This window comes from Cannabis sativa, chromosome 2, assembly GCF_029168945.1.
Source record: "Cannabis sativa cultivar Pink pepper isolate KNU-18-1 chromosome 2, ASM2916894v1, whole genome shotgun sequence".
Lineage (NCBI taxonomy): Eukaryota > Viridiplantae > Streptophyta > Magnoliopsida > Rosales > Cannabaceae > Cannabis > Cannabis sativa.
This window is the reverse complement of record NC_083602.1, coordinates 645,268-717,356: the sequence shown is the minus strand read 5'-3', so window position 1 is coordinate 717,356 and position 72,089 is coordinate 645,268. Positions and strand designations below refer to the sequence as shown.

General features: G+C 33.7%; 5 protein-coding genes across 8 annotated transcripts; 1 reads left to right on the top strand and 4 right to left on the bottom strand.

The window, feature by feature from the left end:
- Positions 1–6,732: 6,732 nt before the first annotated feature.
- Positions 6,733–9,025, bottom strand: LOC115719097 (protein neprosin-like). Of its 2 annotated transcripts, XM_061109738.1 has the most exons (8): positions 8,917–9,025; positions 8,546–8,725; positions 8,378–8,470; positions 8,039–8,248; positions 7,789–7,944; positions 7,601–7,654; positions 7,380–7,517; positions 6,733–7,225 (listed from the first exon to the last, which is right to left on the bottom strand). In XM_061109738.1, the coding sequence occupies exons 2-8, from the start codon at positions 8,702–8,704 to the stop codon at positions 6,860–6,862; spliced, it is 1,176 nt and encodes a 391-aa protein (XP_060965721.1). In that variant the 5' UTR covers positions 8,705–8,725; positions 8,917–9,025; the 3' UTR covers positions 6,733–6,859. The 2 variants fall into 2 exon arrangements, with proteins under 2 accessions (XP_060965721.1, XP_060965723.1); XM_061109740.1 differs by lacking the exon at positions 7,789–7,944 and having other exon boundaries at positions 6,775–7,225.
- A 19,231-nt stretch (positions 9,026–28,256) lies between these two features.
- Positions 28,257–30,370, bottom strand: LOC133033891 (protein neprosin-like). Its single transcript, XM_061108957.1, has 7 exons — positions 30,042–30,370; positions 29,873–29,965; positions 29,561–29,770; positions 29,311–29,466; positions 29,129–29,182; positions 28,902–29,039; positions 28,257–28,752 (listed from the first exon to the last, which is right to left on the bottom strand). The coding sequence occupies exons 1-7, from the start codon at positions 30,186–30,188 to the stop codon at positions 28,387–28,389; spliced, it is 1,164 nt and encodes a 387-aa protein (XP_060964940.1). The 5' UTR covers positions 30,189–30,370; the 3' UTR covers positions 28,257–28,386.
- A 12,092-nt stretch (positions 30,371–42,462) lies between these two features.
- On the top strand, positions 42,463–42,852 carry LOC133033924 (uncharacterized mitochondrial protein AtMg00300-like). Its single transcript, XM_061108986.1, has one exon. It carries the CDS (start codon positions 42,463–42,465, stop codon positions 42,850–42,852), a length of 390 nt encoding a protein of 129 aa, XP_060964969.1.
- Positions 42,853–52,528: 9,676 nt separating this feature from the next.
- LOC133033920 (uncharacterized mitochondrial protein AtMg00860-like) lies at positions 52,529–53,911 on the bottom strand. Its single transcript, XM_061108984.1, has 2 exons — positions 53,820–53,911; positions 52,529–53,060 (listed from the first exon to the last, which is right to left on the bottom strand). The coding sequence occupies exons 1-2, from the start codon at positions 53,909–53,911 to the stop codon at positions 52,529–52,531; spliced, it is 624 nt and encodes a 207-aa protein (XP_060964967.1).
- An 8,095-nt stretch (positions 53,912–62,006) lies between these two features.
- On the bottom strand, positions 62,007–64,452 carry LOC133033890 (protein neprosin-like). Of its 3 annotated transcripts, none has more exons than XM_061108955.1 (8): positions 64,256–64,452; positions 63,760–63,939; positions 63,591–63,683; positions 63,288–63,497; positions 63,038–63,193; positions 62,860–62,913; positions 62,637–62,774; positions 62,007–62,499 (listed from the first exon to the last, which is right to left on the bottom strand). In XM_061108955.1, exons 2-8 carry the CDS (start codon positions 63,916–63,918, stop codon positions 62,134–62,136), a joined length of 1,176 nt encoding a protein of 391 aa, XP_060964938.1. In that variant the 5' UTR covers positions 63,919–63,939; positions 64,256–64,452; the 3' UTR covers positions 62,007–62,133. The 3 variants fall into 3 exon arrangements, with proteins under 3 accessions (XP_060964938.1, XP_060964939.1, XP_060964937.1); XM_061108956.1 differs by having other exon boundaries at positions 64,208–64,268; XM_061108954.1 differs by lacking the exon at positions 64,256–64,452 and adding an exon at positions 64,055–64,195.
- Positions 64,453–72,089: the final 7,637 nt, after the last annotated feature.

Genomic DNA, 72,089 nt, shown 5'->3' with positions numbered 1-72,089 from the left:
TTTTTAAGAATAAATACATAAGATATTATTTTTTGTAAAAAAATTACATTTTTAGAATTTTTCATAGAAACAACACGGAAATAACAAGAAAAAATATATAAAAATAACATATAAATAACATCAAAAGAACAACAAAAAATAACATATAGTTAACAAAAAATAAACAACAAATTAACAAGAGTACAACACAAAAATATCGTATTTTCTGCAAATAAAATCAAAAAAATCGTAAAAATATTTAAAATTTTGTGAATCCGTATTTTTGAAATTTTTTTTTGCTATTTTTATGTATTTATGAAATAATTCCAAAATTTGATTACCTATCACTCATTTCAACTCAGGTCCAACCCTAGTAAAAACGTCATAAATTTTAAACACGTGAAAAAAAAATCAAATACCTAAGAATTGGCCCACTTCTTCTCCGATCGTCTATATCTCTCCAATTAAATGTCATTATGTTGTTGCATGTCTGTCCTTTTTTTTCTCTTATACGTAGCCACTACTACAAAAATGAGTTTTGTAGACTTTTTAAACAATCGTTTAAAGTATACTCGTCGGTTTCTATAACTGTCGCCTATACGACCGTTGTAAAACGAGCAGAATAAGTAACAGTTCAAAACCGTCGCTAATGTGAGTTTCCCGACGGTTTAAAACCGTCGCCTATAACTTGGTATATGCGACAATTTTAAACCGTGCCTTATAGTCTGGCTCCGTTTTGTTAATTTTTTTTAGCGACACGCTCTTTTTTTTTTCAGTCATTACATTTGAAAAATAGGGAAAAACAGATTTTCTGTAATTTTTTTCATGCATTAATTTTTAAATTTTGTACAAATCTGCATAATCACAACAATTAAACTAACGCTATTATCGTCTAAATATATAAAAAATTTTGTATAGTCACAATAATTGAATTAATGCTAATATCATCTAAATATATTTAAAAATCTATAATTAAGTTAACGCTAATTATAATAATCTAAATACATTTACAAATCTATGTAGTAACGATAAATCTAGATGTATACACACTGACTAACACGGTAACTATTGTCACTCCGCTTCTGCTTTCACGTAATGAATTAACCGATCACGCATAATATTTATCTCACCATTAGTGTACGGAGTGGAGAACCTATCATGTCGGTTCAACAGTTGTATTGGATCTTCTACGATCATGAAGATTTCAATTAATTTCATGACGTAATATCCCCAGTGTTTGTCGCCAGGTTGTTGAGGACAGATAGGAGTCATCCACTGGGTAGGTCGATTAGGTTGTTCTATCATTTGGTTATACATGGTGAACGATCTATGTGTTGATAGATTCATTCAACCATATATCAAAAAGACTAAATACCAATACGTGTTTTATATATGGATCATGTGTTGATAGATTCATTTAACCATAATCTTTCACCATCATCACGAGATGATATGATATCGTTCCCAATGGTGACATCAACAGGTGGTGGGGTGATTTGATGAATTTGATCACTAAATATGAGATCATTGCCATTAAACTCTTGATTATCATAATCTTTTGGTTGCGTCGTGCATCTAATGTATCGCTCATGTGAAACACTTGACTGGCTTGGGACGCCATTATAAACTTATCGAACTTGTGTCTGATTCGATTCAAGTCCACCAGCTTGAATCCAAATTCACCGTCTTTAACCCCATTATCACTCCTAACCCAATCACAAAGAAAAAAAGGGATTCGAAAACTGTAATCTAATTCCCAAATTTCTTGAATTACACCGTAAAAAGACATGTCACATTCAATAGGGTTTTTGTCTTTTGAACTAGATATTTGGAAAGTCTTAGCAACAATCATAACACCGCTATTTTGTATTTTTCTAGATTTATCACGGGCTTGGGTGCAAAATTGAGTACTATTTATATAGTACGATGGGTACTTGAGTACATCACACAAAGGACCTCGTGATATGCAAAGTAGTGTGTTGGACACACTACCCGGATATTCACATATTTCTTCATATAATTATGAACATACAAGTTGATTAGTGAGTCAAGGTAAATCAACATATGACGCGTAACAAAACAGTTTTGTTAATAGTACCTTGTTTTTTAACCATGCATGTACTAAAATTTCTATAATGTTCATCTTGTACCCATTTTTGATTCCGTGCCTTAGTCAGATTAGTAGTCTTGATCCAATTAAAATGTTCCCTTCAAGTGTTCGATGGATTAATTTTAGTTTGAATTGATATTATTAATATGTTTTAACAATAAAAAATTAACTTAAACTTACTCAATGTACAGTTGGACAACATCAGTATTTTGCAACACAAGCCGGTGCACTTCTTCACAATCAGCTCGGCTCACACCACAAACAAAAAACCCCTACCTCCTACTTATTTCCTTATCGATCGACCCGAGTAGAGCGAGAGCCAACAGTGGTAACCTATGACAAGTAGTTTGAGCAGAATTTAATCGTCTCTTCAACGATGTATGATTGAACAATACAACCCTCAAGTCTACTTCTACTTCTGACATAACCCTTCAAGATTTTCATGTGTCGTTCGAATGGGTACATCCATCTCAAGTACACAGGTCCATATATCTTCACCTCTCTCACCAAATGCACTGTTAGGTGAACCATTATGTCGAAAAAGGAAGACAAGAAAAATTGTTCCATGTAACACAACTTCTATAATTTCTATCTTGAGATTCTCTAACTTAGGCACACCAACCACTTTACAGCAAAGAGATTTGAAGAACAAACACAATCTCGTAATTGCATATCTAACTTTCTTTGGCAACACAGAACGGATATTCACTGGTAGAATATGTTGAATCAATATATGATGATCGTGAGATTTCAGACCACTCAAAATTAATTTGTACATATCTACCCAATTAGAGACATTTGAGGAGTACCCTTCAGGTACTTTCACCTGGGAAGATAGAACCACACAAAGATTATTTTTTTGCTTTATTAGAGCATGACAAGCTGGTAGTAAGAGCGTTCGTCGACCAATAACTTGTGGGTGTAAATTGGCCCGAATCCCTAACTCTTTCAAATCTAGGCGGGAATTGATTCCATCTTTGCTATGCCCAGGAATATTGAACAAGGTATTAAGTAAGCTGTATGACACATTTTTCTCGATGTGCATCACATCTACCCGTAAAACTCTTATCACTCCACCCGTGTTTGGCTTTTATATTGTATAATTTAATAAGTGTCGACAACTTAGTAAACCTATTACAGTTAGGGTAAATAGGCTTCTCGACATCCTCTACAAAACTTTGAAATTTTAAAGGATTGACATTTAATTCATATTGTGCATCTCCAATCATTTCTAGAATGTGATCATCCTCATACTCCAAATTAACACCCTTAACCTTGTTGGACTTAGACATTCCCTCGCCTAGAACTCTATTCTTTTCCCCGTGGTAAACTCAAACCTTATAACTCTTGTCTATTCCGTTCCTAAATAAATGTTCCTTTATCCTAGTAATGTCCATACGCTCCATGTTACCACATTTAAGACAAGGACAAAGAATCAATTTAGGATTTTTGGCATTCTTCTGACAAAAGTCGAAGAAATGGTCAACACCTTCACTATACTCCGCTGATAATCTATTCGCACCCATCCAATCTCTATCCATTTCGAAACTTCTAAGAAAACTTTATTCAATTAATTTTTTTAAATTTTAGTGAATTTTATGCATTCTAGTGAAATTTATCCTAATTCTAGTAAAATTTTAGCAACATAACGGTTGTAGACGGACATTCCTGAAAATTTAAAACATGAAAAAATAACTACTAAAGACATAAAACAATACAATAATAATAATAAAAAAAATATTAACAATACAAAATTATCCACCCATCCGACCGCAATACATGTATTTGCAGAACTAAATTTGTGCGTTCAAAACATTAATGAAAATTTTAAAATTAAAAGGAAAGTCAAAAGTATCTAATTTATAAAAAGCTACAAAAGAGAAAAGAATAAATGAGAAAAATAAATATATATCTGTAATAACTAAAATTTAAAGCAAAAATAAAATAAAATAATTTAATTATAATTAGAGTTTAAATGAAAACGTTTTAAAATAAATAGTAGCAAAACCAAAAATAGTATACAATAATAGAGAAAGAGAATATTGTGTAAATATATTTTTCAAGATATCTGAACATTAATTTTTCAAATTTAATAAAATTTCATAATATATTCCACCATTAAAGCCTATCTTCACGCGTAAATCAGTACCATAATTTTGGATCGGTTGGTATATCTGAAACTTCATTGTGGTTTGACAGACATCGACGCCGTGGAGAAGGGGTGGTGGTTAGAACAGAGGCACCAGTGGCAGCCGCAACCCATTACTAAAAGATTCCTCAAAAGAAAATAAAAAACTATTGCAAAAACTCAACAAGATACTGAAGAGAACTTAACAATATCAAAGAAAATGCAAAAAGAATTTGAAAACAAAATTACATTTTATAATCAAAACAAACATATAAAAACGAATGGGATAAAAGGAAACTGAAGAACCTGGATCTTGATAAAACTAGAGAGCTAATCGTAGCTAGCAATCTATGGAGGACCCTAGCCGGCAGGTTACAATTTTCGACCGAGAACAACCCAGGATGAGCTCTGCTATTAAGAAAAAAATATTTATATATAAAGAAGCTCTTAGTTCACTTACACTCTTTGATTTCCTTCCATAACTATTTTCTGTCTCTATCCCTTCATAGAAAAAAGTCAGGTCGTGGTCGGGGATGGCGATCGGAGAATTGTCGCGATGATCCTCTTCCTTCGCCAAAATATCACCGTGGAGGTGGAGCCAGAGGTGGACGAGAATAATGTGTTGAAATTATTTTACGAGAATTTAGATTTACTACCATGTATGTTTTTAACATCCTAAATATGAATTTATATAAAACAATGTAATTTAAACACATAAAGTTTGAGAAACCTTACACTGGGTGCAGCGGAATTAAATGACTCCTTCCACTCAGATCTCTAACCCTTGTATCCTTTCTGTAGCAGAGTATCACCAAGATCTGAGCCCGAAACTCCTTCCTTGTGTTTGGATTCTTCACAGTCTTACACACTATGATTGAGGACCAACTTGATGTGTGTGGGCACTTACTCAATCACTAATGACTGAATTTATTTTGTGAAGAAAGACTTAATGTTTCAAAAATTCAAGAGGAAGAAGAAGAACAAGGAAGATGTCTCATCAGAAAGCTAGGTTTTTAGCTTTGGAGGCATTAGTTGGATGAAGAGACCTTAGCTATCCTTATATACTATTTCTCTTAGGGTTAGGGTTGAATTATTAGGAATAAAAAAATGATAAAATAGGGTCAAAATTACACTTGATGGCCGGCCACTTAATGGGCCCCACTCAAGTTTGGGTTTTGTCATTTTTCCCAACTATTTTACCTATTTTTCATAAATACCACTTTTTACAATTTCAACCCTATAAATGTCAAAAGTATTTATTTAATAATTAAAATAACTATCAAATAAAATTGTCATTTATAATATTTATTAATTAGACTCCATAAAGTCTCTTAATTCACAAATAAACCCCAAAACACTATTTCTTCACAATCAAGCCATATCTTAGTGAAAAATTTATAAACTAGACATAGTCTAAATTTAGAATTATAATTGATTAATTAAAATCAATTAACTGAGTCTTACAAGCAGTTTGTCTCAACTAGTATGGGGACCATGGGCCTATATAATCGAGCTTCCACTGAGCAGATCTAGAATTTACCAAGTAAATTCACTAACTTATTAATTTCTCATTGCATCCACCGTAAAACTTGGAATTGCACTCTCAGTTACGTAGAACGCTCTATATGTTCCACGATATAGATACAATATTAATTATCCATTGTTATAATCCCAATAATCAATGATCCTCTATAGATGATCTACATTGCATAGGGATAAATTACCTACACCCTTTCAATGTATTTTATCCTTAAAACACTTGGCCACCTATAAATGATATTTTATTGAACTAATATAATCACTAAAATGAGATCTCAATCATTTTTCTTTATTCAGCCAAGCTCGAAGGAAATCATCTTTTCAGTTCTAAATACCTATAGAAACTATAGATTCCATATCTATGTTTAGCGCTCCTACTCAATTGTACTATCGTGTTCCCAAAATGTACGTATCACCCTGACCAAAAAGTAGGCTTAACTAACAAATCAAAGAACACGAATAACACTCTTGAGATTGAACCCAATTATGTCAGGATTAAGATCATTTGATCTAGGATCAACTAGGTGATATTGAATTGAATAGATATTACGGTAAATTTATCATATCTAATCCAAGTTCAATATCAGTCCCTTCTAATTTATACTCCATACATCCGAACTGGTAAACTTTATCAATGCCCTTGAAAGGACATAACACTTATCCAAGGTGTCAGTATACCTATCGCTGATTATCATGCCAGTCTAAATTGAGTGAACTGACAAATCAAAGAATTAAACTTTTAAACATATAATCATGATTATATTCCACTGTGATGACTATACTACAATCATGAGCAAATACATATGTTCTGGACTTAATAGAATATAATCATGAAATAAATAATGTGAACCATGCAACATAAAATAATTTCTGATCTTTGTTAATTAGTAAATCTGATTATATTGAAATGAGTTTTATTTAGGGCACAAAACCCAACATAATGCACCTCCTTTTACGGTTATTATTCAAGCACTTGAGAGTATAATATATAAAATATCCATATTTTTGGGTTCAACTATATTTATATTCAAATCTATCAAAGACACATTTATTTAATTATTCCCATGAAAAAGATGATTTGGTGGTAATACAATGTACAGAAATCATCTAGGACCAGGGCCACCATATGTCATAACATGTCCAAAGTCACGATGAAATCCCCAATCTTTAACTAAATAAAAGTCTATATCAATGGAAGAAATTTTTGTGTTTTTAGCATCTTCTTGTATGTGTGCCTCGTTTATAGTTGTTAATTCTCTACAATATGCATCATAACGAGTATCTTGTTTAAGAAGTAAACCAGACCCCATTGGAGGACCAATTTGACCTAGTGGACTGTAAGTTTCTCCTCCCCAATCAATATATGTAGCCAAGTCATTCAGTCCACCACTAAATATACTTGATGGCCAATATCCAATTTGATCATGATCTTTTCCAAGTTGAAGCCACCAATTTCCAGTAATTTGATCCTAGTATATCATATCAAACAAGTACAATATAAATACAACCTAAAATTTTAAATATATATGACACATTTTTTGTTCATTTAAAACAAAAATATTCAATAAAAACTTAGTAAAGTAAAAAAGATAAAATTTAAATGAAATATTTAATTTTATTTACCCGATAAATATAGATTCCAATTTCCCATGTAGGAAAAGTACCAGGGTGAGTTTCTCTTAGAATTCTGTCGATCATAGGTTGAGGGTCAACCAAAACAAATCCTGGACACATTGTATTAAAACAAGATAATTCACTAGCCTACAAAAATATTGATACAAGAGTTACACATAACTACACAGAATATGAAGAAATCTTAAATAATAACATAAAATTAGGGTAACCTGGAAATGTATGAAGATCCGAGTTTTATTATCCCCGTATACACTTGGATTTACCTAAGAAATGATACCAAAATAACAAGTGAACAAAATATTCTAAAAACTTATAGTTTATCTAAAAATATTTAGTTTAATTATCTTTAACAACAAAGAATCTAATAGAAAGATTATTCAAGAAAAATAAAACTTACTCCCCAACCAGCTTGAATGATATCAAGTCCATTTTGTAATTTTATTCGACCGAAAGTGTATTGTGAGCCAGTGACATTATATAATGTGTAAAAACTTACAATTGTGCCACCTCCATTGTATTTCTTGGTTGGATCAGATGTATAAACAAGTGCATGCTATTATATTCAAATTCAAATTGTAATTATATTTGAATAATGAAATATGATATTTAATTTGTCAAAACAAAATGAAAATGTTGAATATGCTTACATGAAAAGTAGGAGGAGAATTAATTCTTGAGGCATAAGACTTTGTAAACAGTTTGGCTCTGATAAGAGTTTCCTTGGTAGTTCTTCTTATGGGAACAGACCCAGTTGGACATTTTTCACCCTTTAACCCATTAATTTTCGATACTTGTCTCACATTTTTCGGAGGCTTATCTTCCCTAACCAGCGAGTCCATATGAGAAGAAGGTTTCATCTACACAATAAATAATTATACTCCTTATATAGATATACTTTTATTATATTACATATTTGCTATTGCTTTGGCAAAATAAAAAAAAAAATAATGAGCTATTAGAGAAATAGTTATTCAGGAAGAACGTACCTGAAAATCATATTTGTGATTCTTCAATAAAAGATGATCAAATGATGGTTGCTCGTAAAAATCAATACAATCATAAATATCTCCATAGTGTGTCTGTGCATGACATAAAATAAGTTAGATAAATGATTAGATGAAAATAAATTAATAATAATAAAAGAAAAAAAGTACTTTTATAGTCTTGATTGATGACTTGTTCAATCGCTCAAGTTGATTCTCTATTTCCAGAAGTTCATCTTTTGATAATTCTGTTAGTTGTTCTTCAGATTCGCAATAACATAAAAATGTAAACAACACAATTGCAACCATAAAAAATCCCCTCATACCCATATCTATGTCAAAAAATTTTATCTGCAATAAAAATATACATTCAAATTAGCCAAAGAATCAAAGTAAATCTACCAACAGAAAAAAAAATCTTATATGAATTATATCAACAATAACTATTCTAATCCTCTCTCACAAAATATTCTCATGAAATTTTTTTATACAAATCGACCATAATATATATTTATATATACTGAAAAACTAAAATCACATACCAGCTAATAGGTAGCTTAATATATTAAGAGAGACTTTTCAATATGGATGAATTTGATAATTGAGTTAATTATATAGAGAATGAATTATTATGTAGGTCCATTGAAAATTAATTAAAAAGAATAAACAATTAATACTCATAATTTACGTTATATTTAGTCTTTGGTAAAACAAATATTTTATTTTCTTTCTTTCTCAATATAATGTAGATAACTACAAATTTATTTACATTAAAAATTGAGAAATTAAAAAAAAAAAAGTAAAACTACACTTAAAATGGCATATTGTAATTTTGATATTTTCAATCAAGAATAAAATGTGATCAAAAAAATTGAATATTATTAGCTGTATAATTAAATACAATTTTCCGTTACAAAACTAGAAAACAAAATTATATAATTAAAAAGAAATACAGTTACAAAATGTTAATATATATTTTATTTGAACAAATACATTTTTTTTTTGGGAATTACTCCATATACTATTTTTTTTTTCAAATTTACGGGTTGGGTTGCTCTAGTGGTTTCTCTAGTAGTTTCTATGTGGTTGCTGTACGGATTTTAGTTGCGTTTTATGTTGCTCCATTAGACGTTGCTATAGAGGTTTATGTGTAAAATTTCACAAAAATACAAAAAAAAAAAATTGTTTTAAAGTGTAGAAATGAAAAAAAAAATCATTTTTTCTATTTTTTTTTTTATTTTTGAAATTTGAACAAATACATTGTTGTAAGAATATTAGTAACAATTGGCACCTTAACTTATTGAAGTAATTAGGCACGACATAAAAATTTTAAGAGTTAATTTTTTTATTTTATTAAATGACAAAAATGAATAGAGTAATGTTTACTTAAAAAAAATTACTTATAGTTTAGTCACAAAACTTTGCTCCTAGTTCTGGGGCACTTGCTGAGGAGGCACAACAAGAGGACTCTGTTGCCTTAACCTTTGGATCTCTCCATCTTGTTGGATAATTCAGGCTTGCATCTCCGCAAACCTTTGCTCCCAGTCCTGAGGAGCCTGTAGCGGATTTTCATAACACCCTCTGTGTAATCTACCACGGCTTCTGCCGCATCCACAGTGATGAGGATGATTTTGACCTCCCCGAATGCCTCCTATCTCAACCATATTACCATGATTTCTCTTGTTTCTTTAGGCATCCATATTATATATAGGACTAGCATGCGAACCCATAAGTCAGGTAGGTCAGACAGCGATCAAATACAATCCAACTACTGCATACATGGAATTTTAGGCAATGCACTATTCATCTAACATTTACTAACATGCTTCCTATCTTGCTTTTTCTAATCAATTAAATTACAAATTAAACAAGTAAAGACTTACTAAATTGTGAGTCGAGTTTGTCTTTAATGATGATTGTATATATATTGACGGTCTTTGGTAAATAACCTGGCGGCTCTAATACTAAATTGTAACGTCCTACTTGCTTAGGCACTCTACAATGATTTTTTAATTATTGTGCATGCCTTTACTAATCAAATTTCTTGAAAAACGTGATCAATTAAAACTTTAAAGTTAAGCTTTAACTTTAATAAATACATAAATTTACATAATTTTTGAGATCTCATTTAAAAGTTTATACATAATACATTTTTCATGAAAGTATCGCCAAGTAAAAATAAAATAAAAACTCATGTTGTCCCGAAACCTAACACTCCAAAGCCTAACCATCCTGATATGTACAATCACCTGCAAGCTCTGGACTCACTACTACTCAGCCTTCACCTTTACCTTACCTACACATGTAAACAAATCTATGAGTTGATAGACTCAGTAAGAAAAGCATAAAACATATAAACATATTATCGACCATGCATCTAGGCGTCTATACACCTATCTACAAGGCTTAACAGATAAATCAAGAACGTTCTTGCCTTTGGTATGATTGATCATAATATCAGCCACTACCAGTACTATGGTCGCGCTGCGGACCCAACACGATAGTTATACTGCTATGATAGCATCAGTCTATACCCAAAAGAACCATTGACCATATTATCACTCTTCACAAGTACTATACTTGTACTATTGACCCGGTACTATTGTTTGCACCGCTATGACAGTGTCAATTAATACTTTATGAAATTAAAATATATCAGTCAAAACCAGCAATATACTAGCACTATTGACCTGACACTATAGTTTGCACCTGCTATGATACCAATTCATATATTTACCAACATAAACATGTATATCACGTGCACACATATACATATACATACATCTTATTCTATTGTTATCTCGTTTTTAGGTTCAAGTGTTCCGGTCATCCTGAATGAAAATATCGCTCACTAAAGAGAGACCATATGTCACATTTACGTAAAACAGGTAAATAACTTGCTAAAACCTTATCGGGGACTTAAACTCAAAACTAGAAGTTCTCTATCGATAAATAGCGTGGTAATACCTTAAATATCAAGAAAATACAAAAAAAGACTTTAAAAAAAATTGCCTGACAAACAGCAGGCCATTTCTGTAAAAACGACAGACTGTTTTTCTGGGTTACTGCCAACAAAAATGATAGACCGTTTCTGAGAAAACGACAGAGTCTGCCGTTTTCTCCTGAAGTTTTCCAAAACATGTCAAATCTATTCTAAATCTCAATCCAAGATCTGGAACACGTAATTAAGGTCCAACAAACATATTCCAAGTGATAACATCAGTTATAACACAAAATTATGAAAACCACCATTGTTGAGCGAAGTTTGAGTTAATGAACTCAAACTTGCTCAACACCACAACTAGCCATCAAATTAACCTCAAAAAAACTTTAAAAAACTTCTTTTTATCCCAGAAATCAACCCAAGACAACCCTAGGTTTGGACATAACCTATTCTTAAAATTTGCACGTTCTAACTAAACGAAAGCTTTCAAACTCGAGAAGCAAAGAGTCTAGGGTTTTACCTTTTGTTTGCTCTTCTAACACACTTGAATTCTAGCTGAAATCTATAAAAGTTTGATGAATAAAACACTAATTCTTGTTGGTTCTCTTAGGGCCAAACTAAGGAGAGAGAGAGATAAGGATAGACTTGATCTTTCACTTATGTTTATCTAATGAAATACCATTAATTTCTTTTATTAAACCTTAGGTAATAAACTAAATTAAATTATTAGAAAGTTCTACCACATCAACTAAAATTAAAGCCAACCTTGTAGGCAAAATGACCAATTTACCCCTTGCTTCTCACTTAAATAATCTTAAGGCCTAGGGGTAAAATGGTCCATTATCATAACCCCACTTAATCCTAATTTTTCTAATATTAAATAAATATACCCAGCTAAAAGAAAGGTTCTAAACCATACCTGTGTAACTCTAATAACCAAACCGTCGCATTTCTATCGTTACCGAGCAAAAATTATAAAAATACTTACATATATCAAATATAATATACCTAGAGTTTAATAAAATCTTTAAAATTGAGAAATTATAACCCTAATGCCTATTTCTTAAAAATAGGACCCACCATATATAATATATAAAATTGTCACATTTAGTCATATAATATAGCTATTTAGTGTTAGTTACCTTATTAATCCTTATTCTAAGTATGTGATCATTACAATCATCAATCTATTTTATCGAGTATTGGAGAATATTGTCCCACATGGATTAAATGTGAAAGTATTGAGCCATATATAAGAACATGGGCTACTCCACTCATTGCCAATTGGTTTTGAGTTGGAACCCCATGATTCTCAACATCGAGACAAGTGATCTTTGGGGTTTTTCCTGCCATTGTATAAGTCCATATATTTAGGGCATGCATAAGCGTGCAGGCAGCGATGCTTCTAAAATCCTTTTGATGCATGGCTCTAGGTCCTCATCATCAGAGTCAGACATAGTGCCAAATTCCTTGCAGACCAACTAGTCCGTGATCTTGGTTAAGGTGATAATTATTTGATCCTTAAGGTGTTATCATCCACTAAATAAAATTATTTGTTGGTCATGACTATATATAATTAATGAATATGCTAGATATATATAGGTCTAAGCTTGTGGGAATGATATTCTTTCTTTTTATGTCTATAAAATAAGCTTATATAATTTCCTTTTTATAAAGCTTTATATATATAGCTATGAGATTGAGTAATTTTAGATAAATTAATGTATAATTTTGTAATCAATTCTAAATGTGAAGTTTTTAATGGGTTGTGTTGAGTTCTCCATTAAATCAAAAATGGTAATTAATGTATTAATTGGTGTTATAATTCGATGGTATAATATATAATGTGATAATACAAACAAAGATAAAGCATGAATTGATGTCGTAAAATATAAGAATGAACACATTTTTGGATAAATATTAATTAATTATGTTTAATATTAATTGGACTCAACTAATTACGTACGTGTCTATACATTCATTTTGTAACCAACTCTAAATCCATTTGGTGAATCAGCTAGGTTTTAATAAAATCTTAATATATATATATATATATCTTCATTATTTGATCAATTTATCAAAGTAAAATTCAACAAATAAACCACTGATCTCAACTCCTAAAGGCTCCTAATTCTCCTCCAACACCAATTCTTGCCTGCCTCTTCACCAAACCACATGGTACGTATTATTATTATATATATATACATATATATTATATATATATATATAAACATGCATAGACGTACACAATTACAAACGATGATCAAAACAATTAATTAATACATGATCTAAAACTACTGCATGTGCTTCTGAGCTTTAATTTGGGTTTGTAATTTGTTTCTAATTTTGCTCATAATATTATGAAATTAATTAATTATAACTACTGCATCATGCATGCATGCATGCCTTATATATATATATATCTATATTTATATGTACATGCAATATTATAAACATTTAATAAAAGCACATAATATTCACGTACTAAATTAATATATTGGGTTAATTCACATCAGATTATTATTATTACTTGATATCAATTAATATCATATATATTCAGCTAAGCTGCTTAAAATCTATTTATTAATTATTTCTTTTTTTTGTGATCAAGGAAAGTGAGGTTTTTTGTAAAACTCTTCTGACAATAATAATCTAACAAATACTTCAAGAACCCAATTCTTTGTTATATATATAAATATATATCTTAGCTAGAGAATATTAATGGAGTTAGAAACTAAATAATTCATAAAAAAAGGAGAAAATAAATATTATTTACTTACTTTTATTTCATTCTTTTTTGTCTTATTTTTTCTTATTTACTTATTACTTTAATATGTTATATTATTAATTATTATTAACTTTTTAAAATAATTTTGCAGAAATGGCTCTAGTTTATTACTTCACCATCTGCATGATACTATTTCCAACTGTCTTAGCCCAAAGTCAGAAAGGTGATGGTAACCATAATAAGTATTTGAGTTCAAAAATTGAAATTTTGCTCATGATGCTTTTAATCGGGGCATTTTTCTTAATTTCTATTATTAAATGTATACATATATTATATCACGATAACTTTTACGGTGATGAAGAAAATCCATCCGTGCAATTATCTGTGCAAAATGCACCTGAAGATAATGCACCGGCCGTGAATGTACCTGCACAAAATGCACCGGCCATAAATTTACTTGCACAAAATGCACCCGAAGAAATTGTACCCATGCTTACTATAGATGCATTTCCCGAAGACAAGTATCCGTCTGGAGATGATACAATATCTGAAGGAGAAGAATGCCCAATATGCTTAATTAGAAGAATACGAAGATGGAGCGACCGTAAGAAAGTTTCCTTGTGGTCATGTATTTCACCCTGAGTGTATGCAAAATATTTTAAACAGTAGACTTAAGAAGTGTCCTAATTGTAGATTTATGTTTGCTTAGTACTAATCTTATATAAGTTTTAAAATAAATGTAATTTGGTTCAAATTAATAATATAGTAGTGTATTTTTTTAAAATAGTACAATTAAAGCATACAATTTATCTCTTAGTAGACTTCCATCTTTTTTATTTATTTATTTTGAACAAATAAGAATAATAAATTATGTAAACAAGTTATACTGATCATTTTTGTCTTATTTAGTATGTTTGTCATATTTTCTAATTAATTAATTGATAAATAACATATATATAATGTACGAGGATAAATTAAATTTCAAATATAGTCTTCTTTTTGAGGTTATGGAAGGATATAATACTAATTAATTTTGCCTAAATAACTGTGATTAATTATATGTAAGGAGTTTAGTTAATAAAGTGACAAGGCAATTACTATATAAATATATATAGATATATTCGATAGAAGAAAAGGATAAGAGGAAATATTTGTAGCATATATATGAACTTTAATAATAATAAAAAAATTGTCCCATTATCGGTTCACTACAAGAAATGTCACTTTTATCAGCACATTTTGTTACTGCGCTGGTAAAAGTAGTTATTTTTACCAGCACATTTCACAAACTACTCTGGCAAAGAGGATAAAGTTTTACCAGCGTACATTTACAGTTGCTAAAATCTAACTTTTACCAGCGCATTTTCGCGCTGGGAAAAGTCATTTTTGCCAGCGCTTTTTATTTTATGCTGGAAAAAGTTCTAATACCAACGTTGATTTGTCAACCCCCTTTTGCCAACACATCACAAGTAAATTCTATTTTACTAGCGCAATACTAACTTTTGCCAGCACAAAAATATGCTGGTAAAAGTAACATTTCTTGTAGTGGTTAGTGACATATAGTGTAGTATAGTGTAATTAATAATTTGTCCCATTAATGGTAAATAAATAAAAAAAATATTTGTAGCAATATATGTTTTTCATTTTTTCCATAATTCAATAAGATTTTATTTACAATAAACTCCATTACAACCGAATACAATATCAAAGCTCAACTAAAATGTTGTACCCAAGGACACATGCCCTTCTATATATAGAGTCTTTGTTCTTTGTTTATGAGGGTTTGTTTTGCTGTGAATCTCTATGGCTTTTAGTAATGGGGTTGTTAGTGAAATATTAGAAACAAAATGGTCAGATATTTGCTTGGATGTGGAGGAGGATGGTGAGGCTAGCTGTTTTTCATGATGAGGAAGTGTGTAAGAACCTAAGTTTGATAATCGATGGTGCTTGGTTGGTCATCTACTTACAGGGAAAGTATTAGATTTCCAAATGTCTTAGAATATAATAGTGGACCATCTGGAAACCAGGAAAAGGTATATATACTTGAGCAAAATTAATTTTTATTTTGATTCTACCATCCATGAGATCGATATTCAACGAGTCATTACGGGAAACTCTTGGACTTACAATCGCAAGTGTTAGAGCTAATTGACAGCTCAGCTAGTTAGTTATGCAACTAACTGTACAGCTGTAATTCTGTTATGATTTCTGTTGTAATTAGTTGTTAGCTTCCTTTTACTCTGCTATGCTTGTATATAATGCTGTTACATTGTTCAATAACTGATTGAGAGATTCTTTCATCTCTTTCCTTTGATTCTCTTTCTTTCTCTTTCTTGTTCTGCATTTCATTCTTTCATTCATGGCAAGGAGATTTAATATGGTATCAGAGCAGTTTCCACCTCTTGTGGCAAACATGGCAACTGTGGGAAATAACTCTGCTGCTGCTGAAAACAATACTACTGGTACAGGAATCAATGGAGGAATCAATGGAGCTCAAACTCACAGCAGGAATCGCACGAGTCAAGATCCAGTGTTCTTCAATCACAGCATTTCAATCCGACTTAATGATCACAACTTCTTACTCTGGAAACAACAGATCTTGGCTGCAATAAAGGGAAATCGACTGATGAAATACATTACAGACCCACCGCCACCAGAATTTCTCAATGAAGGAGATCTTTGCGGCAATGAGAGTCAATCCAGATTTATCTTTGATTGGGAGGTTCGAATCGACTCTTGGTGTCATGGTTGCTGTCATCAATGACAGAAAGCTTGCTGACAAGAATGGTTGGATGCAACACTTCGCACCAGATCTGGAAAGCATTGGATAAGCACTTCACCTTGAAGGTCTCATCGAAAATTCTTGAGTTTCGAACCAAGCTTCAAAACTTGAAGAAAGGTTCTTTGAGTTTGAATGATTATCTGCTAAAAGTTAAACATACTGTTGATCTTTTAGCTTCAGTTGGAGAAGTGTTGAGTGATCGAGATCATGTGGCTGCTATTTTCAAAGGTTTGCCTAGCGAGTATGATACCTTTGTCATCTCCTCCAACACAAGAATTGAAAATTACACTGTTGGTGAAATAGAAGCTCTTCTTCTCGCTTCTGAATCGAGGATTGAAAAATCGAGCAAGGATGTTGATTTCAGTGCTAATCTCACCACCTCTGAACTTGATCCAGTAGCTGAAGCTAACATTGCATTTAGAAGATTTAGACAACAACAACAGTATGCAGGCAGAGGAAATCAAAACTTCACCAATGCTAATGGTCAATTTCAGTTCAGCAACAGGAACAATACACATGCAAACGAGTTTGTTCCCAATCTGAATTATGGAGGCAGAGGTGGCTTCTCCATTAGCAGAGGTGGCAGATCTGGAATGAGCTCAAATAATAGGCCACAATGTCAATTGTGCCTAAGGTTTGGACACCTTTGTGCAAGGCTTGTTTTTATCGCTTTGACAAAGCTTTCTCGGGTCCATCTCTCGGCTCATCCGGTCGCCGGCACTCAACGGTCCTAATCGGCCTCATACACGAAGCCAATTTGACAACATCCAACACCGACAATGACACCAGCGGTATCCCGGGCTGCGGAGCTACTAATCACTGCACTCCACAGGCTCAAAACTTGGCAAATTGCTTTGACTATAATGGTCAAGATCAGATGTATGTTGGTGATGGTTCAGGTTTGTCTATAAAACACATTGGTCAATCCTTTATTTTTCCTAAATTGTCATCTCAACCTCTTGCACTAAATAACTTGCTGCATGTTCCTGAAATTACAAAGAATCTAATTAGTGTCTCAAAATTTGCTCATGACAATAATGTTTTCTTTGAATTTCATGATGATATGTGTCTTGTTAAGGACAAATTGACTCATTCTACCTTGCTGATGGGGAGGCACAAGAATGGCCTGTATTCTTTTGAGCCATCTCAGTTCACACTTGGGCCTTCAAATTCTGAACAAACTCAGTCACACCAGCCATCCTTATCCAATAACAGCTGCCAATCTGCTTCAAAAAGCACATTTGTTGTCACTTTAAATAACACTAAAGCCTCTGTTTCTAGCTGTATTAAGTGCAATGCTGATGTTGAAAATGATTTTACCTTGTGGCATAATAGGCTAGGGCATCCATCTGAAAAGGTTGTACAAAAAGTCTTGCAAACTTGTAATATTTCTCTCAGCAATAAAATTTCTCAGTTTTCAATTTGCTCAGCCTGTTGCCTTGGTAAAATCCACAAATTTCCCTTCCCAAAGGCCTCCAATACTGTTGTATCCGAACCACTACAGCTAGTGGTTTCAGATTTATGGGGACCCTCACATACTACTTCCTTCAATGGCTATAAGTATTACATTCATTTTGTTGATGTTTTCTCTCGGTTCACTTGGTTATACTTGCTGAAAAACAAGTCTGATGCCTTTAAGGTTTTTCTAAATTTTAAAGCCGAGGCTGAACTTCAAATAGGAAAACCTCTTAAAACATTACAAACCGATTGGGGGTGAGTTAAGATCCTTTTCCACCTATCTTGCTGAGAATGGAATACATCATAGACATCCTTGTCCCACTACACATCAACAAAATGGTCTTGTTGAACGCAAGCATAGACACATTGTTGAGAATGGCCTTGCCTTGTTGGCTCAAGCATCTTTACCTCTCAAATTTTGGGATGAAGCATTTAGAACCACAGTCTACATTCATAACAGCTTGCCCACACCTGTGTTGAACAATAAATGTCCTCTTGAAACCTTGTTCAACATCAAACCCGATTACTCATCCTTTAAAACCTTTGGTTGTAAATGCTTCCCAAATATAAGGCCATATAACAAACACAAACTTGAGTTTAGATCCTCACCTTGCACTTTTCTTGGTTATAGCCTTAATCATAAGGGCTATAAATGTCTTGATAAAAATGGGAGGCTCTACATCTCAAGGGATGTTGTTTTTGAGGAATTTGTCTTTCCTTATGAAGAGTCAACTGTCCAAACCAGTAGCACTTATGTTCCAACTGTCCAACCTTCAGTTGTGTCTGCTATTATACCAAGTTGTTCTCATCCTAAGACACATTATACCATGACAGATTCGCTGTCAAATAATGTAGCAGGAATTGACCAACATGTTTTATTTGACAATCCTCAATCATCTGATATTTCTCAACCTATTACATCTGTTTTTGTACCTAACAGTTGGCCCACAAGCCAACAAGCTGTTTTTGATGTAGGTCAATCCTTAATGCAAAGTGCTGAAACACAAGATGAACCACCAGAACATGAGGCATCCGTCGAAGCAGGTTCGGCAAAGACGGTAGCACGACGGCGGTTGACACTGCTCTGTTGCTAATTCCATTCTAGCGTGACGATTGATTTACGGACAACACCAAACTATCCAAGCTATCTTACCAGATATTGCTAGTTGTGCACCCAATCCTAAACAACAAAATAAACACAGCATGAAGACCAGATCTAAATCCAGAATTCACAAGCCAAAAACCTTTATGGACACTAAAGTTCCTACCACACTGCAAGAGGCATTGCAAAACATTCAATGGAACAATGCCATGGCTAATGAAGTTCTGGCTCTAACCCGAAATAAGACATATACTCTAGTTAAGTTGCCTGCTGGAAGAAAGGCTATTGGTTGTAAATGGGTCTACAGAATCAAGGAAAATCCAGATGGTACAGTTGAAAAACTCAAAGCTAGGTTGGTTGCTAAAGGTTTCCATCAACAACCAGGGTTTGACTTCACAGAGACATTTAGTCCGGTGGTGAAACCAGTGACAATTATAGCTGTCTTGACTCTTGCTTTGTCCAAGGGTTGGACTATAAGACAACTTGATGTCAACAAGGCTTTTCTCAATGGAGAATTACAAGAGGGGGTATACATGGTACAACCACCTGGTTTTGAAGTTCCTAGCCAAACTGATCTAGTTTGCAAGCTTAATAAGGCCCTTTATGGACTCAAACAAGCTCCTAGAGCTTGGTTTGACAAGCTGCAACACAGTTTGGTATCTCTTGGTTTTGTATCCTCCAATTCAGATCACTCCCTGTTTACACTACACACTCCTACATTCACCACCTTGGTGCTTGTATATGTTGATGATATCATTGTTACGAAGTGACTGCAATCAACGATCACTAATCTCATTGCCACTCTCAATTCTCAGTTTGCTCTTAAAGACATGAGCCCTTTGCATTACTTTCTGGGAATCGAGGTTCAACATGCGATCGAGTGCATCGTATCCGTAGGGCTAAGTACGCTCGGGATCTTCGGCAAAGGCTCAAATGGGCGATGCCAAGTCTTCTCCAACACCTATGATCGGTACCATTCGTTTATCGGCTCACCGGGGGGAACCATTGGCGGATGTTCAACACTATCGTTCCATAGTAGGTGCTGCGCAATACCTCACTATCACTCGTCCTGAACTCTCCTTTAGTGTGAATAAAGTACGCAATTTATGCGAAGCCCTTAACCACACATTGGATGGCTGTTAAACGAATTCTCAGGTACATTAGTGGCACTATAAACTTTGGTCTTCACTTGAAAAGACCTAGCTCATATGATTTGGTTGCATTCTGTGATGCTGATTGGGCTTCAGACCCTGATGATAGACGTTCCACCACTGGCTTTGCCATCTTCTTTGGCTCGAACTTGATCACTTGGAAAAGTAAAAAGCAACCAACAGTCTCTCGGTCAAGCACAGAAGCAGAGTATCGAAGTGTGGCCAATGTAACTGCTGAATTAACATGGCTGCACTACCTGTTCTCGGAGCTTAAAATTCAGCAACCTCAACCTCCCACAATTTGGTGTGACAATTTGAGTACAGTAATGTTGACTCAAAATCCGGTCCTTCATGCTAGGACCAAACACATTGAACTTGACTTATACTTTGTTCGGGAAAAGGTGCTCAACAAGTTGGTGCAAATCAAACATGTCCCTGCCTTTGATCAGTTAGTTGATGGTCTAACTAAGGCTATTTCGACTGAAAGGTTCTCTGTGTTCAGAAACAAACTCAACATTGAAGATGCTTCAATTCTGAGTTTGAGGGGAGGTGTTAGAGCTAATTGACAGCTCAGCTAGTTAGTTATGCAACTAACTGTACAGCTGTAATTCTGTTATGATTTCTGTTGTAATTAGTTGTTAGCTTCCTTTTACTCCGCTATGCTTGTATATAATGCTGTTACATTGTTCAATAACTGATTGAGAGATTCTTTCATCTCTTTCCTTTGATTCTCTTTCTTTCTCTTTCTTGTTCTGCATTTCATTCTTTCATTCATGGCAAGGAGATTTAATAGCAAGCAACGTATCATTGAATGTCTGAAAATAGGGGATAATCCTCTGAATCCTTCATGATTCCAATCCAAGAAGAAATGGTTTCAGTAATGTCCAATTTCTCTAGGGTTGAAATTGTTATCAGCGTTTTCGGATGACTAATAAAGGGGCCATTTCAGAGGCCTAATGCTGAAACAAGGCCCATCCACTGGGTCCTCAAAGATTAGAAGAGTAGCCCACCTATCAAAGGTGAGAGGAATCAGATGCGGGCTCCAGCTCCATCAAGACTAGCTTCACAAGACAATTTCAGAAGCCTCATCTTTCACTCCAATGAAAAGTCAAACGTGTCTAAGACAAAGAAAGTTACTCTGAAGATGCATGTGGGAACAAAATGTGAAAGGGCGTCCGTAGTCGCTTAGGGTCATGGAAGTCGAGCCACATGACACTCAATTTACGTGATCTCGAGAAATCAAGCAGCTCGTCCTCTGTATCAAACCACATAAAGACTCACAACCAAAAGGAAATCACATATCTCTCCAAACCAATGCACACACGCACCTATCTCTGTCAATAATGTGTCCATCTACGGATAATGGTTACCAAGACATGGGGCCTCACCTAATTAACGAGTCCAATAGTCAATATTTAATTATATTTACCACATAAGTGAGCTTATTTCATATGAGAAAATCCTAATAGATACGGGTCAACCAGATCCATTAGTCAAAAAGCCTATAAATAAGGCTCTATATACCCCTCCATGCAAAGGGTTACAAAAAATTTGGCAAGGCAAGCTTGTTTAAAAAATCTAATAAATACTCCATAGCCAATAGCTTAATAATATTGACTCGTGAACTAAGGCTCATTAACGCCTTAACCATGTAAAAATCTCTTCTTATTCATTTTTTAAACACATTTTCTTTAGCTTAATCTTCTTTTAATCAGTTTCTGAAAAACTCGGTGAATAAAAGCATTTGCAAGAATGGGAGATTTTAGCACCCCTCCAACAAAATTGCCACCAGTCTGCCCCCTTCGCAGTTCTTCATTCTTTGATTCAAAACTGGAGAACCCAATCATCGTAATCTCTGTAGGTTTGGCCAAGAATTTTGTTTTTAGAATTGGGTCATCTGAAAAAGGACCCAATTTCTTCGAAGCACTAGCTTGCTTCCCCACTACAAAAAATCTTACTTTTAGTAATAACAAAACTTGTGAATAAAAGTGAAAAAAGTTTTGAATAATTATAAATTATCATTCTTATGTTGTGATTAAAATGTTCGTGAGTAAAGGTATTTGTCACAAAAATTACAATTTATTGTGACTAGATAGATGTGTTTAAAGTCATAATGGTTCACCTAACAATACATTTAGTGAAAGAGGAGAAGTTGTGTGGACCTGTGTAATCGAGATGGATGTACTCATTTGAACGATACATGAAAATCTTGAAGTGGTATGTGAAGTAGAAGTAGGCTCGAGGGTTGTATTGTTGAATCATACATCGTTGAATGGACGATTGAATTCTGTTCAGATCTACTTGTCTGAGGTTAAAATTGTTGGCTCTTGCCTTACTCAAGTTGATAATGAAAGAAGTAGAGGGAGTAGGGGTATTTTTGTTTGCGGTGTGAGTCGAGCTGATCGTGACAAAGCAGATCTGCTTGTTTTGCAAAATATTGACAAGGTCTAATCGTACATTGAGTAAGTTTAAGTTAACTTTTCACACTTAGCATTACAAAATATTCAATTGAAACTAAAATGTTATAATACTTTACTGGATGTTCAAGGGAACATTTTAATTGGATCAAGACCACTAATCCGACTAAGTCAACGAATAAAAAATTAGTACAAGATGAACATTATCGAAATTTCAGTACATGGTTACAGAAAAAGATTGTATACATTTATTATTTTGTTACATATCATATTGATACACTTGTACGATCCCTAATTCACTTGTGAATGTTAGGTATATGCGAAAATGTGTGAAAACCCAAGCAACATATCCAACACACTATTATACATATTACGAGGTCTTTCGTGTGATGTACTTAAATACCAATCGTTCTATTTAAATAGTACTTAATTTTATACTCAAGACCGTGATAAATCTAAAAAAACACAAAATAACTATGCTATGATAGCTGCTAAGACTTTTCAAATATCTAGTTTAAAAGACGAAAACACTATTGAATGTGATATGTCCTTTTACGGTATAATTCAAAAAAAATTGAGAATTAGATTACAGTAGTTTTTGAATCCCTATTTTTCTTTGTGATTAAGTTAGAAGTGATGCCGGGGTTAAAGACAATGAATTTAGATTCAAATTAGTGGACTTGAATCAAATAGGCCATAAGTCTGATAGGTTTATAATGGTATCACAAGCCACTCAAATATTTCACATGAGCGATCCATTAGATGCACGCTGGTCAGTTGTCCTCACAATGCAAGCAAAAGATTATGCTAACTAAGAGTCTAGTGGCGATGATCTCATGCTCAACGACCAAATTCATCAACTTACTCCACCACCTATTAATATCATTGTTGGGGATGATATCATATCATCTCGTGATGATGGGAAAGGGTTGTGGGTGAATGAAACTATCAACTCATAATCCATGAGTTATCAAACACATATTAGTATTTACTTTTTTTTTGACATATTTAATTTTAATTATCAATTTGTATATTTTTGTATAATTTAATATATGTTTTCCGTATTTGTGTAGGACTATTCATTACGGAGCCAGCACCAGACAAGGAATATGATGATGGGGGTCAGTCCATTGGCAATTATCATGACACATCTGAGCTGAAAGAACCTCATAGAGAATCGGAGAAGCAAAAGAGTAGATCTTACTAAAATAAAGAGCGAGGGGAAGCAAATGGAGGTTGAGTTCAACAACTTCGGACAACATTGGGGAAAATGAACGATTGCTTTCGCTACCCGACTTGAGACTTGTGTGCGAACATTCCACAACAAGATATCAGTTAGCCTAAGGTGGATGCTGAACTTAAAGAAAAATGTTTAAATGAAATGAAGATAATATTAAGTACCTTAAATTTATTTCTCACTATTACTTATGATTTGTACTTATATATAACAATAATTGCCAATTTTTGAAAAGATTTTTTGAGTTGTCACAGGAGAACAAGAAACCCACCATTTCAAGAGATGGAGAGATTGGAAAACATTCCTAATATGTAAAAGGTATATATGAATTCAAAGATGTGGCTTCCCATCTTCTTGAGAAGCCACCTAAACTTTATGAAGAATTTAATTGATGAGAATGATTGGAAGGAATTTGTGGCATCTAGATTGACTCCTGAGTGAAAAAGAGAAAAACTGCCCAGAGTGAAAAATATTTACAACGACCGCTTTGGACGAGGTGGTGTGAGGAACGTGGAAGAAGAAATGGAGAAAGAGTTAGGCGACCAACTCATCGACATTGATAGATTTGAAGTGTGGAAAAGACTTCAAACGAACACGAAAGGTGAGGTGGAGGGCCCAACTGTGGATATCGCTAAACAGATTGTAAGTTTTAAATATATAATTGCATTTATATTTTTATTTTTCATAATTTATTTTTAATTCAATTTATTATGTTTGTAGGATGACTTTCGAAAGCAAGTAGGAGAGGGAAGGATATGCATGGAAGGGAAGAATAAAATTTTGACCATGGCCCTCGAGACAAATGAGCATGGTGGTCGAGTCCGAGCCATGAGTTATGGAGTGACACAAACCCAATTTTTCCACACTCATTACCCTAAAAGGAAAAAGAATGATGAGGCCAACGATCGCTTGTTAGAGATAGAGAGACGACTCCGTGAGGTGGAGGAGAGTAATAGACAAATGTGAGAGCAATTGGATAATGATGCTTCCCCAAGATAGTTTAGACATACATCACAAAGGTAAAATTTTATTACTTTGATTAAAATAGTTTCTTTTTTATGTTACTACTCTCTTTTGGGTTTGACCTGTTACTTATATGAACAAATTATTTTTGAGTATCATTAGCATGCAATTAAGAGTATAATATTTAAAATGTCTCTATTTTGGGTTGAACTATATTTATATTCAAGTCTATCAAAAGCACAAATAAAGACATATTTATTTATTTTTTTTATGGGTTAATTTTACAAATGCACAAAAACAACAAAAAAACAACAAAAATACGGTTTCACGGAATTTTAAACATTTTTACGATTTTTTTGATTTTATTTACATAAAATACGGTCTTTTTATGTTGAAATTTTGTTCATTTGTTGTTAATTTTTTGTTATATGTATGTTATTTTTTGTTGTTTTTTTGTTGTTATTTTGATGTTATTTTGATGTTACTTTTATGTTGTTTTCTTGTTGATTTTATGTTGTTTTCGTATTATTTTTTAGAAAACCGTAAAAATGTAAAAAAACATTCTTTGAACGTAAAAATGTAAATATTTTACAAAAAATAGTGTCTTATGTAATTATTCCTTTTTTTATCCTGAAAAAGATAGTTTGGTGGTAGTACAATGTAAAGAAATTATCTAGAACCAGGCCACCATATATCATAACATATCTAAAGTCACGATGAAATCTCCAATATTTAACAAAATAAAAGTCAATATCAATAGAAGACATTTTTGTATTTTTAGCATCTTCTTGTATGTGTGCCTTGTTTATAGTTGTTAATTCTCTACAATATGCATCATAATGAGTATCTTATTTTATAAGTAAACCAAACCCCATTGGAGGACCAATTTAACTAATAAGTTGACTGTAAGTTTCTCCTTCCCAATCAATATATGTAGCCAAGTCTTTCAATCCACCACCAAATATGCTTGATGGCCATATCCAATTTGATCATGATCTTTTCCAAGTTGAAGCCATCATATTTAAACAAAATATACTTATAAACAGGTTACATGAGTCGTGTCGTGTCAACCTGTTTATAAACGAGTTGTGTTCGGATTTTATTTTCTGATCCGATTATTAAATGGGTCGTCTTCACGTTAAGAATAGACCTATGGGTCTCGACACGACACGAATACGACTCGCGAACACGAATTGCCACCCCTACCCAAACCCAGACCTCGTCCCCAGACCCGGATCGCGGACCTGGACCCTGATCCAAACAAGACCCAGACCTAGACCCCGGTCTAGACTCAAACCTAGTACCGGACCCATACCCCAAACCCCGACCCAAGACACAGAACCCAGACCCGAACCCGAACCCCAACTCAAAAACAGACTTCGACCCAAACCCAGACCCGGACCCCATCCCTGACCATGACTCGGTCTGAGACCCAAACTTGGATCCTGATCTCGAACCCAGACCCGGACCCCGACCTGGACTCCGACCTCAGAACCCAGACTGTTTGGGACCCCAATCCCGACCCCGGACCCAATCCCGGACCCCGACCCCGACTCAGACTCCGACCTCAGACCGCGACTTAGACTCTGACCTCGGGCCTCAGACCCCAGACCCAAATCCCAACCCGAACGGGAATCGGAGTTGGGGTCGAGTTTATGGTAAAGATAATATAATTTTACACAAGCTATTAATACAAGTCAATGCCAAATATAGTATTGTATTAAATAATACTAATACACACTTTAAAAAATGACTACTTCTAGTGACAATTTTTTAGTCACAACATAATTTTTTTGTGACTGAATGTGACTTTTAGTTACAACAAAATGTTATTCATGACTAAAACATAGTCTTTAGATACAAGTTGTCACTAATTTAGTTTAGTAACAACAAGTATTGTGACTAAAAACACATTTAGTCACAGCAAATTGCAATTTTTGTCACAATATAGGATTAATGATTTATAATTAGTTATAACTTTTTTACTTTTAGTCACAAATTTTGTTATGACTAAAAGTAATTTTTTTTTGTTAGTGACAATTCAATATGCCAATATATTACTATATAACACAATACAACATAACAAACGATGTAAAATGGTATGTTATGATAGAGTTTCAATAACTGTAATGTTGACTATGATTTGTTATTATCAATGAATGAATGAAATTTTATATATGAAAAAAAAAGAATATTTTTAGTTGTATAATTATATACAATTTTATGTTACAAGAGAACTAAATTTCATTATTGTAATGTTGAGCTTAATTGATTTTTGATATGTATAGAAATGAACATACGTTACAACTCAATTTTCTATATTTGTTTCTTGGATGTTACCAGTCAATTAAATATTAATTATGTTCTTTGTGCAAAAAAACAAATATATATATATATATTAATTATATTCTATTTTCTAAGAATATTATTAGTTTTACAATTAATTACTATATTTTAAGATGATATTTAATTGGAATTTGGAACAAGTTTTTTCAAACATTTGACTAGTACATATGCATGTATGACACTTGTATTTATATATTTTTATAATTTTCCAATGACATAAGAGAAGTAACCTTGAAATATTAGAAATTAAGGTTACTATTAGGATATTTCCCAAAAATAACTCTTTACAGAAATTTATTGTACAATACACCTCTTAATAACCAAAAAAAAAAATGTTTTGGTAAACTTACTATCTATTTTGATTTTCAAAAAATTTTAGTCCATTTTTTTTTATTATTTTTGTGTTGTAAATATTTATGAACACGAGTAAAATTTTAAAAAATTTCGAATAATTTACGGTGATAAAATTAGATTCAAATATTTAATTACATATGTGACTGTTTTTTATACTAATGACTGTGCAACTTTCTTTCTTTCTTTATTTTTTATTTTTTTTTTCTTTTCAATGAAAATTAAATGATACTTATTATTTACTTTATTGTCTTCATGTGTCGTATTAACAATTTTTTAATGATGGTTCTCCTTAAGATAGTTAAGACATATATCACAAACGTAAAATTTTATTACTTTAGTTAAAAGAGTTTTTTTTTTTTTTTTTTTTTTTTTTTATGTTACTCAATCATGCACTTGTGAGTATAATATTTAAAATATACCCATTTTTTGTTCAACTATTTTCATAATCAAGTCTATCAAAAGTACAAATAACGACACATTTATTTTTTCTCATGACAAAGAAAGTTTGGTGAAAATACAATATAAAAAAATCATCTAGGGCCAGGGCCACCATATGTCATGATATGTCCCCAGCCACGATGAAATCCCCAATCTTTAACTAAATAAAAGTCAATATCAATGGAAGAAATTTTTGTGTTTTTAGCATCTTCCTGTATGTGTGCCTCATTTATAGTTGTTAATAGTCTACAATATGCATCATAACGAGTATCTTGTTTTAGAAGTAAACCAGATCCCATTGGAGGACCAATTTGACCAAGTGGACTGTAAGTTTCTCCTCCCCAATCAATATATGTAGCCAAGTCTTTTAGTCCACCACTAAATATGCTTGATGGCCAATAGCCGATTTGATCATAATTCTTTCCAAAGTCAACCCACCAATTTCCAGTAATTGGATCCTATTATATCATGTCAAACAATTACAAAATAAATACAACCCACCAATGTAAAATATAGACACATTTTTTTTAATTTAAAACAAAAATATTCAGGATAAACTTAGTTGAAAAAAATAAAAAATAAAAAGGAAATATTTAATTTTATTCACCCGATAAACACTGATTTCCAGTTCCCATGTAGGTAAAGTACCAGGATGAGTTTCTCTCAGAATCATTTCGATCATAGGTTTAGGATTAACCAAAACAAATCCTGGACATACTGTATTGAAACAAGATAATTCACCAGCCTACAAAAATATTACATGATTCATAAGTTACACATAACTACACAAATAATATGAAGAAATCTTAAATAATTACATAAAATTAGGATAACCTGAAAATATATGAAGATCCGAGTTCGATTATCCCCATATACACTAGGATTCACCTAATAAATGACATTATAACAAATTAATAAGTGAACAAATATTCTAAAAATTGCAATTTATCTAAAAAGCTTGAGTTGAGTTATTTTTAACAAATAATTAGTAGAAAAGATAAGAAAAGAGAACTTACTCCCCAACCAACTTTAATGATATCAAGTCCATTTTGTAGTTTCATTCGTCCAAAAGTATATTGTGAGCCACCAACATTATATAGGGTGTAAAAACTTGCACTTGTTCCACCTCCATTGTATTTTTTGGTTGGATCAGATGTGTAAACAAGCGATTGCTATTATATTTAAATTCAAATTGTGATTAAATTTTCATGATAGAATATGTCATTTAATCTGTCAAAACAAAAAGAACATGTAAAATATACTTACATGAAAAGTAGGAGGGGAATTTATTCTCGAGTTATAAGATTTTGTAAATAATTTGGCTCTGATAAGATCTTCTTTAGTAGTTCTTCTTATTGGAACATACCCAATTGGACATTTTTCACTATTTAATCCACCATTTATCAATACCTGTTCCACATTCTTTGGAGGATTGCCTTCTCTAACCATTGAGTTGGGACGAGAAGAAGGTCTCATCTACACCATAAATACATATAAGTATGTTATAATACAAATTCACTATGGTTTCGAAAAAATAAAAAATGACAAACTATTAATAATTATCTGAGAAAAATGTACCTGAAAATCATATTTGTGATTCTTTAGTAAAGGATGATCAAATGCTGGTTGGTCGTAAAAATTAACACAATCATAAATATCTCCAAATTCTGTCTGTACATAACAAAAAACAAGTTAAATATTTGAGAAATGAAGTTGAAAGTAATAATAATAAAAGAAAAAAAAATACTTTTATAGTCTTGATTGATGACTTATTCAATCGCTCAAGTTGATTCTCTATTTCCATAATTTCATCTTCTGATAGTTTTCCAGATTCACAATAACATAAAAGTGTACACAATACAATAGCAACCATAAAAAATTCTCTCATAGCCATATCTATATCAAAAGATTTTATCAGCAATACAAATATACATTCAGATTAGCCAAACAATCAAAATAAATAGGTGAATAAAAAATTGTTAATTAAAAAAAAATAAATATTTAGATAACTACAAATTTATTTGCATTAAAAAGGGAGAAATATGAAAAAGGTAAAAACTATAAAATGGTATGTTTCAATATTTGCAATGTTGACTGTTATTTTGATATTTTCAATGAATATTGAAATATTACATAAAAAAATAAATATTATTAGCTGTATAATTAAAAACAATTTTACGTTACAAAATTAAAGAATGAGATAGGATTCTGAAAATAAAAATAATAATATTTTAAGTTACAAAGTTATTTTTAATTGGGATAAGTGTTTTACAACTAGTCTTTTTTTTTCCCTTAAAATATTAGAAATTAAAGAACAGTTTCAAAAGGTTTACATTAAAATATTTTGTGAAATTGAGAAATCTATTATGGCTGAATATCATGCGGGTTATGGGTTCTATAGTACACGGGTTAGGGGTTCATGAATTTCAAACTAAGAAAAATACCAGCACCCGCCCATGTAATGACCCAAGTTGGTGGGTTAGCGGGTTGTGGGTGAGCGGTTCCAGTGGGTTCTTGTTGTGATAAATCCAACACGCAAGTATACATATCGTTTTAACAAGTAATACTTAGGTAAGTGAGATCGTTCCCACGAGGAATGCAGTTAAATACCAATCAATTAAATTCTTGTTTCTATTTGGCAATCGAATAATTAAATTTTGAACAAAATAAACTAAGCAAAATTAAATAAGACAAACAAATAAAAGGTTTAACAATGGATGTGAAATTAGGGATATGATTTCAATTGCTTTGATTACCCAATTATTAACACTAATTAACCATTCTTCTTCCTCCTATGTGATGACAGATTATAAATTAACCTAAACTCTTTTCAGATCATAAAGGTCCTAAATTGCATGCCAACTACTGCATCTCTGAGATAGAATAACATACAATTCGCATTAAGCAATAATCTAAAAGTCACATAAGCTATGTGAATACTCTCGTTTCACATCAAAACCTATGTCTATTCATTTAGAGCATTCTCAATACTTACTTTTCAGATTTTGTATTGAGATCATAGAACATGCAAAAGGTGATCAAGCTTAAACATGAAATAAGCACAAATATGTATAAATCACAATAATAGAGGAAGAAAGAACAATCAAATAACATTAATCCATAGAATAATCTCAGTCAATATCAATCAAATCCCTAAATAGAGAGTTTAGCTCATAATCGAATCCATAATTAAACTAAACACAAATAAAAACATAAAAAAATCAAGAGAAGAGAAAGAAACTAGATGGAGGATTGTCGCGGATCGCCCATGCTCGCTCCAAGAACCTTCTTCTTATATTTTTAGGGTTCCATATAGTCTCGCCCCTATAATTCGCGACCCCTTTCCTTTAAATAGAGTTTTTCAGCCCAAAAATGAGAAAAGACGAAGTTATCCTTGACCTGTACGAAGTTGGCGCCGCGCCGGGCAATATCCTCGCTGCGGCGGCTGTAGAAAAGTGAAAAAACGAGCTTTCTGTAGTCCCCCGCCGCGGCCAGTGAACCCAATTTTTTCTGCTTCGATCTCTTTTAGTAAAATAGACATAACTTTCTCATACGAACTCCAAATGAGCTGATTCAAGATGCATTGGAAAGATAAAAAAAGAGATCTAAAACTTTTATGTTTTGACTTCTTCCAAAATCTGATTAGAACATAGTCGAATTCAGGCTTAAAGTTTCAGCTTTATTCTTTTTCAAAATTTTCTTTATTTTATAGATCACTGTTTTCTGAAATTTGTCCAATTTATACATTCCAAGTGTATAAACCTAAAATCAAAGAAAACAAGTGTAATTCTATTCCAAAAATAATAATAAAGAAGAAAAACAACTATAAAATGTGACCCGAAACTTAGGCTAAAAATAGCCTAACAGTTCTCCGGTCAAATAGCTCCATGCATTAGGACACATTCGTCTCCCATTCACTATAGGAAAGTCTGATGATCGACATGGTGATGTCCCAACTTTTAGTGATTGATGTCCCATTTGCTTTCCATGTCATGACAGGCTTGAGATTTTGTGCCCTAAACAATATCTAATTTAATGTAACATATTTACTTTCAATAAAGATCAGGAATCATACCACGACTTTGTCATATTCTTTGTTCACATGTTTATATGTCTTTAATATATAAGTTCTATTAAGTTCCAAACATATAGTTACTCACAATTACAGTGATGTCATCACAATAGAAGTAATTGTGATTATATGCTTCAGATTATTTAGTCCCACGATATATTTATCAGTGCACTGGATTTACACTAACGTGATAATCAACGATAAGGTTTATGTATACTTGTGTAAGTGGAATATCTTTTCCAAGACATTAGTAAAGTAAATCAGGATCAGATGTATTAGCTATACATCAGACTGAATCGATATTAACAGTGGAAAAGATATCATAAACTTACCATTATATCTTTGTTGGAAATTATTTTACCAGGATCTTAGATCTACTCACAAGTATGTTGATTAACACCCTAAATATAAACTTTCTAAAACGATGAAATAAACACATATAAAGTTTAGTAAACCTTACATTGGGTGCAGCGGAATATTATCTCAAGCAATATATGAGTCTTACAAGCAATATTATCTCAACTAGTGCGGGGACCATGGGTCTATATAACCGAGCTTCCAATAAGTAGATCAAGAATTTAGCACTAAAATTCACTAACTTATTAATTCTTCGTTGAATCCACGCATAGAACTTAGAATTGCACTCTCAGTATAATAGAATGCTCTATATGTTCCACCATATAGACGCATCATTAGTTATCCATTGTTATAATCCTAATGTGATCAATGATCTTCTATATGAATGATCTACACTGTAAAGGGATTAGATTACCGTTACACCCTACAATGTATTTAATCCTTAAAACACTTAACCCCGTATAAATGATATTTCAACTTATGTGAAATGAGTACTCCACCATTTATGTTCGTTTGGTCAAGCTCGAAGGAGATCATCCTTTGCTTACTATTCGCCAGATAGAAGCTATAGATTCCATGTTTATGCTAGCGCTCCCACTCAATTGCACTAGCGTGTTCCCAAAATGTACGTATCACCCTGACCTAAAAGTAGGCTTAACTAACAAATCAAAGAACACAAATAGCCTTTCAAGATTGAGCCTAATCATAACAGGATTAAGAACATTTGGTCTAGGATCAACTAAGCGATATTGACTTGAATAGATATTACGGTAAGTTTAATAAATCTAAGTCAAAGTTCAATATCGGTCCCTTCCGATGCATACTCCATGCATCCAACCTGAGCTTTACTTTAACCAATGCTCTGGAAAGAACATAACACTTCTCCAAATGCAAGTAAACTCTGTTGTAGATTATCATATCAGTAAAACCCTATGTCTGATAAATCTAGGAAACTTTATTCACATAGTTATGTTTACTTTCCAATGTGTTGACGACACAATAAACAGGATCAAGTATGTGAAAAGGGTTTCAAATGAATTTATACATTATGTACATATAATCATGAAATAAATCATGTGAACCATGCAACATTAAATGTCATTTCTGATCTATATTAATAAGTAAATCTGATTATATTGAAATGAGTTTTATTTAGGGCATAAAACCCAACAATCTTTTCTAAGTTAATATCACTTAGTTAATCATAGATCAGTTGATCTCAGTCCTGAGATGGTTAAGCTCTAGCTTAAATGTATTGCATGAGTTCTTTGACTTGTTCGTTACCAGCTTACCTGGGAGACTAGACTATGTTTTAGATGTGACCAAGGTGGTGAGTATACTTCGAATAAATTTGTCGATTCACTTGCCTTAGATGGCACTGTGTATCAAACTTCTTGTACTGATATACCTGAACAAAATGGTGTGGCTGAAAGAAAGCATAGACACATTATTGAAACTACTCGTTCTCTTCTGTTGTCATCTTTTGCTCCTAGTTAGTTTTGGGGGGAGGTGATTCTAACTGCAGTTCACCTAATTAATATGATTCTGTCTTTTGTCATTTTGGGTTTGTCTCCTTTTGAGAAACTATATAATTGTATTCCTGACTATTCTTCTTTAAGATTCTTTGGTTCTACATGTTTTGTGCTTCTTCCTATTGTAGAGCGTACAAAGTTGTCGTCACCCTCTGCTCTTTGTATGTTTCTCGGTTGTGGGGAAGGGAAAAAGGGTAACCGTTGTTTTGATATCCAGTTTCTCAAAAATTGTATGTATCTCGTCATGTAGTTTTTCTTGAGCATTACCTTTCTTTTCTATTCATGGTAATCCTCATAATTTGATAAAAATCAGATCTTATTCACATATTTGACCCATTCTCTGAGTCTGAGTCTGAATTATCCACTAATTCTACAGTTCTTTTTCCTCTTCATTACTCTCGCCTGCGTCCTATTGACAGGTCTCAAGAATTAAATATTGGTACTTCGCAACCCAAAATTACTCCTCTGTTAGATACTAGAACTTTGCAACTTGAAATCGATCCTCCATTAGATACTGGTACTTCACAACTTGAAAATGCTCCTCCCCCTCCTCCTGTAGCTATCCCAAATCCTCTTTAGATTGTGGACCCTCCTCATCACTATCATCAATGCATTCTTAAGTCTACTAGCTAACCAAATTTTACATACTCTTCTTATTCTGCTTCTTTTACCCTTTTTTTTGGCATTTATTCATTGTCTTTCTAAGCCTTTGTCCTATAGAGAGGCAGTTATTAACTCCCTTTCGCAGTGTGTTATGAATGAGGAACTCTGTGCTTTGCAAAAGACTTAAATTTAATACTTTTGCCTCTTGGTAAACATGCTACTGGTTCTCGTTGGGTGTATAAAATTAAGACCAAGTCTGATGGATCCATTGAACGGTAGAAGGCTCGATTAGTGGCTAAGGGATTTTCACAACAGTATGGTATGGACTAACTACCATTTGCACTCTTATAGCAGTGGCATCCGTTCACCATTAGACTATATCTCAAATGGATGTTAAGAATGCCTTTCTGAATGGTGACTTACATGAGGAGGTCTACATGGTTCCTCCTCTTGGTGTTCCTCATAAGCAATGAGAGGTTTGCAAGCTAAAAAGGCTTTGTAAATGGTCTTAAACATGCCTCCAAGCATGGTTTTAGAAGTTCTCTATTGTTATTTTGTTTCTTGGTTTTGCCTCAAGTGATTATGATTCAACTTTATTTATAAAGTTCACATCTACAAGTCCTATTCAACTTTCTTTGTATGTTGATGATATGATTATTACAGGAGATGATTTACAAGGAATTAGAGTGTTAAAGTCAGAATTAGCTTCTTAGTTTGAGATGAAGGATTTGGGTTCTCTACGCTATTTTTTGGGTATTAAAGTTGCATTTTCTCCAAAAAGTTATCTTCTTTCTCAATCTAAGTAAACTACTGACATTATTGAGCGTGCTCGCCTGATACTAGAGTTGTTGACACTCCCTCTAAGTTGAATGTTCAGTATTCTCCTTCTGATGGCTCTCCTTTGGAAGATCCTACTTTGTATCGTACCATCATTGGAAGTTTATCTCACTATTACTCATCCAGACATTACATATGTTGTTCATATTGTTAGTCAGTTTGTTCCTTCTCCTAATACTGTTCACTGGGCTACTGTTCTTCGCATTCTGCAGTATCTTCGAGGTGCCATCTTTCAAAGCGTACTACTACCTTCCACCTCTTCTCTTGAGTTGCGAGCTTATTGTGATGCTGATCATGGTCGTTGTTATCCCAAAATTGGCACTCTGACGTGACATCACAAGAATGGTGACACGTGGACTCTACTTAGAGCATCTGGTCGGATCAACATGCCGAGCAGGATGCCTCGCTGGCATGTCCATAATGGAATACTCAACAATCCGTGCAGAATGAGCAACACTTAGCGAATTTAACCAAACGCATCGTGAGTCACCAGCTCAATCCCTATAACTCAGGGATCAACTTGCATGGATGTGGCATACACACGATCCCACTATCAATGTATTCAGCCTCAATCCCACGATCCTAGCATTCAACATTGATCACACGATCTTTCTATTTATGCGCATTGTAACGAGAGAGGAAACTCTTCCTCCTCAAGTTTCCTGCCCTATAAATAGTGAGGAATGTTCACTGGGCAAGGGACGAGGAAATTGTACGCCGAAATGCTATAAGCTAAGGCTATCTAAGAATTATATATTCAAAGATATTATTGTAAGAGCTATAAGAAAAGGAATCTTCTTCCTTATTCTTAAGTCAATACAACTAACGAGGATTAGGCTATTACCAAACTGCTCGGGGCTGAACCTCTATAAAATTTCTGTGTCTTATTATTGCTTTACTACTTATTCTTATTACGACATATCGTTTATCGCTTATCAAAAAGACTCATTGTCGTTGGCTAAAAGCGAAGTCAACAGTCGTGATCCCACAGACTAAAAATCTACCATTGGAATCTGTATCTTCTTGGGAGATTTCCTTATTTCTTGGAGGAGCAATAAAGAGTTTGTTGTTTCTCACTCTTCTACAGAAGCTGAGTATCGTGCCATGGCGTCTACTACTAAAGATATTGTTTGGTTGAGATGGTTACTTACAAATATGGGTGTCATTCACTCTTGTCCTACTCCTATGTATTGTGACAACCAAATTGCCATTCAGATTGCTCACAACTCAATTTTTTATGAACACACCAAGCATATTGAGATTGTTTGCCATATTACTCGTCACCATTTGAAAGTGGACAACATTACTTTGCCTTTTGTTCCTTCATCGTTGCAGCTTGCTGACTTTTTTACTATGTCACACACAATTTCTCGTTTTTTGTTTTCTTTTAGTAAAACTCTCGATGCTTCTTGCAGCAGCATCATGAGTTTAAGAGAGGGTGTTGATTGAATAAACTCCCCTCTTCGAGATAGGACAAGTCTCCCAAGCAAATTCTTGCTAATTCATTCAATAGGCATCCCTCTTCAAAATTACAAAAGAGTATTTATATTAACTAACAAGAAAGAAAAAGGTAATTCCCCTGCTAATAGAATTCAGTTGGCACCTACAATTTCCCTCCTCAACAACGCACATCCATCACGAAGTCTTTAAGCCATTTCAGTTTCACGCGCACCCTTCCTTCACGCATTGTAGCTGCCTGGTTCTCTTCCATCTTCTCCTTCTTCTTGTTTCCTTTGGTTGAAGAAGCTTGTTCATTGCTAGTGTCATGGGCTGAAGAAGTGGCTTGGTCCATCCACTCCTTCTTTTTGGTGCAAGACATTTGGGTCAATTAGCACTGGGATTTTGTTTTGGGCCTTGCTATCAGTTGTTAAATAATTATTTAGGATTACTGTAGTCTTTTCCTTTATTTTAGTGTTTTATGTTAGTTTCCTATATAAGACTTTCTAATTAATTGTATTTCTATACCTTTTGATCTTGCAGTTAAATGAAATCATAGTCTTCCCTTATTTTTTTTTTGTATCTTCTTATTCTTCTTCTCAAATAATTATCACCCTAGTTTGGAAATCCTTCCCCTATTTATAGGTGTTTAGGGGTGGTTGTTATTCCTGCCTAATCTTATCTTTATATCTGTTAATTAAACGTGGATAATCCCCATATTTCATATTTACACAGCACATGGATAAAAGAAATAACCACTACAAATTGCCTTTGTCTTTATCCAAAGAGGATTTGCTAACTAATAGTTTTGTTGTGATGTGGTATTGCATCTTGCTTTATTCCTCACATTATAACTGTAAAGGAGATGTCTTTGACGAGCTTTCTTTGACCTTCTTCTCGCGCTAGCCGCTTATAATGAAGCCTTTATATAATCTTTATAAAAACTTATGATAAGCTTTTCAGATTGTATCTTATATTTGTGCTCCTTAGGTTAGAGAGCATTTACACCGTCTCATCTATCCCATATTTTATCTTACTCTGTACTTCCTGAGATGAACTTTTTCTGTTAGTTGTTTATCTCGCTGGTCTTACAAAATCACGATATTTATAAATCGTCCTTAAATGATTAGGAAGAGACTTAAATACGTCTGCTATCTGTATTCTCCGAGGCAAGTAAATCAACATATTTATTTCTTCAATATCCAAGCTAGTTTGTTTTCATGCCCTATCACACGTGTCATTACTATATTTATTGCTCAAAATATGAGTATAACACTAATGTCAATGGGAATCTGCACTCGAAAAAACGACCCATTATATGATCACCAAAAGAACCAGCCGCCACCTCAGTCACAGGACCAATAAGCGCACCAACTTCGTACCCAACCTCAGTTGAAATACATCAAATTGGTAAATTATGCAACTAAATCCAAAAAGAAACATAATTAAAACATAGATCTGAGTAGTTACCAATCCCAGTTGGTTCAGCCAAAACCAACAAGGAATACTCCACAATCCACAATCCGACTTTAAGAACACGAAAACGATCATCGTCGAGAACGAACTTAATAAAGAGAAACAAGTTAGGATCGAGTAAATTAAACTCAAAAGTCCCCTTTAACTTCGAACTCAATTATTAACCGTGACTAAACCTCGGAGGAGAAGAAGGACAACCAAGAAAGAGAGCGAAAACTTTATTATAGTAACATTAGGTTTAGCTGTACAATTAAATACTATGCTAAAAATATCTCTTTTATTTATTTATTTATTTAAGAAAATTTGCAGAAAAATATCAATTTTGTTCATTTTATTGTTATTAAGTACCTAATTTTTAATAATTGTTGTATTAATATAGGTTTCGTTTGGTAACACTTTTGTTTTTTAATTTTTTAATCACAAAATAAAAGTAAAATTTTTGTTTTTAAAAATTTTGCTTTTGAAAAACAAAAATGCGTTCTGTAACCACTTTTGTTTTGCAATTTTAAAAACAGAAAACAAAAGTGTGTTCTGTAAAGTTCATTTTTATTTTCATTTTTTAATTTTGTTTAAGTCGGGTCAAGATCCGGGGTTGGATTCGGGTTCGGGTTAGAAGCCGGGTTCAGTGCCAAGGCCGTGAGGAGGGGCTTTGGGTCCGGGTCTGGTTGTAATCCAAAAGATTGATTAAGAAAAAAAAACTGTTTAAAAAATATTGAAAGTGTTTTTTTTTTGTTTTTAAAATTTTGATTTCTAATTATAAAATTGAAAAGTAAAAACAGTTTTATAGAACATGTTTTTGAAAAATATTTTCACTTTTCCACTTTTAAAAACAGAAAACTGATTAAAAAAGTGTTACCAAACGCCACCATAGTTTATTACATTATCTTGTTAATAAGTACCGGCCACTAACAGAGTTACTGTTAAGGACAAGTATAGTAGTGTACTGTCTTAACTATTTTCTTCACCTAATTCATTAAAACAAAACTAATTAATAAATTTAAAAAATAAAACTAAAACAAATCAGATAATAGTCTAAAGCATATATAATAAAAAAAATTAAAAAAAGAAACCTAGCTAAAATAATTATACTATTCGGGAAGAAAAAATCATACGCTATTATATTATTAATTTGAACCAAATTACATTTATTTTAAAAACTCAAATGAAATAAGTGTTAGAAATAATTGGGGTCACAACTGTATATATATAAAATGTGTGTTGGGTCATCAAATAAATAAGTCAAATTTATGTGGTCTATTTTGGAATAAAGTTTATGACTTAAGGGCATGATTGTCATGATTTTAATATGTGGATACCAATTAGATAGTTTCTGATTTGATGAGGGGCCAAATTAGAAATTATTAATAAATATTACCAACTGTTGTAACAGTTGGTAATATAACAGGTATGGGTCCCCATTTTGCATCGTATCAATAATTTTACAGAGTTCTTGAATCCCCATCATCAGGAAAATAAGGTTTAAAAGGTTTTGATGCAAAATTGGAAGATCATACCAATCAAAGGTCGATTCTATGGACTCCGGTACGCTTCCGCTAATCTATATTCTATTGTTTGATTCTCATGAATTAATTAGGGCTATATTTTGAGTTTACAGTATTATAACATGTGGTATCAAGAGCATCCCTAAATTAATTCTTGAGAATTTATGGTAGTATTGATCTTCCATTAAATTATTTTTTTTGCATTTAGAATATTTAGTTAATCATGCTATATATTTAAATGTTATCGCTGCAAATTTGTTCAATCGTAGGTATATATATTGCATGCGATTGAATTTTTGGATTTGCAGTAATATATTTCTGCGATGAACAACTATAAGTATATTTATACATATAAAAGTCGATCGCATACTTTATATATATATTCGATGTGCGATAGAAACTTTGATATATTGCTTATTGGTTTTGTTCGACATACTTTATGATTTGATGGCTATTCGTTTGAATTGTATATATATATACATATATGATTTGAAAGTCGGTTCTGGTGATTCTGTTACACCGAATGCATGATGCATTCAATTTTATTTTATTTTTTTTTTATTTGTTTTTTAACAGTAATGTATCATGATGCATTAAAGTTCACACAGTAATATATGTTTTCATTATGCATGAATGGATACTGCGAGAATGGATGTAATGCATCATTATTATTATTATTTTATTAAAATAAATAATAGTTTTAATTATAATAATAATACAGTAACAATTTAATTCAAATTTTGGTTTAAAGTTTATTAAAGATATCTAATATTTAATTAAATTAATTGAAACAAAATATCACCAAAGTGATTTCTTTTGTGTAGATTAATTTAATAAAAATATTATGATAATTGTGTGTATGTGATTCATAAATTTATTAACTAACCCAAAGGTGAGTTAATATTTGGTTGAATTTCATGCATGTTTGTGGTGATAAATGTGTGACAATTATAAGGTATTTTATGTGAACAATTTGTTAGTCCAAAGATTGCATATTGTTTGACATAATTTATTGTCAATATTTGATCACTACAACAAGAGTACCGCTTGCAATTAATATTACTGTCCAAAGACTTAATATTAATGTTGTGTTTGGTATCTTGAGATGGGATCAACCATTATTTGAATTTATTGTTTTATTTGGATTCTTATATGAGCATGTTATTATTTATGTAATTGTATTGTTCTTTTCAGCTGTTGCTAGTGTATCTGCTAACCTTAATTCGGTACCGGTCCTTAATGGTAATAACTTTAAGGACTGGAAGGAGAACATTTTTATTGTTCTTGGCTGCATGGATCTTGACCTTGCATTAAGGATGGATCGTCCTGCTTCTCTTACGGATACTAGTACCTCCGAGCAAAGGAGGATTTATGAGAAGTGGGACCGTTCAAACCGCATGAGTCTTATGATCATTAAGCGCGGCATACCTGAGGCTTTTAGGGGTGCGGTGTCCGAGGAGGTCACTTAGATGCCACAACTTTCCTTCTTTGAAATTGAGAAACGCTTTGCAAAAAGCGATAAGGCGGAAACAAGTACTCTTTTAAAGAAACTTATTTCCATGAAGTTTAAGGGCAAGGAAAATATAAGGGAGTACATTATGGAAATGTCTCACCTTGCTTCAAAGTTGAAGGCACTAAAGCTTGAGCTTTCGGATGACTTGCTTGTGCATTTAGTGCTTATCTCTCTTCCTCCACAATTCAGTCAATTTAAGGTCGGCTATAACTGGCTTGCCAAAGGGAGAAGTGGACTCTTAATGAGCTCATTTCATTTTGTGTTCAAGAGGAAGAAAGATTGAAGCAAGAAAAGTCCGAAAGTGCTCATTTGGCAAGCACCTCTAAGGATAAGGGCAAGAAAAGAAAGAATGAGGCTGCTAAGGATAAAGGTCCTGCACATAAGAAACAAACTCAAACCAACAGTGACGATGGTTGTTTCTTTTGCAACATGAAAGGACACATGAAGAAGGAATGTGCTAAGTATATTGCATGGCGAGCAAAGAAAGGTACATTTCTTACTTTGGTCTGTTCTGAGGTAAATTTAGCTTCAGTACCAAGAAACACTTGGTGGTTAGATTAGGTGCTACTACTAACATCGGTGTTTCTATGCGGGGTTCGAGTTAGAAAGCCAAATGATCTTTGCTGAAAGATGCATTTATGTGGGAGATGGCAAGTCGGTAAATGTGGAAGCAATAGGGCATTTTAGGTTGTTGTTAAGTACTGGTTACTATTTGGACTTAATAGATACTTTTGTTGTACCGTCTTTTAGACGGAATTTGGTTTCTGTTTCTTGTTTGGACAAATTGGGTTATTGTTGTTCATTTGGAAACAATTGCTTTAGTTTATCTATTAATTCAAATGCGTTGGAAGCTTGGTTCACTTATGGTTTATGACAACTTATATTTGCTTGACACTGTTGCTTCTTATAATGAAACCTTGAATGTAGAATCACGTGGTACTAAGCGTAAAATGGATTATGAAAAATCAAGTTCCTTATGGCACAAACGGTTAGGTCACATCTCTAGAAATAGAGTTCAGCGACTTGTATCTGATGGAATTTTAGATTCAATTGATTTTTCAGACTTTGATGTTTGTATTGAATGCATCAAAGGCAAACAGACCAAAACAAAGAAATTGGGTGCGAAAAGAGCTACCGATGTCTTAGAGTTGATACATACAGATATTTGTGGGCCATTTCCTACACCTTCTTGGGAATGGTCAACGATATTTTGTATCATTCATAGATGATTACTCAAGATATGCGTACCTATTTCTACTTCATGAAAAGTCTCAAGTGTTGGACGTGTTCAAATCTTTTTAAGGGTTTGAAGTTGAGAATCAACTTAGCAAAAGAATAAAGCAAGTCGAATCGACCGTGGTGGTGAGTACTATGGCGGATATGACGGATCGGGTGAACAACGTCCGGGACCTTTTGCCGGATATCTGCAGGAGTGTGGAATTGTCCCACGGTACACTATGCCGGGATCTCCTAGCATGAATGGTGTTGTTTGAAAGACGAAACCGGTACTCTTAAAGATATGGTAAGGAGTATGATCGGTCATTCAACCTTACCGGAATCACTACGGGAGAGGCACTTAAGACAGCGGCCTACATTTTGAATAGGGTACCAACTAAAGCGAGTTTGCAAAAACACCTTATGAGCTTTGGACGGGGGCGAAAGCCTAGTCTTAAGCACTTTCATGTTTGGGGATGTCCAGTTTGAGGCTAGGCCTTATAGGCCAAATGAAAAGAAGCCGGAACCCAAAGCGTGAGCGGCTACTTTATTGGATATTCGAACGATCCGGTGGGTTTCAAGTTTTATGATCCCAAAGTAAAGAATATATTTGAAACGGGAACTGCAAAGTTTTTTGAGGATATTGAGTTTGGGGGGAGAAATACGGTTAAAGACTTTGTTTTTGAGGAGGATTTAGAATCAACCACTCCTCTTGAGGATGAGTTGATTCCTATTCCAATAGTTGCTTTTGACAATATCCAGGATTCCATTCCTAATATTGATCAAGTTTTAGATCGAAGAACCAAACATAGTCAATCAAACCCCAGAGGTACAAACTCAACAACCTCAAGAACAAGTGCCTTTGCGACGATCCACTAGAGAAAGAAGAAATGCTATTAATCCAGATGAATATATAGTGTATCTTCAAGAACATGAGGATGGCATTGGAATGATGGAAGATGATCCAATAAACTTTCATCAAGCCATGAAAAGTTCTAACTCTCAAAAGTGGAATGATGCCATGAATGAAGAGAATAAGTCTATGCAAGACAATAAAGTTTGGGAAGTTGTCCCATTACCAGAAGGTGTAAAACCCATTGGTTGTAAATGGATATTTAAAACCAAGAGGGATGAAAATGGTAATGTGGTGAGGTTTAAGGCACGTCTTGTAGCAAAAGGCTATACTCAGAAAGAAGGCATTGATTATAAAGAGACTTTCTCTCCGGTTTCATCGAAAGACTCTTTCAGGATAATAATGGCACTTGTTGCTCACTTTGATCTTGAGTTACATCAGATGGATGTTAAAACAGCATTTCTCAATGGCGACATTGATGAGACAATTTATATGGAGCAACCAGAAAACTTTGTGGTTGGTGACCCAAAGAAAATGGTTTGCAAATTAAAAAAATCCATCTATGGACTCAAGCAAGCTTCCCGTCAATGGTACCACAAATTTCATCAAGTGGTTCTCTTATTTGGTTTTGAGATGAATGCGTTGATGATTGTGTGTATCATAAGTTTAGTGGGAGTAAGTGTATATTTCTGGTTCTATATGTCGATGACATATTGCTTGCCACTAATGATATAGGCTTATTGCACGAAACCAAGAGATTTCTATCGAAGCATTTTGAGATGAAAGATCTTGGTGACGCCTCTTTTGTTTTAGGAATTCAAATACAACGATACCGTTATCGGGGTATTCTTGGATTATCACAAAAGAGTTATATCGATAAAGTACTCAAACAGTTTGGCATGCAAGATTGTAGACCAGGTAATACACTGCCGTTTAATGAGACAAATTTTGTCTGAAACAATACCCTAAAGGAAGCCTTGAAATTCAAAAAATGCAAAAGATTCCCTACGCTTCAGCCGTTGGGAGTCTAATGTATGCTCAAGTTTGTACGCATCCAGATATAACGTACATTGTTGGACTGTTAAGTAGATACTTAAGCAATCCAGGAATTGATCACTGGAAAGCAGCCAAAAAGGTTATGAGATATTTGAAGAGAACAAGAGAGTACATGCTCACATATAGGAGGTCAAATCACTTTGAGATCATTGGATACTACGACTCGACTTTGCGGGATGCCAAGATAGTAGGAGATCTACTTCGGGCTACATATATACGGTATAGGTGGTGGAGCTATATCATGGAGGAGTGCAAAACAAACACTCATAGCTTCATCCACCATGGCGGCAGAATTTGTTGCATGTTATGAGGCATCCAACCATGGTATATGGCTCGGGAACTTTGTCAGACCGGGCTGCGCATTGTGGATGGAATTGAAAGACCACTTAAGTTGTATTGTGACAATAAATCGAGTTTGTATTGTATTCCAACAACAACGGGAGCTCGACTAAGTCAAAACACATTGACATCAAGTTCCTTGTTGTAAAAGAAAGGGTACAATGTGGGCAGATTTGTATAGAACACTTAGGTACAAACTCCATGATTGCAGACCCCCTTACTAAGGGTTTGCCTCCCAAGGTCTTTCATGAGCACACTCGCTCGTATGGGTGTTTTAGATTATGAGGATGTTTTAGATTCGGTGGGAGTTTGTCTTTAGTGTGTTTTATTTGTTTCATGAAACATGTGTATTTGGATATTTTCGATCGAAATTATGTTATTCAGTTTATTTCACTTTGTACATTTAAGCTAAAGTTTTGATCTCCATAAAGTAAAGTAGGACCAATTGAAAATTGACATGAATAGATCACCATGCATGTAATTTTCATACCACATTATCATGATTGATCTATGTCATTTGGCTATGTTGATATATGTGACCATTGATGGGTTTAGTTGTGATTGATACAACGAAAATCGCTTTGATCCTATGTTGATATAGTTAATGGACGAGATTGCACATGCCTATGGTTATGATGACAAAGTTATGAGCTCAATAAGGTTAACACATTTATATGTATACATATGTGACCCAGTGGGAGATTGTTAGAAATAATTGGGGTCACAACTGTATATATATAAAATGTGTGTTGGGTCATCAAATAAATAAGTCAAATTTATGTGGTCTATTTTGGAATAAAGTTTATGACTTAAGGGCATGATTGTCATGATTTTAATATGTGGATACCAATTAGATAGTTTCTGATTTGATGAGGGGCCAAATTAGAAATTATTAATAAATATTACCAACTGTTGTAACAGTTGGTAATATAACAGGTATGGGTCCCCATTTTGCATCGTATCAATAATTTTACAGAGTTCTTGAATCCCCATCATCAGGAAAATAAGGTTTAAAAGGTTTTGATGCAAAATTGGAAGATCATACCAATCAAAGGTCGATTCTATGGACTCCGGTACGCTTCCGCTAATCTATATTCTATTGTTTGATTCTCATGAATTAATTAGGGCTATATTCTGAGTTTACAGTATTATAACAATAAGTACTAAGCAAACATAAATCTACAATTAGGACACTTCTTAAGTCTACTATTTAATATATCTTGCATGCACTCAGGGTGAAATATATGACCGCAAGGAAATTTTCTTACAATCGCTCCCTCTTCGTATACTTCTAAACATATTGGGCATTCTTCTCCTTCAGATGTTGTGTTATCTCCACACAGATATTTGTCTTCGGGAAATGCCTCTATAGTAAGCACAGGTGCAATTTCTTCGGGTGCATTTTGTGCAGATAAATCCACGGCCGGTGCATTATTTTCTGGTGCATTTTGCACAGTTAATTGCACGGATGGATTTTCTTCGTCACCGTGAAAATTAGCGCTATATACGGTATGCATGCATTTAATTATCAAAATTAAGAAAAATGCCCCGATTAAAATGAGCAAAATTTCTGTCTTTTGATTCAAATAGTCATCATGGATATTTTGTGCTAGTACATTAGGAAGTACTATACAGATAACGAAGTAAAAAATAAGTGTCATTGCTGCAAAAAAACATAATAATAATTAGTATAAATATTAAAAAAAAGAATAAAAACAATTACACAAACAATTTAATTAAAGAAAAAAAAATTACTCATTGAATTATTAAATTTTTCTTTCATCACCACTCATATATTTTTATATATAAATATATAATAAAAATGAAATTAGTTGTGCCAAAAATGTATATTTGAATAACAGCATCACTAAAGTAAAGACAAAATAACCTCACTTTCCTTGACAAAAAAAATAATTAAATAGATAATAAGCAGATGAAAATGATATTAATTTATATCAAGTAATAATAATAATCGATCTGATGTGAATTAACCCAATATATTAATTAGGTACGTGAATGTGAATATTATGTGTGCTTATTAAATGTATATATAAGGCATGCATGCATGCAGTAGTTATAATTAAATTTCATAATATATATTATGAGAAAAATAAGAAATAAATTACAAACCCAAAAGCACAGAAGCACATGCAGTAGTTTTAGATATATCCTTTGCAATAGTGTATATGTTTATATATATATATATATAAATATATATAATACGTACCAGGTGGCATGAAGGGTATTGGCAAGAAATGGTGTTGGATCGATCGAGGAGAATATTATTAGGAGCCTTTAGGAGTTCAGAGTGTGATTTATTTGTTGAATTTTACTTTGAGGGAATAATTGATCAAATGAAGATATATATATATATATATATATATATATTAAGATTTTATTAAAACCTAATAATTCAATAAATGGATTTAGAATTGGTTACAAAAGGTATAGACATACGTAATTACTTGAGTATAGTATAAACATGATTAATTAATATTTATCCAAAAATGTGTTCATTCTTATATTTCACGCCATTGATTCCTTTGTTTTTATTACCATTTTTGAATTAATGGAGAACTCAACACAACCCATTAAAACCATTTAGAATTGATTACAAAATTATACATTAATTTATCTAAAATTACTCAATCTCATGATAGCTATATATATAGCTTTATAAAAGAGAAATTATATAAACTTATTTTATAGACATAAAAAGAAAGAATATCATTCCCACAAGCTTAGACCTAACTAGCTATATTCATTAATTATGTATATATAGTCACGCGCGACTAACAAATTTTATTTAGTGGGTGATAAATATATATTATTTGTATTAGCAAACGTATAAATTTTTATTGTTTGTTCTTATATTAAGAGAAAATTTATATTTTGTGGGGGTTTTTGTTAATATTTAGTAATTAAAAATGTAACTTAAAAATTATTGTATTGTTGCCAATATTTCTCAAATTTACCAACAAAAAACAAAGTATAAAAGCAAAATAATTTGTGGATGACAATAGGAAGAGGAAGATCAGTAGTTTTTTAATATTTTTTAAAATTATTATTATTAGTTAAAATTATAAACTATAAAGTAGAACATCCTTTTTTATATAGATAAATAAACAATTAAATATTAAATAGATAATAAGCAGCTGAAAATTATATTAATTTATATCAAGTAATAATAATAATCTGATCTCATTTATATAATAATAATAATAATAATAATAATAATAATAATAATAATCTGATCTGACTTAAACCAATATGTTAATTAAGTGAATAATATAGTGTTTATTAAGTGTAGCTATAGTCTATTTATGTTGTTTGTGTACATGAATATATATAAATAATTTTAAAATATAAAATAATATTTCAAAGTAAATATCTAAAAAAATGATAGTTGTGTGTTTAAATTGTTGACACGATTTTTTGTCAACGGGCCTAAGAAGATCATAAACGAGCAAGATGAACACAAGTGAATATCAATCAAAAGTAAAACAGTTTACGGAATAAATTTGATAATGATGAACAACAAATTTTTAAAGTGGATCACCCCCTTTCAGAGGTAATACAGGCTAGTCCACTTGGACAATTATTGTTCTCAATGCTTAGAGAGAGTTCTTCAGTGTTATATTCTCCAAGAATTCAATCCTCAAGTGAGTTTTTAAAATGTGAGAAAGTGAGAGTTCGAGAGAATCCGTCCCTTTTACAAGTGACTTCACCACCTTACATTGTAGGGTTTAAAATTTCTTAACTCGATATACCTCATTCCCTAACTATAGTTGAGTTAGGTTTAAAATATAAAATAATATTTTAAAACAAATATCTAATAGTTGTTGTAGATATTCTTGGATGACTTTGAGGGCATGTGACTAGCACGAAAGTGCTTCTTCACAAAAGTGCTTTTTGAGGGCACGTGGCTAGCACGAAAGTACTTCTTCAAGGATAGCCCCTGCAAGCTGGTCATATTAGTCACGTTGGTCATGTTAATTATGTTGGTCATACTAGGTTGGTCATATTGGTCACGTTGAAACGGTGACAGAATATCTTGGTCTGGGACCGACGAGGTGGTGCTAAGGTGGTGTGGTATCTACCTTGGTGCCAAGGTGGTTCATGTACATGATCCATGTGCTCTAACACTTTTAGCATTATATACATGCACGTTGTTTGACACGCGGAGCAGGCCAACATGCTCATGAAGCTCGGTCGGGGAGAAGGTGAGGCTTCAGCACCTCGGTGGCTTAGTAGCTAGTGAGGAACAGGTGCCTGAGTAGGTAGGGTAGTATGGGAGGCCATAAGGCCTTGATAGCTAGCAAGGTTTAGGAGTTGGGCGCCTCAGTCTCTCTCGAAGACTAAGTGCATTCAGGCAGTTGTTGGGGCCTCCGTGAGCATGAGGGTCGAGCCTCTTGGAGCTCCTCAACGCCTCGTGCATAAGCTTGGCAACTAATGGAATTTGAGGCTATTTGATCCCTAGTTGCACCACCTTAGTCCTTCTCAAACTCAACATACTCATGGACCATGTGACCCTTAGTCACATATGCTCTTTCTATTTTACCAATGATAGCTTTCTTAAAAAACCTTTGAAACTTATCTCTTTTTCCATAAATAATTAGAAATTCTCAACTTTCTCAATAAGAGAACTTTGATATTCTTCTTTTTTTAAAAAAAAATAATTCCTTTAAGTACTAAAATATTAAATATCCTCTTTAATAAAATTAATTTAGCTAGTTAATTGAATTAAATTTTTTCCAATTTAATTTAATAAAATTATATTTTTCTAATTTGATTTAATAAAATTTAGTTTTTATCTAATTTATGCAATTAAATTAGTTTTTGTCCAATTTATTTTAATTAACATAGCCTAAAAATTTATCAAGTGAATTGAATTCATTTTCATATTTAATATTTATTTTTGATGCAATGACTATGCACCTCAGCATGGGTCTAATAGTGGTCGAGGTTATTGGACGAGGTGGTTTGCATAAAGTGGCTTAGCCCATGTCATGTGTCACGGGCCGCCTATTTGGACACCCCCAAGTAGGTGGAACGTGCGGCACTTGCTGGCACACCGAGCTAGCAAGTCAGCCTAAACGCGCCTGCAGGCAAACAAGTTCAAAGGTTAGGCACGATACATGTCTCGCACATGTTGAGTGCAAACAAGAAGCATGAACAGGCAAACACAAAGCGTCCCCCAAGGACCAATCTCACACAACCCACAAGCAAACATATAGACAAATGGCACGCAATGGCCCAACAAAGGCAACAAACAGGCATCACAAAGACCATATAGAAGCATACACAAGAAGCATGGATAAACATCGTTTTATTATTATATGGCCTTGATAGGGCAAGGGAGTACACAGCTGGGCCCCTATCATGCTGGTGACAAGGTGCTTCATAAGTCACCTGGTCACCCCCCCCCCCCTAAAGAGCTTATTGGGGTTTTAAGGGATTTCCAGGAACATAGATGATTTTAGCTCTGTAGACATATGTGAAGGAAATACAAATAAAGAAAGCTAAACCACAAAAGGTTCCCAACCCCCATGAGGTGCTTGGTGCAAGACTTGACTAATGATCAAGCACCAAGGCATGCTCATGTTACAAAATACCCCAATGAGGTGCTTGGTGCGAGACTTGACTAATGATCAAGCACCAAGGCATGCTCATGTTACAAAATGGCCCTAGTGTGGGTGTGCCATGGGGCAGCACGCCACATTCTCCCCACTTAATTGTTCGGCGTCCTCGACGAACTGCTGCATGATCTTCAATCTTCGTATAAAGCTGCCTGCAAGTCCTCGCCTTTTCCCGGGTGATCTCGTCATCGCAAGGCCTTTCCATTTGACCAGTACTCTTTCTCTTCTTTCTCTTCACACGGTCAGTTCTTTCGGCAAGGATTTCTTCTCAGTTCTTCTGCTTGTGCGCCGTTGAATCTTGATGTCGTCCCCAGTAGACCGGTTGCGCGCTGGATCTTTGGATCTTCATGATACGGCTTGAGGTTGCCGACGTGCGGGGACCGGTGTATCTTCATCCATGAAGGTAGTTCGACTTTGTAGGATGCTAGGCCAATTTTAGAGATGATTTGGAACGGGGCCCTCGTATTTGCGTACGAGTCGATGTCCTTGTCCCCTCGGAATCTCAATTGTTACGGCCGCGGTTTGATCAACACTAAGTCACCCGTCTTGAACTCCGGCGGTCGGCGTTTCGATGACCGCTCCACTTCTTCATTCTTCGTGAAGCTTTCTCTAAATATGCTTGGGTAATCGTGTTCTTCTTCCAGTCTTTTGTAAAATTAAAGGCCCGCTGGATTCCGTCCGTGGTATTCATCCACGTTTGGTGTAACAGGGGTGGTTCTTTGTCGTCCGTTCACAACTTCAAAAGGGCTCTTGTTTGATGAAGAACTCTTCGAGAGTTGAAACAAAATTGAGCTACGTCCCAGTAGTTGCGGCCAATTCTTCCGGTTGGCATTGACAAAGTGCCGCAAATACTCCTCCAACATCCCATTGAATCTTTAAATGCCCATCTGTCTGTGGATGGTAGCTCGAGGAGATGTTCATTTGTGACCCAAGAAGCTTGAATAATTCGGACCAGAAGGTCCCTGTGAATCTTCGATCTCGGTCACTTACTATATTCTGGGGTACTCCCCAGTACTTTACTATATGCTTGAAGAAAAGTTGAATGTCTCTTCTCTTTACACGCCGACACGGGATGAAGGTTGCATACTTAGAAAATCTATCCACAATCACCAAGATTGCATTCAAGTCCAGTCTTCGGCAAACCCGAGATGAAATCAAGCGAGACACTCTCCCATGGCTCGCTTGGGGACCGACAGAGGTTCTAACAACCCGGCGTCTTATGCCTCTCCACTTTGTCTTGTTGGCGGATGAGACGAGTCCTTGTGTAGTCCACCACATCTTCCCGCATCTCCGGACGCCAATAGTACCCATGCTTCAAAAGGGCATGTGTCCTATGCCACCCTTGATGACCCGCCCACAACGTGTCATGACACTCACTCGGCGGCCGTCCTCCTTAGATCGCCCGCCTTTGGAACGAACAACCGCCCACCTTTGGCCCACAAGAGGTCATCCTGCACCCAAAGGCGAGTTGTTTTTCCCTTTATTGCGAGAGTCATGATGTTCTTTGCAACTGGGTCCTTCTCCAAGTTCTCCTTGATGCGCTCTTTGATTGGTGTACCCACTTGGCTAGCTGACATGCCCGCTAACACCTTTAGTGCCGCCAACTCTGCTTCTACGACTAAGGGCATCACGCGATTAAGACGTCCGGCCTTGTGCTCGAAATAGAAGTCGACCGCCAAGAACTCCCGCCATCCGGCACCTTGGGAGTCCGGTTTTGCTGTGTGAGGAGGAAATGACTAACAGCGTATTGTCCGTCTTCACCACAAACTTTGACCCCAGCAAGTAATGCCTCCACGTCCGTAATCAATGAATAACTGCCAAGAGCTCTTTCTCTTGCGCGGTACCGCCTTCTGCTTCGGAAAGTTTGCGGCTCTCAAATGCCACGGGGTGGCCCTCTGCACGAGTACCCCTCCTAAAGCATAATCGACGCGTCGATCCGTACTTCAAAGGCTTGCATACATCGGGCGGGGCTAATACGGGATCTTCGACCATGGCTTCTTTCGGACTTCGAAAAGCTTCTTCGCACTTCTCGGACCACGTCCATGTAACACCCTTCTTCAATAACATGGGTGTCGCTCTTCTAGAATAGCCCTCCACAAATCTTCTATAGTAATTGGCTAGACCGAGAAACGAGCGAAGTTGTTTCATCTGGTTGGGGTCGTCCACTCTTGGATCGCCCGCACCTTTTCCATGTCCATACGGATTTTCCGTGTTCCACAATATGACCCGGGAACTTGATACTTTTCCCCGAGCGAAAGAACACTTCTCGCGCTTTACATACAATTGTTCCTTCCTCAACTTCGAAACACCGTTGTCAAGTGTTCCCGATGCTCTTCTAAAGTGGCGCCGTAGACCACGATATCATCCAAGTACACCACCACGAACTTGTTCTAAGACATCATGGAAGACTTCATTCATCGATGTACGCGTAATGTGGCTGGCGCATTTGTTAACCCAAACGGCATGACGCGAAACTCAAACGCCCCATACCGAGTAACACAAGTGGTCTTTGGTTCATCCCCTTCGGCGATCCGAACTTGATAGTATCCTGATCTCAAGTCCAACTTCGTGAAGTATTTTGCCCCGCCTGGTCAAACGGATCCGCGATCAAGGAATGGGGTATCCGTTGCGCACGTCACCTTGTTGAGGGCGCGGTAGTCTATGCACGATCTCAAGGTCCCGTCCTTCTTCTTTTGGAACAACACGGGGGCACCAAAAGATGCCTTTGAGGGTTTGATGAATTCGGCTCGAAGCATTTAGTTAGTGACTCTTCAACTCCTGGTTCGGAGGGAGACATTTGATATCTGCTTTAGCCGGGGCCTTTGCACTGGCACCGCCTCAATTTGGTGATCAACTCCCCTCCGCAGGGAGGCGGTCTCTTTGGAAGCTCGTCGGCATCACATCCTTGAATTCATCTAACACCTTCTTGATTACGGGTGGAGTGGACTCCTCCACTTTTTCGTCGTACACGGTTGGGAGCGATGACAAATGTTGGCCTCTTCTTCTTCGAGGCCCTCTTCGGTTGCGGGTGGCCGATAGTAGCTTGACTTCGGGGGCCGTCTCACTTTGGCGGGTACCATTGAAGGATTCTCACCCATGATCGAGAGATTCCCCGTTCTTGGAATCGGGATGGCCCCCTTCTCTGCGCTGAAACTCAATTCCCGACACCACATCGAAGTCATCCATGCGAACCGCTACGAGGTCAAGTTGTCCCTCCCATCCGTCAATCTTGACATTCACCTTCTAAGCCACTCCAGTTGTGGCCATTGCCTTTGAATTGACTGCCTTCATGCGACCCGCATCTTTCTCCAGTTTTAGGCCCACCCTCTTAGCTTCGATTTCTGAGATGAAGTTGTGTGTTGCGCCGGTGTCAATCAGTACGCTCTTGGCCTGCTTACCGTTTAAAGTGGCCTCCACAAACATCAACCCCTTCCCAAAGGCTTTCTTCCCTCCGACGCCATGCTTCTTCGGAGCGGCCATTAATCGAACAGGCCGCTCATGTGCGCACGGTCTTCATCCTCATCATCTTCCCCACATCCTTGCTCCTCGAGCAATGGATGCCTTTATGGCACTCAACTTGGACCGGGTGGGGCAAGCGGCCGCCATTTATGTGGGCCTTGGCAAAGCCAACACTTAAGGGGCTTCTTCCCCGTTGCGGCATCACTTTTAGAGGAGGAACTAGATTCGGGAGTCCTCTTGTCTCCCTCCCCCACTTTTACTCGGCCCTTTGCTACGACTTCTTGCTCGCGGCATTGCTGGCGCCGGTCCGAGGATTCGTCTTCTTTGGGCGAATTCCCCGCAGGTGTAGTCGGTCGATCGCTCGAGCAACGGCTTGAGCAAAGTGGCGAGATCCGCCACACGTTGCCTTTGCGGCTCTTGTTTAGCCCATGGTTTAAGTCCTTCAAGGAAGTAGAAAAGTCCGTCGACTTCATTCATATCTTTGATGTCGAGCATCAATCCGGAGAACTTCTTTACATAGTCTCGAGTGTCCCGAGGCTTGCTTTAGCTCTCTAAGCCGACGTCGAGCGAGGTAGGCGATAGTCTCTGGCAGAAATTGGGCGTTCAAGTCCTTCTTGAGATCTTCCCAAGTGTCGATGGTGCATTTACCATTTTGAATGTCTTCATATTTCGTCCTCCACCACAACTTGGCGTCCGGGACAAATACATGGTAGTCGTTGCTACCTTGGCTTCTTCAGAGTCGGACCGCACGACCCTAAAGTACTGCTCCATGTCAAACAGAAAGTTTTGGAGCTCGGTGGCATCCCTCGCCCCTCCATAGCATTTGGGCTCGGGTGCTCTCACTCGGCCATACTCCATACCTCCGTGCCCCCCGTGTTGCGCGCTGCGTCGGTATCATGGTAAGATTTAGCTTGGTTGACATCCACCGCTAATTCTTCCCGATGGTCAGTGAGACACATTACAATCCTCGATCGTATCATTGAGGAGTCTTGTAATGCAGCCTGCCCATTTTGTAGTACGGTGATAGCTACACGCATGTACGGTTGTTGCTTGTTCTAATGCCTTGATGCGATCCTCCATCGAGGTGCACACGATGTTCCAAGCGCATCTCTTCTCTCGATCGCAGCTACCCTGGCCAACAAATTAGCATAGTCTTGAGCCAACGAGGCAACTTGTTGTTGTGTCACCGCATTGGCCCCGAGTTACGATTGTTGGAGGCTAGATCCCTAACCCTCTCGTCCAGGCCATCTAACTCCCCTATGAGCCTCTCAAGCTCTTGAATCCTTTGGATGTTGCTCACCATTATGTCGTGTTACCAAGCTTCCCTTTCTCTTGGCTCTGATACCAACTGTCACGGACCGCCTATTTGGACACCCCTAAATAGGTGGGATGTGCGGCACTTGCTGGCACACCAAACTAGCAAGTCAGCCTAAACACGCCTGCAAGCAAACAAGTTCAAAGGTTAGGCACGATACATGTCTCGCACATGTTGAGTGCAAACAAGAAGCATGAACAGGCAAACACAAAGCGTCCCCCAAGGACCAATCTCACACAACCCACAAGCAAACATATAGACAAATGGCACGCAATGGCCCAACAAAGGCAACAAACAGGCATCACAAAGACCATATAGAAGCATACACAAGAAGCATGGATAAACATCGTTTTATTATTATATGGCCTTGATAGGGCAAGGGAGTACACAGCTGGGCCCCTATCATGCTGGTGACAAGGTGCTTCATAAGTCACCTGGTCACCCCCCCCCCCCTAAAGAGCTTATTGGGGTTTTAAGGGATTTCCAGGAACATAGATGATTTTAGCTCTGTAGACATATGTGAAGGAAATACAAATAAAGAAAGCTAAACCACAAAAGGTTCCCAACCCCCATGAGGTGCTTGGTGCAAGACTTGACTAATGATCAAGCACCAAGGCATGCTCAAGTTACAAAATACCCCAATGAGGTGCTTGGTGCGAGACTTGACTAATGATCAAGCACCAAGGCATGCTCATGTTACAAAATGGCCCTAGTGTGGGTGTTCCATGGGGCAGCACGCCACATCATGCGGTGTTGAGGTGATGTGGTTGACGCCATGAGGAAGCACCTCAACCATGAATGAGATGAAGCGTCTCGGTGTGACGAAGCAGCTAGGCCACAAATGAAGTGGATGTGAGTTTTGTGCCCTAACTAAAACTCTATTCAATGTAATCTTGAATATTCATTTATCAATAAAGAAATAGATTTATTTCATGGTTCACGTGTTTATTTCATGATCATTTGTTTAATTTATAATTTCATCTATAAATCCTTATCACATTGATATTTATGATTACTGTGTTGTCTACACATTGGAAAGTAATCAAGATTATGTAATTTAATAAAGTCCCACGATTTATCAATACACAAGAGTTCCACTGATATGAAAATCAACAATGTAGTTTGCTCACACCTTAGATAAGTATTATGCCCTTTTCAGGGCATTGGTAAAGTAAGCTTGGATTAGATGTATTGTTATCGTTGTGGCATGTTCAACACACAAGTATACGTAATCGTTTGTATTGCTCACAAAGATTGAGGTCAATTCCACAAGGATTGTAGTTAAGTACGTTAAAATTAAACTCTTACGTCAATTTGGTTGAATAAGATTTAAGAGAAAATTTAAACTAGGAAACAATAAGAATAGTAAAAATTAGGAAGCAAGTAAATTAATAGGCAAATTAACAATGAATAAAAGTTAGGGCTTTCGATTTCAATTATATCTATTGATTATGGCCTAATATGATTATCTTCCTATTACCAATTTATATGCAATAACAGGTTTACGAGGTAATTTATAGTCTTCTCAGATATATAAACCTCAATACATGTAAATTTTCTACTTTCGTGATAAATTATATATGTAATAGTCATTAAACACGAAAACCTTATAAGCTATCTAAAATATATAAGTACTTTTGTCCTATATCAAAATTTAGTTCTATTTCAGTATAGCATATAATTGACACTCACTTCTTAGATCTCGCATCAAAATCATAAAGCAATTAATTGATGGCCAGATAATTAAAAGTAATTAATTAGTACAAATAAAATAAAATATATAGAAATTGAGGGAAAATAAAATCATATTAGAACCATAAATCAATATCAAACAATCTCTATCTAGACCCTAATTAACTGTTTAGCTACTCATGTTCATTGTAGCAAATTCACACATATATTTTAAAAAAGAGAAGAAAATATATAAGAAGAGAATGCTGAAAACCCTCTGAAAAATGCCTTAAGTATTGGCTTCGATTTCCAAAATTCGTACTCGGTTGATTGCTCTGATTTCTTTCTGAATTGCTTCCTGAAAATTATTGAAGTTCACTTATTTTATAGCCAAAAAATGATAAAAAAAAATAAAAAATATTAAAAAATCCTATTCTGCTTAGGATTAGAAGGGGCAGTAAGTTTTCTACTACGTTGACTGATAGTATTTTTGTCATAACTCTCTCGATATTACTCAAATTTGGACGATTGAAGATGTTCCGGAAAGATAAAAGAGAGATCTAGAACTTTTATGCTTTGACTTTCTACAAAATTGGATCAAAACATAGCCTAATATAGGCTTGAAGTTTCAGCTTTATTTTCTTGCACAATTTTCTCTATTTTATGTATCATTTTTTGTGAGGCTTTTTTTTTTAATCTTTTTTCTATCTTATTCCTTTGATATTTTCTTATCTTCTTATATTTTAAATCTGCAAAAATAAAAGATAAAAAGCGTAAAATTGTTCCAAACAAGAGTAGAATTAAATTAAAAACACACTAAAAAATTAACCTAAAAATAATACTAAAAATAACCTAACAGTTATACATTGGACTGGACCGATATTAAACTTGGATAAGATATTATAAACTTACCATAATATCTATCTAAGTCAATATCACTTAGTTGATCTTAGATCAATGATCTCAATCCTAAGATGGTTAGGTTCTTGTTCAATTGTGTTATTTGTGTTTTTTGATTTGTTCGTTAAAGTTGACCAATTGGATCTTCCCGATACTTACAGATTAAGAACATGGTAGTTCAATTAACTGGGAGCGCTAATCATAGATACAAAATCTATAGCTTTTAAAAATACATAGAAGTGAAATGATGATTTCCTTCGAGCTTGGGTTAATAGAGATAAATGGTAGAGTAAGCATTGGGTACGTCACTCTGGCTGCTTCATGGAATGACGAATGACCCTACAGACCAACACGAGTGTTTCCAGCGTGCTTTGTTCTCACTCGCACGCTTTTCCCAGGAGGTCACCCATCTTGAAATTACTCCAGGTCAAGCACGCTTAACCATGGAGTTCTTTCGTGATGGGCTACCGAAAAATAAGATGCACCTTGTTGATATAGGTAGTACCAATCAATCCATTTAAGCTCTCTTCAATTGTGCAGTCCCATACCTACTAGGGCTGAACGTTGGGTGTGTTTACCGAGTTTCAGGTTCGCGGGTTTCGGGTTCACGGGTTTTCGGTTCAAAAAATAAAATCGAACCCGGACCCAAATAGGGCACGGGTTGGCAGGTTGGCGGGTCATAGGTTGGCGTGTTTCGTTTGGCCAGGTTGACCGGGGTTGGCGGGTTGACCCGGTCAACTCGGTCAACTCTTTAAAAAAAATTAATTTTTTATTCAAAACTAATAAAAATAACAATAAATTAAAATTAAATTAATATAAATTATTAAAAAATTATTATACATTTCTGAATATAAATTATTTTATATAATATATCTATATTTTTAATAAAAAATTATATGTATAAAAATATATTTAATTTATATTATTTAACAAAAAATAAATTATATAAAAAAAAGAATTTGAGAGTTTAATTTTTTTTTAAAAAAAATAGGATTTTTATTTTTTAATTAATAATTTCATATATATAAAATGTAATAAAAAAATATATAATATATTTAAATTGTGGTTTGGCAGGCAGGTTGGCGGGTTTAACCCGAAACCCGATACTCTTAAAACGTCAACCTGCGAACCCGCCCGAATATTTTATTAAAAAAAATTTGCGGCCTCACCAGTTCGGGTTTGAGCGGGTTGCTCGGGTTCGGGTCGAACCCGCTCGAAATGTTAGTCAGAATACCTACACAGTCTCAGAATCATCACACTTGACCTTCCCCAGGCGATGTGAGATTGCACAGCTTACTCGGTATTTCCCTTTACGGATCATGAGACTACTGATTGTCACAATCACCCCCCTTACGAGGTTCGACGTCCTCATCGACCATACTTCTGCTAGGTCAAGGCTCTAATTTTTTTTTCTTTTTTTTTTTCAGCTGAAGGTACAATCCCAGCCCATATAATGTAAAAATGAGAAAAATCTTCTAATTAAATAGAAAAATTAATCATACAAATTTAAATTTTTCTAATATTACCCACTCATGAGTAATACCCATTAAAAGTGCACCCATATATATGTGGAGGAGATTTTAATAGTTACATCAAATATGTAAATACCATGGTTACCTTTATTTTTAGTCAATGGATTACTATTAAATGGTTATGATTAATTTAGAAATTAAAAATAAATAAATAATAATTAACTTATAACTTGATAGTAACTTGATACTTATTTCATTATAAAATTTTAATTATTAAAATTAAATTACTAAGAATTATTAATTAACTTTTTACAATTTATTACTAAGTAAGAAGCAATTAATTTTTCTTGCACTTAATTATTAAAATATTTGTAACAAAATTCTTTATAATTTAAAATTAGTATACACATAACCTTATAATAAAATAGTAAGAATGACCATAAGTAGAGGTAATTCTACACTCAATCTTATTTTTAATACTTTAAGTGTCAAATTAGTATATCAGTTCGAGATTGGTTCAAGTTATTTTTAGTTATATTTTAACTTAAAAATTAAATAAAAAATAGTTTAAAATCTAAAAATAATTATAAAATTATTAATGATAAGTTAATTTTTTTTTCTTCCTCATCGTGTTCGAAAAAATATTTAAAACAAGTGGGACAAAATTACATAATGAATTACGATCACCTAGAAATGACAATTGATTGAGGAGGTAGAGCCTCTTGTCTCTAGACTCTCCACCATGAATTTGGTGTTTTAGTTTTTCTTTTGTATAAAATTTTTAGATTAAAAATAAAAAAAGAGTACAAGTATTATATATGAACAATATAATAATCATGCTAGAAATATCATTTAAAAATGAGTGGACCTAAAAACGATATCATGTGAATGAAAAAAAATAAAGTATGTGAAAAAGAATTTGAAGAAAGTAGACAAAGGTAAAACAACGTTTTGTTGTTATTGTCAATTAATTTATGAAAGACATGCAAATCATTAGGTCTGAACGTGCAGTAGGAGTAGGACAGCTAAGAACGAGAGAGAAAGGAAAAGAACGTGACATATAGTTAGTGGATTGGAGGAATATATTTGTGGCGAAGATGTAAGAGATTGTATCAAAGTTTAAAATTCACATGATGTTAGGTTGGAAAAAGACTAAAATCTTAATTTTTAAAAATGGGAATTTTTTCTTTTTTCTTTTGTTTTTTAATAATGGAGGAATGTAGATCAAGCGGTACTATCTGCACAAAAAATAATTCAATATCATTTTTAAAAATAAATTAACTATAGTAATATACTATTTTCTAAGAATATTATTATAGCTTTACAATTAAATATTATTTAAGTTATAAAGTAATCTTTAATTGAAACTTCTTTTTAAACATTTAACTAGTACTTGGCAATTAACTTGTGCATGTATGACATTTGTAATTTTTTTTCCTAAGATGAGTCTCCTTTGTTCTTTTTTCTTTTTGGATAATCTGATAATCTTTCTTTTTAATTGAACTAATGACATGTTTACTATACATTATTCAGAAACAAAATAAATAAAAAATGTAACGAAATAAATGAGTATTGCCATTAAAATATTAGAAATTCATTATATTTACTAATAAGCAATGTGAATCAATAGTAATTAATTAAAATACATGTTCCCTTATAGTTTTTTTTATTATTTTAATTTATTAAAATTAAAAAGAAAAAGGAGAACTTGACTAAAAGAAAAGGAATACTTGTCACTCTAGATTTTTAAGAAATATCATTAAAAATAATAATTTCTATTTATTTTTTTAAAAACTAAATATGTAATGATAATTTTTTTCCTTTAATATATGTCTTACAAAATAACTATCATATATTATAGTATAACTCAAAAAGATAATTTAGTTAATTTAAGCATTCCAATTACGTTTTTTTAATAAAGTAAACAAGATAAATCATTATCATTCCATTTAGTAAACAACATATTACAAATATTAATTCTATTTATTCTTCATTTTTATTCTGTTATATTTCTCCATTAATTTATTCTGATTCTCAATACCGTGTAGTAAGAATGTTATAAAATATTCCACAAAAATAACTCTTTGGCTCTCTATCAAGCTGTCATTCTTGCATTCGGGAATGGAAATTTGTGCGTTTCTTTACCGACTGTCAAGTGCTTGTTGTTGCTATGTTTGTTCGAAAGCTTCGGATCGGAAGTTGACTTCTTTTTTAAACTTATTTTGTTCTCTCAATTCGTTTGAGTTTTGGAATGTTGTTTGGATTCCTCGTTCCTGTAATTACGTGGCTCTCATCGGATTGCCTCTTGGTCGGCTGATGGCCATGTTTCCCGCTTTCTTTCTTTTGGAGAGGTTGCACCCCTATTGCAACTCTAACCTTGTAGTTCTTTTTTATGTGTTTAATGAAGTTTTTAGTTTAGCAAAAAAAAAAAAGGTGTCATTCGTCGTCTTTGCAAGTATAATATTAAAAATGTACTCATTTTTGGGTTCAACATCATATTTATAATCAAGTCTATCAAAAGCACAAATAATAACACATTTATTTTTTTCTCATGAAGAAGGTAGTTTTGGTGGTAATACAATGTAAATAAATCATCTAGGACCAGAGCCACCATATGTCATGAGATGTCCAAAGTTACGACGAAATCCCCAATCTTTAACTAAATAAAAGTCAATATCAATGGAAGAAATTTTTGTATTTTTAGCATCTTCTCGTATGTGCGCCTCATTTATAATTGTTAATGCTCTACAATATGCATCATAACGAGTATCTTGTTTTAGAAGTAAACCAGATCCCATTGGAGGACCAATTTGACCAAGTGGACTGTAAGTTTCTCCTCCCCAATCGATATATGTAGCCAAGTCTTTCAATCCACCACTAAATATGCTTGATGGCCAATATCCAATATTATCATAATTCTCTCCAAGTTGAAACCACCAATTTCCAGTAGTTGGATCCTATTATATCATATCAAACAAGTAGAAAATAAATACAAAATTTCAAATATAAGAAACTTTTTTATTTATTAAAAAAGTATTCAATAAACATACAGGTAGGATAAAAAGATTTAAATGAAATATTTAATTTTGTTTACCCGATAAATATTGATTGGAAGTTCCCATGTAGGTAAATTACCAGGGTGAGTTTCTCTTAGAGTCATTTCGATCATAGGTTGAGGGTCAACCAAAATGAACCCTGGACACACTGTATTGAAACAAGATAATTCACCAGCCTACAAAAATATTGATACATGAGTTACACATTATTACACAACGAATATGAAGAAACCTTAAATAATAACATAAAATTAGGGTAACCTGAAAATATATGAAGATCCGAGTTTTATTATCCCCGTATACACTAGGATTTACCTAATGAATAATACATAGTACAACAAATTAATAAGTGAACAAATATTCTAAAAAATGATAATTTATCTAAAAAGCGTTATTATTTTTAGCTCTAAAGAATATTCAAGAGAAAAAAAAAACTTACTCCCCAACCAGCTTGAATGATATCAAGTCCATTTTGTAATTTTATTCGACCAAAAGTATATTGTGAGCCAGTGACATTATATAGTGTGTAAAAACTTGCAAATGTTCCACCTCCATTGTATTTCTTGGTTGGATCAGATGTGTAAACAAGTGCATGCTATTATATTCAAATTCAAAATATAATTATATTTCAATTATAGAGTATTCCATTTAATTTGTCAAAACAATATGTAAATCTAAAATATGCTTACATGAAAAGTAGGAGGAGAATTGATTCTTGAAGTATATGACTTTGTAAATAATTTGGCTCTGATAAGATCTTCCTTGGTAATTCTTCTTATTGGAATGAATCCAGTTGGACATTTTTCACCTTTTAACCCATTATTTATTGATACTTGTTTCACATTTTTTGGAGGTTTGTTTTCCCTAACCATTGGATTGGGATGAGAAGAAGGTCTCATCTATACCACAATTACTCATGCTTATTCAATATGGTTTTAGAAAAATTAAAAATAATGAGCTATTAGAGAAGTAATTATTTGAGAAAAACATACTTGAAAATCATATTTGTGATTCTTCAACAAAGGATGATCAAATGCTGGTTGCTCGTAAAAATCAATACAATCATAAATATCTCCATGTTGTGTCTGTACATAACACAAAATAAGTTAGATAATAGGAGATGAAGATGAAAATAATAATAATGAAAGAAAAAAAAAATACTTTTATAGTTTTGATTGATGATTTGTTCAGTCGCTCAAGTTGATTCTCTATTTCTAGAAACTCATCTCTTGATAATTTTGCTGATTGTTCTTGAGATTCGCAATAACATAAAAGTTTACACAATACAATAGCAATTATTAAAACTCCCCTCATTCTCATATTTATGTTGAAAGATTTTATCTGCAATGCAAATATACATTCAAATTAGCCAAAAAAAAAAAAAATCAAAGTAATAAATCTACAATTCAATAAAATAAATGATATTGATTTGTATCTCATATACACAAAACAATACATAATAGCTTCTCCAATGTTAAATCTTGTATGAATCCTATCAACAATAACTATTTTAATTCTCTCTCTCACACACAAAGTATACTAAAAACTTTTACACAAAAATCCACAAATATATATATATATATATATATATATATATTTATATATATACCAGCTATGTATTTATATGTATCTAAGATACTAGAAAGAACTCATATACCAGCTAAGAGCTTGCTTAATATATCATGAGAGACTTTTCAATACATCAATTGGAGAGTGAATTATTATGTAGATGATGAAATGAAAATTAATTAAAAAGAATAAATATTTAATACTAATAATTTACTTATTTAGTCTTAGGAAATACAAATATTTCCTTCTTTTTTGCTTTTGATAATCACAAATTTATTTACATTAAAAATGGTGATATAGAAAAGGTAAAACAATGCATAAAATGGTATGTTGTGAGAGAGTTTCAATATTTGCAATGTTGACTATGATTTTGATATTTTCAATCAAGAATGAAATATTTAAATAAAAAAGAAATATTATTAGCTGTATAATTAAATACAATTTTAAGTTACAAAACTAAAAATGAACTTACAACTCAATTTTTCTGTATTTCTTCTTTTGGACATTACTAGTGAATTAAATATTAATTATATACTATTTTCTAAGAATATTATTATATAGCTTTACAATATTAAATATCATATACGTTATAAAGTAATGTTTAATTGGAACTTTTTTTTAGACATTTGACTAAGTACTTGGCAATTAACATGTGCATGTATGACACTTGTATTTTTTTTTCCCTAAGAATGAATCACCTTTTTTTTATTCTTTTCTTCTTTCCATAACTTTTTTTTATTGAATTAATGACACGTTTATTATATAATTAAAATAAATTAATAAAAAATGTAACGAAATAAATGAGTATTGCTATTTAAATATTAAAAATTATGGTCACTATATTTACTAATAAGAATCAAATCAATGGTGAGATAATCATTAATTTCCTAGTATTTTTTACTTTAATTTATTAAAATTAAAAAATAGAGAACTTGATTAAAAGAAAGAGAATACTTTCTCCCACCAATATTCTAATGAATGCCGTTAGAGATAATGTCTTCTATTTAATTTTATTTATTTATTAAAAATTAAATATATAATGACAATTTTATCCTTTAATATATGTCTTACAAAATAAATATCATATGTTATAGTGTTATACTCATATTTCGAGCAGCAATATAATGCTAACACATGTAATATAGCTGGAATATGAATCATCTCGAATTATGGAATAATAAATACATTAGTCCTAACTAATAAGCACTCCACGATAAGTGGACATATATAAACCCACACATGTGGGTCTCAACATCAATGCACAACCAAAAAGTGTATAAGAACAATAGAATTTAACTTTGTTCACGACAGACCTTACTTACCAACCAACTTGAGCAAGAGATTTAACTCTAATCGAGGATGAGTTTGAGAAAGGGATATAACTCTACTCAACGCTCAAAACTTAAGCAAGAGATTTAAAATTCAAGAAAAAGATATAACTCTACTCAAAATTAAAAAATACAGGCAAAAAGTTTTAACCTTACAAAAGTCCCAAAATCGAGCAAGAGACATAACTCTACTCGACTACCACATGAGATATGAGATATAAGCTCACATTATAAAGAGAAGGCACATGCTTTAAGAACTCTACACATACAAGTCTAAGGATATTGGTTATGCCCATGCAAACTCTTCACAACAATTAACGACATTGGTCGTGCCCATGCACACATCTCCAAAAAAGAAGTAACATTCATGCCCTCTACGAAGAAGTATTTTTTGTGCAAGCCTTGGGGTTAGTGCAAAAGTACTACTTGAAGGCTTACAAGAAAATATTTTTGGGAGGCAAATGTTATACCTAATTTTTGTCAAAAAATAAATAAATAAATAAAATGGCTACTCTTGCACAAGGGCTCACATGCAAGGAGTACCTTGAAGATACTTAAGTCAACCTTGCGACTTTGACCAAGAGTTATAAATGTCAAATAAGTTAAGATATCCAACTTGAGGGCCCCATGGCACCACTAGGAGACTTGAAAACATTGACCAACCATTTGGTGCTGGGACTCCCACACCCAAGTGTACCCAGACTAGGGTTTATGGGCTCACACGAGCATTTTCATCCTAGAGACCTTAATTCAACAAGGAAACCAACAAGGACTTAACTTATTTAGGTATAAAAAGGCTTAGACTGTACATAAAGTCAAAATTACACAAGAACTCCATGCAATATGGCCTATGCGACCACTGCCACATGAAGATGCCAGTGTTCTCCTTCTTTTTGGAGAGCACTGCCACAAGAATATGGAAGCTCTTGCCACTCACTAAATACCAAAAGGGACTTGTCAAAATGTGTTCCCTCAACACCCAGTAGTGCAAAACATGTGAAAGAAACCATTTCTCACTAAGGAACATGCCTAGCCGACCACTGCCATCTTTGGGGCACAAAAAGTGGTAGTGGTTGGCCACATCAAATGAGAATGAGATTTTTTTTGCCAAGAGTTCTTTTTCATCACTAACATGTCAAAACTAAGTGAGAAAAGCCACCAAGTAGTGTAGAAACCACTTGGCCAACCACTACCGCCTATTTGGCACAAATGGTGGCAGTGGTCGACCAGAACATAAGAGGGGGAGTTTCTTTGGCCAAAGTTTATTTCCAACATCCATGTGTCAAATACAAGTGAGAAAAGTCACTCAAGGGTCCATGGCCCTCTTATGCGACCATTGCCATCTTTTTGACAAAAGTTGTGCCAGTGCTCTCTTAACCAATTGGCCAAGACCCAGTGTGACCAAAATGGTTTTCTAGCATCCATATGACAGAAATAGGCAAAAGAAAACACCATCCAAGGCTTCCCATAAGCCATGGCCGACCACTTCACTTACAAAAAGCTTATTATGATACTGTCGAGTGGGACTTTCTGGAAGAAATGCTCCGAGAATTAAACTTCCCAAATAAGTTAGTAAAACTGATCATGACTTGTGTTCGAACTCCCAGGTTCTCACTAATGTTCACTTGCGCAATGCATGGATACTTTGAAGCTCAAAGAGGACTTAGGCAAGGGGATCTGATGTCTACTCTTCTATTTGTCCTAGGAATGGAGTATCTATCCCGAATAATGCAGTGAATTGGAACTAAACAAGATTTCAAGTTTTTGGACAGGTGTATAACTTTGAAAATAAATCATTTGATCCATGCAAAAGATGTTATTCGAGATTATAAAAACATCTATTATATTCTCCAAGGTTTGAAGTTGTTCTCTTGTACCTTCAGCCTACAACCAAACTCGACTAAATTAATCAGCCATTTGTTGTTGTAATATGCAAGATAGAGAAGTGCAGCGTATTGTAGATGCATCGAATTTCAACAGGAAAGAGATGCCATTTCGGTACCTCGGTATCCCCATCTGTTCCAAAAGGATCTCAAGCAAGGAGTGCTCGATTCTTGCGGAAAAAATGACAACTAGAATCAAGACATGGAGCGCCCAAAATTTATCCTATTTGCAGGTAGAGTTGTTCTTATTAATTCAGTGTTGCTATCTATACATTCTTACTGGAGCCAAATCATGATTTTGCCCAAGAAAATTATTAAAGAAATAGAAGCTATTTGCCGAGCTTTCTTATGGAAAGGCCAGTATATGCTACAAGGAGCGGGGCTGATTTCCTGGGAATCAGTTTGTGAATCCAAGGCAGATGGAGGGGCTGGTTTTAAGAAGATAGCAGAATGGAATGTTGCAGGACTATTCATGTACGTTTGGGTTGTTGCTAACAAGGAAGATAATCTTTGAGTTTGTTGGGTACCTAGTGTATATATCAAATATGAAGGTTGGTGGTCTTATGAACCACCTTTGAATGGAAGTTTGTACTGTGGAGATTGGCAGCTGTTAAAAATCAATTTAAACAGGTTGATTTGCAACAGTTTTTAGGGGTCAAATATTACATATCTTAAGGTCATAAATTGTTATGTCCTTCCCAAAATAAAGCGTGATGGAGCAATGAAGTATGGGGGAGATTCGACATACCAAAGCATAGTTTTGTATTGTGGATCGCGATACAAAACAAGTTAAGAACGAAGGAAAGATTGCTGAAATTTCACATGGTGACTGATGCAAATTAATTGTGTTTTTTGCAACACAAATAATGAGTCGGTTGATCATCTTTTCTTTCAATGTTCTCTTCCTCTTAGCTGTTTTCAACAAGTGAAAAAATGGCTCTCTTGGTGGGCTGAATCAAACCATTTGAACAAGCTAGCTTATTCGGTGGATTGGGAAAGCCAAATGCACCAAGTTTCGCAAGCAAGTATATGTGGCTGCCATGGCAGCTCTTGTGTACGTACCAAATTTAGCGTGCTAGAAATGACATAGTGTGGAATTCGAGTACAACCAAGAAATCATTGATCATAAGCAAGATAAAAAATAATGTTAATGGTAGAATTACTTGTTTTTGGCCTAAGAAAACTAATGTTATAGATACAATTTGGTTCTCCAAGTTGTAAAAAAAAGAGAAGATAGAAGCGGAGAATAGAATACTTTTTTTTTTGAAAAGACAAAGTGTTTATCTTAGATTAGCAACTGAGAAAATGGGATCCACAGGGGGAAATCCCTCCCCTTTACAACAAGGAGTTTCGCTCTCAGAACAGCGAGCACTTTTGGCCAAAGAGTCTACAAAGGCTAGATAAGTGCGATTGAAATGAAAAAAGGAAACATTCGAGAAACTGTGTTTAAGTTTTGTGGCAGCGGCAAACCAAGAGAGACACTTCCAGCTGGGGGATCTGTCATTAGCGAAAGCTTTAAGGACAATTGAGGAATCGAAAATCAGCGCAAAGTCGTCCCACTTGTAGGTGCTATTGCTTGTAAAGTTGTTTTAATGAAAAGCTTGTTGATTCATAAAAAAAATGATTAAATACTCAAGATCATGAGCCCACCAACTTTCATATCTTGTTCTACTAAACTTCTTTTTATCGGTAAATGAGAATGAAAATTAGTTAAAATATTGAGCAATAGAATTTATTTTCTAAATTCGACAATGTGAAAAATATAGCAATGATCTCATGTAGAACCATGTAAAAATAAGGCACTTCAAACATTTACAAGATAAGTAGTATAATTATAATTTTTTATTAATTGGTATAACAAAACGAGTATGCTATATAATTTATGGGTCAAATGGATTTATTGCATGTACTTAAGCATTTAAAAACAAATTCAAGAGCTGCATTGATAACAAAACGAGTATGCTATACAATCATATTGTTACTAAAATATAACAATAGGAGATTTGTAAATTACAAAATTTAAATTTAATATAATATTAATTAATGATAATAACAATATTAACAACTTTAGAATGTCCTAAATAATTATATTTTTAACAACATTTTAATTATGTTATTAATACTTGACATTAATTTGTTAAGTGTTATTAATAATGTTTAATGACATTTTTTTTAAATGTCATCTAACCTAATTATTTTTTACGACATTAAAATGAAAATGTCATAAATATTATATCGTGAAAAATATTTTTTGATGGTGAAATAATTATGCTATAGGGAAGAAAAAAAAAACATACACTAATAATTTTAAACCAAATTACATTCATTTATAAATTTATATAAAGGTAAGTACTAAGCAAACATAAATCTACAATTAGGACACTTCTTAAGCCTACAGTTTAATATATTCTGCATACACTCTGGGTGAAACACATGACCGCAAGGGAATTTTCTTACGGTATCTCCCTCTTCGTATTCACCTAGGCATATTGGACATTCTTCTACTTCAGTTTCTGCATTTTCTCCATACGAATACTTGTCTTCAGGAAATGCATCTATTGTAAGCACGGGTGCATTTTGTGAAGGTAAATCCACTGCCGGTGCATTATCTTCAGGTGCATTTTGCACTGCACAGATGGATTTTCTTCGTCATTGTGAAAATCAGCGCGATGTACAGTATGAATGCATTTAATTATTAAAATTAAAAAAAATGCTCCAATTAAAAAAAGCATGAGCAAAATTTCCCCATTTTGATTGTCATAGTCATCATGGCTAAGATCACGTTTGAGACTCTGTGGTACGACGGTAGGAAGTAGTACCATTACCATACAGATGGTGAAGAAATAAATACTAAGAGCCATTGCTGCAAAAATAATTTAAAATATTAATAATAATAATAATAATAATAGTCTTTTTTAAACTATCGTTGATATTAATTTTATTAGTCTTTATAAGTAAGAGCCTAATCATCTTATTAACATGTACTAGCAGATATGAGATTTTTTAATTTTTTGCTTTCACAAATTTATGAAAGATTGCAAATCACAAAGTATATCTATATTCAAATGTGGAATATCCCAACAATTATAACTTGATCGAGATAATAGTAAATAACAATTATAAATTGATCGAGATAATAGTAATTATATTGCTAGAGCAAAATTCTTTAGTAATATATATATAATAGTAATTATTAATTCTTATATTTAGAACATAATTCTAGTAAATAACAAGAGTAGTATATATATATAATATTATAACTAGGTTTGATCATATATATGTTAAAAAAAAAAAGACGTATAGGTATAGAGATCGATCATATAATATAAAAAAGGTTTTTTTAAAAAAAAAATAACAAACAATTTAAAGAAAAAACTATGTACTCATTGAACAATTAAATTTTTCCAAAAATGATAATAATATATTTGGCCGATTAAATTTAATTAGTAAATATATATATTATAGCTCCAAAAAGAATAAATTAATTAAATAGATAATAAGCAGAAAATGATATTAATTTATAACTCAAGTAATAATTAATAATATAAGCCATGCAATGCATGCATACGTAGTTATAATATATATAATATGTACGTACCAGTTTGTTTGGTGAAGAGGTATATGCAAGAAATGTATTTGGAGCCTTTAGGAGTATTCAGAGTGATATATAGAATATCTATTAATTTGTTGAATTTTACTTTGATAAATTGATGCAAATGAAGATAGATCGAGTAGTATATATATACTATATTACTATATATATATATATATATTAAGATTTATTAAAACCTAATTCATCAAATGGATTTATTAGAATTGGTTACAAAATGCTGTTATGTTATGTATAAACACGTAATTACTTGAGTATATACACTCATTTACGCATGTTAATTAATTTTTAGATAATTTAAGTGATCATAGTCCAATATTATAAACAAGATTAATTAATATTTATCCAAAAATGTGTTCATTCTTATATTTGACGCCATTAATTCCTTTGTTTTTATTATCACATTAATTAATTTATTACCATTTTTAAAATAATGGAGAACTCAACACAACCCATTTAAACCTTCACATTTAGAATTGATTACAAAATTATACATTAATTTATCTAAATATACTTAATCTCATAGCTATATATATTTATGTATAGTAGGGCATTAATGTTCATTCTCATAACTATATTAATTATAGCTCTATATATTTATAGATATAAAAAGAAAGAATAGTATTCCCACAAGCTTAGACCTAGCTATATATTCATTAATTATAGATAGTCACGACTAACAAATTTTATTTAATTGGGTGATAATATATATTATTTATATTTGGCAAACATAAATTTTTATTGTCTATTCTTAAGAGAAAATTTATATTTTGTTAATATTTAGTAAAAAAGGTAACTTCATTAATTTGTTGCTAATTCTCAAATTAACCAACAAAAAACAAAAGTAAAAGCAAAATAATTTGTGGATGATAAGAAGAGTATTTCCTTTTATTATAAAGCTATATATAGATATTCTACATAAATATATATAGCTATGAGATTGAGTATTTTTAGATAAATTAATATATAATTTTGTAATCAATTCTAAATGTGAAGTTTTTATAATGGGTTGTGTTGAGTTCTCCATTAAATCAAAAATGGTAATTAATGTATTAATTGGTGTTATAATTCGATGGTATAATATATAATGTGATAATACAA

Bases quoted from the DNA above. Each gene is read 5' to 3' on its own strand.
- LOC133033890 (XM_061108955.1), bottom strand. From the start codon at position 63,918: ATGAGAATGAGGGGAGTTTTAATAATTGCTATTGTATTGTGTAAACTT. The intron at 62,914-63,037 runs GTAAGTTTTTTT...ATTATTCATTAG, and splicing joins TCATTCAAGCTGGTTGGGGA to GTAAATCCTAGTGTATACGG. The intron at 62,775-62,859 runs GTTACCCTAATT...ATATTTTTGTAG, and splicing joins GGATCTTCATATATTTTCAG to GCTGGTGAATTATCTTGTTT.
- LOC133033891 (XM_061108957.1), bottom strand. From the start codon at position 30,188: ATGGCTATGAGAGAATTTTTTATGGTTGCTATTGTATTGTGTACACTT. The intron at 29,467-29,560 runs GTAAGTATATTT...TAAATATAATAG, and splicing joins ATTCCCCTCCTACTTTTCAT to CAATCGCTTGTTTACACATC. The intron at 29,183-29,310 runs GTAAGTTCTCTT...GTCATTTATTAG, and splicing joins TCATTAAAGTTGGTTGGGGA to GTGAATCCTAGTGTATATGG.
- LOC133033924 (XM_061108986.1), top strand. From the start codon at position 42,463: ATGCGTTGGAAGCTTGGTTCACTTATGGTTTATGACAACTTATATTTG.
- LOC133033920 (XM_061108984.1), bottom strand. From the start codon at position 53,911: ATGGATGACTTCGATGTGGTGTCGGGAATTGAGTTTCAGCGCAGAGAA. The intron at 53,061-53,819 runs GTGAGAATCCTT...GCGCCACTTTAG, and splicing joins GGGGAATCTCTCGATCATGG to AAGAGCATCGGGAACACTTG.
- LOC115719097 (XM_061109738.1), bottom strand. From the start codon at position 8,704: ATGGGTATGAGGGGATTTTTTATGGTTGCAATTGTGTTGTTTACATTT. The intron at 7,655-7,788 runs GTAAGTTTTATT...ATCATTTCTTAG, and splicing joins TCATTCAAGCTGGTTGGGGA to GTAAATCCAAGTGTATACGG. The intron at 7,518-7,600 runs GTTACCCTAATT...ATATTTTTGTAG, and splicing joins GGATCTTCATACATTTCCAG to GCTAGTGAATTATCTTGTTT.